Source organism: Chanodichthys erythropterus, chromosome 20, assembly GCF_024489055.1.
Source record: "Chanodichthys erythropterus isolate Z2021 chromosome 20, ASM2448905v1, whole genome shotgun sequence".
Lineage (NCBI taxonomy): Eukaryota > Metazoa > Chordata > Actinopteri > Cypriniformes > Xenocyprididae > Chanodichthys > Chanodichthys erythropterus.
Window position 1 is genome coordinate 37,333,360 of NC_090240.1, and position 72,089 is coordinate 37,405,448.

Consider the following 72,089-nt stretch of genomic DNA (forward strand, 5'->3'; position numbering starts at 1 on the left):
TATTAATTTTAATTATTTGTTATATTTACCCTTTAACTGGCCCACCAAGAAAAAAATTGTTTGCATTTTTTATCTCATTATGTCAAATTCATACATATTATGAAAGTCAGAAAATATGAACTATAATACTAACATAATCAAAATAAAATAGTTTTATATATTGAATCTTGTTTATTTATTGAAGTATTCTATAAAATATTTCAGATTTTCATTTTAACACAGGAAATGGTGTTTTCTAACAATAAACAAAAATAAAATAACACAAATAACTAAATGTAAAGACATTGCATTCTTTCTGCATTCAAAAACTAAAAAAAAAAAAGCAAAAGATAAGTATTATAATGGCATTTTAGACTTGTATGATTCATGAAACACGCCATCAAGTGTGGTAGTGCAACAGGATTTTTCTTTTTCTCTCTTTTTTTAGATATATGAACATTTTTCGTCTCGGACACACTGATTCATAACGCTCCGAAGCTTCCTGAAGCAGTGTTTTGAAATCGGGCATCACTAAATAAGTCGTTATTTTGTTTTTTTGGGGCACCAAAAATATTCTTGTGGCTTTATAATATTAATATTGAACCACTGAACTCACATGAACTGATTTAAATATGTTTTTAGTACATTAATGGATCTTGAGAGAGGAAATGTCATTGCTCCGGCCTCACTGAGCCATCAGATTTCATCAAAAATATCTTAATTTGTGTTGTGAAGATGAATGAAGGTCTTACGGGTGTGGAACTACATGAAGGTGAGTAATAAATGACATTATTTTCATTTTTGGGTGAACTAACCCTTTAAAGCAGAACACTGAAGCTTTGGTGGATTTTAATAATTTATTTTGATTTTGATCATGAATGACGGAGCTTTCATTTTTATTTGATCCCGCCGTTGCTGATGCTCGGGGCCCGGCAGAGGCCCTTCCCACGGACTTCGAATGCCACGCCCTTATACGTGGCCACGCCCTTCGCATCTGTGCACAGGTCGGGCAGTAAACGCTCCCAGATTCGCTGTTTGGGATTCAACTCTTTCTCTGGTTCACCTGCACATCACAAACAGAGTCCGTTACTAACACTAACAGCTGTTTATGAGCGGTTTATGATGAGCAGCTCTTACCGGGGAAACTCTGGAAAGTGACTCTGTCGCCTGGCTGAGCAGCAGTGGGCGGAGTCAAGGGTTCCATCCTCTCTTGATTGACAGCACAGAGGAGGCGGGCCTGTGACTGAACACCTCGTACTTTCACTGGTCGCACGTTACACAACAAAACCACCAGACAACCGACCAACTGCACACAAACACAATACACAATTACTTCACCATTACAAAATGGTATGCAACCGTGCAAAAGTATTGGATCCGTATTATTATTATTTAATATATTAAAGAAATTAATACTTGTGTTCAGCAAGGATGCATTAAATTGGTCAAAAGTAAAAAAAACTGTAAAATGTTCGTGGTGTTTTTAACCTGTTCTGGATCGGTCAGTCCACTGACCACGGTTCTGGGGGCGGGTTCTCCCAACTCCACTTCCTGGATGTACAGTGACGCTGAATCCGGATGTTTCCGGACGTCCAGAATCCGAGCGACCCGCAGGTCCAGACGGGACACGTCGGGTTTCTGCTCTCGCATCAGAACACACTCGGAAGTCTTCGGAAGTGCCGTGTCCGCACCTGCTCCTGAGACACACAAATCTGTCACTAGAAATTAATCTCTGAAATTGAACAGGATGAATCAAAATGATTCATGTATAATACTGCCAAAATCAGTACAATACATATACAAACAAATGCATGTCAAAAACAAAACAACAAACAACATGATCAAAACCACCACAGTTTACTCAGATATCGATCCAAATTATAACTATATAATGCCAAACTCACTGTAATGTGGCGCTTTAGGGTTAGTAAATACAGGCTTGTAAGCTAATAGTTAGAACTGGAGGTAGTTGAAGAATCCTCATTGATCACTAATCTGAGTCTTGAGTTCTCTGTGTCTGTGGTGGCTGCATTTACATGTATGCATTTGGCTTTAGAAGCTTGTTTATGCCTCAAAATAAAAAATAAAAAAGGTAATTGCAACTGAAAATGATTCTGACTTTTTTCCCCATCGCAATTGCAAGTTTTTATCTAACAATTCAGAGGGAAAAAAGTTAGATTTGCGAGATATAAACTTATGATTGCAAGAAAAAAAGATATAAATTCGCAACTGCGGGAAAAGTCGGAATTGTGAGATATAAACTCACAATTGCAAGAAAAATTTATTGGGATATAAACTCGCAATTGAGAAATAAAATCAATTATGAGATATAAACTCGTAACTCCAAGAAAAAATAATTGTGAGTTATAAACATGCAATTCAGAGAATAAAAAGTCAATTTTGAGATATAAACTCGCAATTGAGAAATAAAGTCAGAGTTGTAAGATACAAACTTGCAATTGCAAAAAAATTATTGTGAAACAAATTCGCAATTTTGAGAATACAATAATTGATATATAAACTTACAATTGCACGAAAAAAAAATGTGATAAACTCACAATTGTGAGAAAAAAATAATTATGATATAAACGCAATTGTGGAGAAAAAAAAAATCAGAATTGGAGACAAATTCGTAACTGCAAGAAAAAAATAATTGTGAGTTATAAACATGCAATTTTGAGAAATAAGTCAATTTTGAGATATAAACTCGCAACTGAGAAATAAAGTCAGAGTTGTAAGATACAAACTTGCAATTGCAAAAAAAACTATAATTGTGAAAAATTCGCAATTTTGAGAAAAAAATTATTATTATCACAACTGCGAGAAAAAACAATTGTTTAATTTAAACTCACAATTGTGAGAAACAAAATTTGCTAAACTCGCAATTGTAAGAAAAAATTATTGTGAGATATAAACTGACAATTGCAAGAAAAAACAGTTGCCAGAAGATATAAACTCGCAATTGTGGAGAAAAAAGTCAGAGTTGTAAGATACAAACTCGCCATTGTAAAAAAAAACAATAATTGTGAAACAAATTCGCAATTTTGAGAAAAAATAATTATGATATATAAACTTGCAATTGCAAAAAAAATTATTGTGAAACAAATTTGCAATTTTGAGAATACAATAATTGATATATAAACTTACAATTGCAAGAAAAAGTTGTGATAAACTCGCAATTGTGAGAAAAAAATAATTGATATAAACACGCAATTGTGAAAAAAAAATCAGAATTGGAGACAAATTCGTAACTGCAAGAAAAAAATAATTGTAAGATATAAACCTGCAATTTTGAGAAAAAAAGTAAATTATGAGATATAAACTCGCAATTGAGAAATAAAGTCAGAGTTGTAAGATACAAACTCGCAACTGCAAAAAAAAACAATAATTGTGAAACAAATTCACAATTTTAAGAAAAAAAATAATTGTGATATATAAACTCAGAACTGCGAGAAAAAATTGTGATAAACTTGAACTTGCGAAAAAAACAATTGTTTAATTTAAACTGACAATTACAAGAAAAATTGTGATAAACTCGCAATTGTAAGAAAAAATTATTGTGATATATAAACTCACAATTGAGAAATAAAGTCAGAGTTGTAAGATACAAACTCGCAATTGCAAAAAAAAACAATAATTGTGAAACAATGAGAATACAATAATTGATATATAAACTTACAATTGAAAGAAAAAATAGTGATAAACGCAATTGTGAGAAAAAAATAATTGTGATATACAAACTCGCAATTGCAAGAAAAAATAATTAAGATATAAACACGCAATTGTGGAGAAAAAAATCAGAATTGTGAGACAAACTCGTAACTGCAAGAAAAAAAATAATTGTAAGATATAAGCCTGCAATTTTGAGAAAAAAAGTAAATTATGAGATATAAACTCGCAATTGAGAAATAAAGTCAGAGTTGTAAGATATAAACTCGCAATTGCAAAAAAAAACAATAATTGTGAAACAAATTCGCAATTTTGAGAAAAAAATAATTGTAATATAAACTCACAATTGTGAGAACATTTTTTGATAAACTCGCACTTGCAAAAAAAACAATTGTTTGATTTAAACTCACAATTGCGAGAAAAAATTGTGATAAACTCGCAATTGTAAGAAAAAATAATTCTGAGATATAAACTGACAATTATTCAAGGTTTACGTTTGATCAGTTCATGCACTCACTGGGAATCGAACTCACAACCTTGCTGTTGCAAGCATTCCTTTAAACGTTCAGCAGTGGAATGATAACAATATTCCACACAAACGCTCTTGTTTTCTTGAGAATGACTCCAGGGTTTGGTCAGACTCACCTCTCCTGTCTCTCCTGCGTCTCCCTTCATGATGAGAGTGTGCGGCGCTCGTCTCCGATCGGGACGACGGGGCCGTTTCTGATGGAGGGGCCGTGTCCCCCAGCAGGGCCGTTTTAGATGCGATTGATGCCGTCAGAACTCGCTCCTGATGCAGCTTCACTAAAACACACACACACACGTGAATCTACATGTGTGCGCTACTGCATATCTAGCTGTGTTTCTCACATGTTTTCTATGTGATGTTCCACATTCATTTTTTTTATCAGGATTTTGTGAGGATTTTAAGTACCTGCTTTCCTCTTCTGTGTTTCCTGCAGGTTTTTCTTCAGATCATCGATGTCTTTCTTCAGTTTGGCATTTTCAACAAGCAGTTTCTTCTCTTCCCTCACTGACGCCTGCAGCACTACACAAATAAACATAAAAAACACAAACATATTAAAAATAAACATTGCAGCATAACTTTGAGAGAACCTTGCAAGAACGTTAGCTAAAGCTCTGAGAACGTATCCTGTTAGCTTGGAGGTTAAAGGGTTAGTTGACCCAAAAATGGAAATTATCCCATGATTTACTCACCGTCAAGCCATCCTAGGTGTATATGACTATCTTCTTTCAGACGAACACAATCCGAGATATATTAAAAATATCCTGGTTCTTCCAAGCTTTATAATGGGAGTGAATGGGGGCTGAGATTTTGAAGCCCAAAAAAGTGCATCCATCCATCATAAAAGTAATCCATACGGTTAATAAAGGCCTTCTGATATGGATATGGATATTTAATATGGATATTTTTCTTACAAAAACCCATCGCTTCACTTCAGAAGGCCTTTATTTTTTGGGCTTCAAAATCTCGGCCCCCATTCACTCCCATTATAAAGCCAGAATATTATTTATTATAACTCTGATTGTGTCTGAATAATGGGATAATTTTCATTTTTGGGAGAACTATTCCTTTAAGGTTTGTGTTCGGGTTAGACACTTAGTTGTGATGGTTAATGTTAGAGAATGCATTCAATGAACGTCCTTACAAAGACAGCCAAACAAGTGTGTGTGTGTGTGTGTGTGTGTGTGTGTGTGTGAGATAGTCTCACTGGCTTTCTCCTTCAGGAACAGAAGCTGCTGTGTGAAAATCTCCATCATCTTCTCTTCATCCTGAGGATCTGATATGGAGGCCGGAGGTCTGTTATGAGACATCTGCACCTGAGACACAAAACAAACATCAGCGCTCATGAATTCATTCATAAATATGTCTGGCACAGATTGAGTTCTGGCAGAAAGAGCCCTGTGTGTGTGTGTGTGTGTGTGTGTGTGTGTGTGTGTGTGTGTGTCAGCTGTCACTGTCCAGACACTATAAATACACACACACTTGCTCAAGCCACAAGATCAACTCTCTCTTCCCATTACCGTTCATGCACGAATACACACAAGTACATCAAAGTACAGACACTGAACTGAACACAACACACAAAACATCACAACAAATACACAGAAACTAAACTTCTGTCAGAACAAGAACACAAAAACAACAACATAAAGGAAAATGTTCAGGATTTGGAACATTGTTGTTGATTATGGGTTATTATATGTGCAAAAATTAAATTATTAAAGTGGGTGTGTGTAGGAACAAAAACACGCAATTAAATGTTACGGTAACATCCCAGCTAACAGGGAACATTCTCAGAACGTTCTGCCAAGGTTCTCTCAAAGTTATGAACAAAACGTTCTTCCAGTAACATTAATAGAATGTTCATTCAAAGTTATCTGGTCTTTATACGTGTTCTCAAAGTGCACAAAAACATTATTTATACATCGTTCATGAAGCGTTTTTTTTTCTTTCAGAAACGTTACAGCTGGACCTTTAAAAAAAAAAAAATGTTACTACTTGTTTCAGAACGTTCAAAAACATTCAAAAGTAACGTTCTCGTAATGTTTGCAAAATGAAACGTTCCCTAAATGTGGCATAAACAACAACAAAATTCTTAAAACATGTTTTTGAATAATCTGAGAACATTCATAAATAACGTTTTAAGCAAAACGCTCTCAGAACATATTTTTATTAGCTGGGAAGGTTCCATTTGTTTGTAACATCAATGAAATTTTAGCAATGTAAATTTCTGCATTATTTAAATCAAAAGTTATAGAGGAAATATTATTAAAAAGACCTGAGCTGACATGAACTAACAATAAACGTTTTTGAACGTAAAAAAAAAGATTAATAAACGCTCATTAGCATTAACTAAGGCTAACTAATGACATTAGTAGTGTGTTACCAATGTTACTTGTCTAAGAGACCTTCGAAAATTATTCCAGAGCAGTTATGTACATGCCATAATAAATATTTGGTATAATAACAAATATTCACCTGTAAAGTGAGTTCTGTGTTTCAGTGGCGGTCAGAAGCAAAGGAAAGGACTGAAGTGTCTGACTCTGTCTCTCTCCCTCTGTTTCGGTCTGTCAGCATTCCCGATGTGAAACGTCGAGGCACATGTGCACACGATAGTATCATATTCTCCTGACCTGGACTCTCTTTAAACAGGTGTCAGGCTGCGTGTGTTTGTGTGAAAGTCGGCAGTTCATTCTGTAGTTTTACTGTGAGACGGTGGGCGTGGTTACGTCACATTCACACAGATAGTAATATGACGTGTTTTTGTAGGCCAAGTCATAAATTAGCATCACACTTCCCTCGACAAAAACATTGAATTATTGCAAAAAATATGTCCTGTGTCAGCAAAGGTTTATGATATGTACAAGTTTTGTCCGTCAAGATAATTTTCACGAATTAACACAGCATTTATTAATTTTGAAGCCTAAATACAATCGTCAGAAACAAGCTAACCCAGAGATTATAGATATAGAAAGACGGTTCACTCCTATTTGTTATGAATGGAAGAAATAGATTCGCAACGCGCAATATGGCGGAATTCATCCCGCCTTCTAAATAAAAGAGCCAATCGCTGATTGATAAAGTCATTGCGTCACTGCAGCTGCCGTTAGAAGCTCCGGTTCCCATAGAAACCCGAGACTCGCGCATAGGACTGCACATGCTCATTAGCATAAAAATAAGCATTTTCAACGCTTTTTGAGCACAAGAAACAACAATTATGTGACAGTTCATGTTAGATTTTGTTGCTGATTTGAAATATGTTATTTAATTGTGAGTTCACCAAGCTGTTTTTGAGATTTCAGGATTCTCTTGGATGCTCGAAATAGCTGACAGGAGGCGTTGCAATATGGCCGCCGAGTGAACTTTCCTTGAAAGGGACTTTGGCTAACCTTGGGCTATAAAAACGAACTACATGATCTTAATTATTATTTTTTTTTAATTCCTGAAAGCTTGAGTTAAATTAGTTTGCAAGAGCGTTGTTATAAAAAAGCAGATTATGAGTAGATGAGTTTATCTGTTCGGTGTGTGATGATGTTTAATGTCCCATTTAGACACTTGTTAGCGACCGCCTTTTACAGAGCTGAGTAATCAGTTACTCATTCCAAATTACATGACAAAAATTGTAGTTAGTAATGTAATCCATTACACATTTAAGGTAGTGTAATCTGACTACTTTTAGATTACTCTTGACCAAACTCATTTATCACACTGATTTGAATAGGATAATCTTGTGCCATATTGATAGCCTATAAAAATACATAATATATTCCATTCTTTATCAACAACATGAAGTGAGTTTAATGAAAAGCTCATTAAATCATACAAATGTAACATTTAAAATAGTTTATTTTATTTTAAATTGTTTTTTACTTTTATGTATCGTATTTTAGTTGTTTTTTTTTTCAAATATATATATTTAGTCAGTTATTTTAGTACATCAAGTTCAACTAAATGAAAATGAGAAATGTTGGCAACTTGCTGACATACAAGTTTTTTTTTTTTTATTACTTCTCTTAACGTTTATTAATTTCAAGTAACGAAAATGTTTTAATTGTTTTAGTTTTAATAAGCCTGATGTATATAACCTTCATCAATAATATTAAATATTAACAAACATTATCTTTATAATGCGTAACAGATCATTAATGAATGTACATCCATATAGTTGCATTATATTTGTTTAGTTCAGCATGATTTGCTGATGACTTAGGCTATTAATGAAAGTGTGTCTTCAGTATACAACATTGTGAAACGATAACAGCACCGTAATGGGACTCACACTTATTGTTTGATTGTAATGCATCTTCTCGGCCACTAGATGGAGCTGCAGAACTGCAGCATTTCCTCAATGCAGCTCATCTCTGAAACTCACGTTCAGCCAATTAATGACCATTGCGATCAGATTTGACCTCAGTCAGTCAGTGTCAGATTGTTTTTGTTTGCTAGCCACAATTTCTATCTCGCATGTAAGTGCAGCTCAAACCTCAGTCAGTGATGCGCGCGCACACTGTTTATGAATGTTGTCATGGTCTCTTGGTCTGCTTCATGTCACACACACACACACAAGTATTTGTGAGCTCCTGTTAAACTGTGCTCTGGGAGGAGTTTACATGAGGAGAACAGCTGCTTCAGATCCAGAGGAAGATTTTACGATCAGATCTAGAGACTCGTACGGTACAGTAACCACACAACAGAGAAAACAACCAACACAATAACTGGCTTCACATTGATGCATTTTTGTTGAATCTACAAAAATGAACTTCATTTAGCAGACGCATTTATCCAAAGAAAAAAGGAACAAAAGCAGTTCATACAATGCCAGGTTTGTCAGATGAATCAAAATGATGAACAACAGAGCTTTTGATTCAAGTTTATAAAGCACTTTAAGCTTTAAATACACAGTCAGATACAAAAACAACGTATTTACAACATTTCATAATCACAATAACTCCAGAAGTGAGATATAACTGAACACAAGTAGAACTAGATTAAAAAAAATAGTAATAATAAGTATTAATAATAAATAATTTAAAAGACAAGGCTATACACTTGAATCCCACTAATATGTCAGGTCATATTTCACTTCAAATACTGAATCTGGAAATAGTCGTTTGGAATATTCCTTCAAATGAAAGAATTTATGTATGATTTTTAGACATTATTTTAAAGACAATTAAGCACAATTTCCACCCTAAATTCTACTACTAAAAATGTATTTTTCCACAAATGTTGTATGTTTGAAAATTGTATAATAATAATAGTACACATTTCTAGTAATTGTGCAGTTAATTCTCATATTGTATTTTCAGAAAGTTTTGGAATATTTTTCATCTCTCCAAATTTGTCACTACCGAAACACAATAATAAAAAAATTAATCAGAAGAATCACATTGACCTATTAAGATTTCGTTTACATCTACCTTGGAAATATATTTTTGTTGCTATTTTCAAAAAAGTTTTCACTGGTAAATCAATAACAATTACAATTTTATCAATATTTCAAGTGTAATTTATGAGATTTGTTGTATTTTGAATCCAATCTTTCTTTGTAAAAGTCATAAAGTTTATCAAACTGATTTCAAAGTGAAGGATTCATTAGTTTGAATCAAACACTATAATAACATCTGAGTTGATCATTCAATATTCTTTATTTCTGACAAAACATCCCATGTTTCGGTCGTGACAGTAATGTGTTGGTAGTGACCACATCACATGACACAATTTAACTCACACACTAAAACATATTAAAATACTAATGATTTGCATAACTGCACTAAAATTTTGTTTATTTCCCCCAAATAAATGATTATGTTCCTTTTATCACTACCAGAACAATAATGACATGTTTCGGTAGTGACCATTTTAGATATTTTTGAGAGATTCTAATCAGCACATGGTTATCTGGCACAGTTCTGAACAGTTCTAACTAAATTTTATGGAATAACGCCCAAAAAACAATGATGTCGTTTCGGTAGTGATCATTTCAGACACTTTTGAGCCGCTCAAAGAGGATAATCAGCACATGGTTCTCTAACACAGTTCTGAACAGTTACACAGACATAAAAACTACATTTTATAGATTCACACCCAAAAAAGTTTGCTTAATTGCAGAAAAAGGTGTTTGTTAGTGATGTTCATTAAAGTTCCACACAGATTTTCAGACTTCTGAACACATTTAACTCAGAATGATGATTATCTATTTAAAAATAAAATATAAAATAAATATATTTTTTAACTTCACTTTAAAAAAAAAATCAAAAATATATTTTTAAAAACAACAATGAAAAAAAATTGCAAAAATGATTTCAATACCGTTTTCACAAGTTTAATTTTTTTTTGGGTGACACCTCCCAATTGAAAGTACTCTATAAATGATGATTTTATATATATATTAAGCTTACTGATATATTAAATCTGTAGAATGGCCCATATGTATATATATATATATATATATATAAACATCATTAACTTGAAAACAAATGCAATCTAGTGTGTGTGTGTGTGTGTGTGTGTGTGTGTCACTCTGTCCTGTTGTCTCTATCACTGCAGGCTCCTCGTCGCAGACTCAAATCATCCACTGCGATTTCTCCATGTTTTCCTCGCCGTCTCTCTGCCTTCAGCACAATCTGACACAAAACAACATCAGTCAGCAGGATGGATACTAATATAATAGATTTTCATGATTTTGATGTCGAAACTCAATGAAAAATCAACAAAATGTCACGTTTTGCAATCCAATCACCAAAATAAACGCAAAAAGTACAGTACTAAAAGTTACTGACAGGTTAATGTGATAAAGAAACATACAGATTAATTCAGTCTACAGTGACTATTGTACATCATATCATAAATGTGATATTCTAATTATAAAACAAGTAGTTTTCATTGCAAAAATCCTGGTAGGACTTAAAAGTTCAGCAATGAACTGGTTCAGCATTCAAGTTAAAGAATACGTATTAGCACCTGATGATTTATTCATGCTTACATCAATAAGGCCCCGCCCCCCAAGTGTGATTTGGGTGTGTCTCCAGCCGTGTCCTCCAGTCCTGGTCCAGATGGACGGGCTGTGACTCCGCCCCTTCCTGACAAACACTTGCAGAGAGCCGATGTGGTGTCCATGGAGACGGTGTCTAAATGCCAGACAGAGATCGCCACCCTGCCACGCCTTTGTGGGTGTGGCCAGTGCCACAGTAAGCCGCGCCCCTCTGACACTTCGCTTATTCGTAGCCTCTGGTACTGAGAGGTACCGCCCACCTGAGAGTGATTGACAGGTAAGAAAGCTTTTGTAGTATGTGTGTAAATACAGAATTAGTAGTTAATTCTTGGAAATCTCTTTTTGTGTTATAGGCAATAGGAGGATTATGATGAGATATTCGGTGTAATTCTGATGAATTTTACCAGCGGGATCATCTTTGACTTCCCATTTTAGATCTCCTTCTGAGTCTGTCATCCAAACACACAAACCCTCATCAAATGAGCAGCTCACAACACCAGCCACTGAAACACACACACACACGTCAGTAAGATTAATTGGTTTGTCCCATCTGTTTTGCAAAAAACTGTGACTCGTACCTGGATCATCTCGCACATGCTCCGCTGTGTTTCCCAGCTCAATGTCAAAGTCCCAGTCAAAAAGGTTGTTCTCGTAACGTGGAACTAAAAGAGACAGAGAAACCAATCAGAACTAGTCTAATGAATTAACAGACACAGTTATACTTGAAACCCTCTGCTGCTCTTCTGTCATTTTCGACTGTAAGATTTTACTTTTTCTTCATCGGAATGGTACGAAACTTAGTAAAGGTTTTGGCACTTGCTATGTGAGCACAAAAAAAACTCATGGATATGATTCGAAAAGGTTAAATGGTCCTGAAAAAAATAGTCACACTTGTATTGTCCGTTGGCAAAAATAAGCGCATTGGAAATTAATGGGAAGCAAATCTCATCTAGTGGAAGTGCTTGGTACTGCACCCAAACAAAATTTTACTGAAAGCTCTTTTTTTGAGATATCAACCTCAACAAAAATAGTAATTTGTGCGAATAAGGGAACATATTATTAACTCGTGTGAACGATTTAGCAAATCAACGAATTTGTAAATTTTGTGCATGATTCAGCAAATTGAGGAAACAAATTAGTAAATCGTGCGAACAATTTACAAATCAAGGCAACAAAATAATAATTTGTGCGAACGATTTAGGAAATCAAGGGAACAAATTAGTAAATCATGTGAACGAGGAAACGTATTAGAAACTTGTGCGAACGATTTAGCAAATCAAGGAAACAAATTAGTAAATTGCGTGAACGAGGGAACATATTAGAAACTTGTGTGAACGATTTAGCAAATCAAGGGAACAAATTAGTAAATCGTGCACACAACTTACAAATTGAGGCAACAAAATAGTAATTTGTGCAAACAATTTAGCAAATCAAGGGAACAAATTAGAAAATCACGCAAACGAGGGAACGTATTAGTAACTTGTGCAAACGGTTTAGCAAATCAACGAATTTGTAAATTTTGTGCACGATTTAGCAAATCAAGGGAACGAATTAGTAAATCGTGTGAACGAGGGAACATATTAGTAACTTGTGTGAACAATTTAGCAAATCAACGAATTTGTAAATTTTGTGCATGATTCAGCAAATTGAGGAAACAAATTAGTAAATCGTGCGAACGACTTACAAATCGAGGCAACAAAATAATAATTTGTGCGAACAATTTAGCAAATCAAGGGAACAAATTAATAAATTGTGCCAACGAGGGAACGTATTAATAACTCGTGCAAACGATTTAGCAAATCAACGAATTTGTAAATTTTTTGCACGACTTAGCAAATCAACGAATTGAGGCAACAAAATAGTGATTTGTCCGAACAATTTAGCAAATCAAGGGAACAAATTAGAAAATCACACAAACGAGGGAACGTATTAGTAACTCGTGCAAACGGTTTAGCAAATCAACGAATTTATAAATTTTGTGCACGATTTAGCAAATCAAGGGAACAAATTAGTAAATCGTGTGAACGAGGGAACATAGTAACTTGTGCGAACAATTTAGCAAATCGAGGGAATGAAATAGTAAATCGTGCGAACAAGGGAACATATTAGTAACTCGTGTGAACGATTTAGCAAATCAACGAATTTGTAAATTTTGTGCATGATTCAGCAAATTGAGGAAACAAATTAGTAAATCGTGCGAACGACTTACAAATCGAGGCAACAAAATAATAATTTGTACGAACGATTTAGCAAATCAAGGGAAAAAATTAGTAAATCATACGAACGATTTACCAAATCGAAGGAATAGTAAATTAGTAAATCATGTACACAATTTTTTTTCTTGCATGTCATGTACGGGGCTCCGTAAAAAAAGAGTCTATTTTCGATCAAATAAATGCAGCCTTGGTGAGCAGAAGAGACTTACCAGACCCAAACTTTTGAACAAGACGTGTACATTATTAATGTTTATAGCAGCTGTATGTGTGAACTGTTCAGCATGTCTCACTGTGTACGTCTCCTCTGGGCTTTGCCGTGCTCTCTCTGTGGACGCGGTTGTCCAGAGTCGTCGTGGAGATCGTCTCCAGGGTCGTGTTCGCTACAGTCGCTGCTGTTGTTGTTGTAATGGGGCTTGTGGTTGGAAGCGTCTCTGTAGTTGTGGAGGTCGTAGCTGTTGTTGTGAGGGCTGTTGTAGTTGTAGATTTCGTCGTTGTCATAGCAACAGTAAAAGTAACAGTTGGTGTTACTTTTGTAACAGCACTGCTTGTTGGAACTGACGTTGCTGTGGTGACGGTAGTGGTGGGAATGGCTATGGTTGTTGTTGTTGTTGTGGTTATTTCTTCGGTGGTCGTCATGGGAGTTGTTGCCGTGGAGATGGTGGTCGGACTCGCTGTAACTTTCACTGGTCTTGCAGGTTCAATAGTGACTTTAACAACAGCTAAAAAACACACTACATCACTTAAACACAATCATTTTCAATCAGTTGCGTGGTCAATTATTGTAAGATCACACTCACTTACATTTGCAGTCGTAACCCTTCCCATTAACACTTGGTTTACATCTGCATTTCTTGTGTCCTGGCTTGTCATAGCAAACAGAAGGAAACTTCTTATCTGGAATAAAACAACGTTTAGAGTATGTGACGCATTTAATGCAGTATAATGTGATTTTTCTCTAAACACACCTGTACAGTGATATTTTCCGTCGATGTGCTTCAGCTCAAATCCTTCATGGCATCTGCAGACGAAGCTGCCAAACGTGTTCACACACTTACGAAACCTCGCACACTTGGCTTGACCCGTCACACACTCGTCAATGTCTGAGCAAATCACAGGCATTAAGAGTCAATACAGAGATTTCTGACACAAACACACACAATAATGTCTCACAGAGTAAATGAATGATGAAATTACATTTCTCATTTGAACTTTGAGTGTAAAGTTACAGCAAAAATTATAGTGAATTAGAGTAAATTAATAATAAAATTCATTTTCTCACTTTTATCTTTTGATTTTTGAGTCCAAAATTACAGTAAAAATTTGAGTAAATCACAGAAAATTCATAATAAAATTCAATTTCTTGTTTGTATCTTTTGATTTTTTTGTTTGTAAAATTTCTGTAAAAATTAGAGTAAATCTGAGTAAATTAATAATAAAATTCAATTTCTCGTTTTTATCTTGATTTTTGACAGCAAAATTACAGTAAAAATTAGAGTAAATTAATAATGATATTAAATTTCTAATTTTTATCTTGATTTCTGTGTAAAATCACAGTAAAAATTAGACTAAATCAGAGTAAATTAATAATAAAATTCAATTTCTCGTTTTTATCTTGATTTTTGACAGCAAAATTACAGTAAAAATTAGAGTAAATTAATAATGATATTAAATTTCTAATTTTTATATTTTGATTTCTGAGTGTAAAATCACAGTAAAAATAAGAGTAAATCAGAGTAAAGTAATAAAAAAATTCAATTTCTAATTTTTATCTTTTGATTTTTGTGTAAAATTACAGTAAAATTAGAGTAAAGCAGAGTAAATGAATAACAAAATTCAATTCCTCGTTTCATCTTGATTTTTGACAGGAAAATTACAGTAAAAATTAGAGTAAATTAATAATGATATTAAATTTCTAATTTTTATCTTTTGATTTTTGAGTGTAAAATCACAGTAAAAATTACAGAGTGAATCAGAGTAAAGGAATAATGAAATTCAAATGTCCTTGACTGTCAGGAAAATTATGATGTAATGCAAAATAATTATATATTATATACGTAACAATAATATATATTAAGCATACATTTTCAGTGATTATAAATATAATCGATGCAAAATGTAATTTCTCATGTTTATCTTTTGATGTTTGAGTGTGAAATGTATTTTTTAGAGATGTGTGTGTAGATCCTGCATCCGCACCGACACACGTCCTGCCGTCGGGAGCGAGACGCAGTCCTGGAGACGGACACTGACATTTGACCTCTCCTTTCATCACCGCGCAGCCGTACTGACAGTTGGCCATCGCACATGTACGGGCGTCTGCACAGAGAATGAGCCGTGAGCTTCTGGAGACAGCTATCCCATAATGCACTGTGACAGGCTCAGCTAAAAAAGTCGACTATTATCAATGTGCTGACTAGAGTTTGAGGAAAAAGAGAAAACAGCAGAACTTACAGATGCAGAAGGAAGTGGAGATTGTGGCTGCGACTCAATTCATACACTTCTACATACTGAATGATCTGATGATCTGAGTGTGATTTAGATTCTCTCTGATTCTAATGTAGCACATTTATTTAGAATAGATTCATTCATTATAATATATTATTATAACTATTTTAATTGAATAATAATTATAAATTAAATTTAACATTTCTCATTTTCTCATTTTGTGTAAAATTACAGCAAAAATTATAGAGTAAATGAATACATTTTTAGCTTTTGATTTTTGAGAGTAAAAAAATCTGTAAAAATGATAGGGAAAATTAGAGTAAGTGACTAATAAAATTATATTTCTAATTTTTATCTTTTGACTTGTGAGTGCAAAATTACAGTAAAAATGTCATTAAAATTATAGAGTAAATCAGAGTAAATGAATAATGAAATTCAATTTCTTATTTTTATCTTTTGATTTTTTGTAAAATTACAGCACAAATTATAGAATGAATGAAAAATGAATATAAATTTCTTATTTTTATATTTTTTTAGAGTAAAAAAATCTGTAAAAATTATAGGGTAAATTAGAGTAAGTGACTAATAAAATTATATTTCTCATTTTTATTTTTTTATTTTTTTAAAATAAAATTTTTTATACAGTAAAAAGTATAGATTAAATTAGAGTAATTGAATAATGAAATTCAATTTCTTATGTTTATCTTTTGATTTTTGAGTGCAAAATTATAGTAAAAAATATAGAAATATTGAGGATTGTATGTAAATCAGGGTTGTTATTAACTAGAACTAAAACTTTCAAAAACATTTCTATTAATTTAAATAAAGCTGAAATAAAACAAAAATATAAATATTAAAAACTTAAACTAAATGAAAATCAGAATGTTTGCCTTGGCAATAAATAAATTATTAACTGGAAATAAATAAAAACTAAAATAAAAATTTTAAAATTAAATTAAACAAAAATTAACATGAAGACTTCAAATAGAAAAAATAAAAGCTAATTAAAAATATATAAATAAAACTGTGATTAAACTAAAATAACACTGAAGTAATTTAGGACACAGGAAGTAATTGTGAAGACGAGAGGAAACACTCACTCCTGCACGAGCCGTCGGCCGTCATCATGAAGCCGTTGAGACAGTAACATTTATAACTGCCCAGTGTGTTCATACACCTGTACTTACACGGCCTGAACGCACACTCATTCACATCTGCAGACAGAAACACAGAGTTATGACAGGCACAGGCGGTGTGTGTGTGGTCAGCGCGATGTACACACACGTCCCGCCGTCTCTGGAAGAATGAGTGGAATGTGTTTGACATGGATCTGACTTTACAGGCAAGTTCATCCTTGCAGGAACACACACACACACACACTATGGAAACCATACAAGATGAATCACAGGGCTTTTAAAGCAAATGCATTCCCTAGCAACGTGGTTATTATCGTTAACTAAAACAACAACAACAACAACAAAATAAACAAACTATAAATATTAGATGAAAAACTTGAACTAAATGAAAATTAGAAATATAAACTGAAGTAAATTTAAGTTGAACTAAAATTAAAACAAAAACTGAAAATGTAAAAATAAAAGCCAATTTGAAATATTAATAAAAACTATGAAATATATAATATTAGTATATAACTAAAATATGTTTTAGAGCACCAAAATTATTAACTGGAAATAAATGAAAACTAAAACAAACTAAAATAGTAATATTTAAAACTAATAAAAATGACAAAAGCACAAAAGAATTAAACTTAAATTAAAACAAAAACTGATATAAGAATAAAATAAAATGTATAAATAATAAAATATAAGAATAAAAGCTAATTTTAAATATTAATAAAAACTATAATGTAATATTAAATATGTTTAAGATTACAAAAAAATAACTGGAAATAAATACAAAACTGAAGATGAAATAATAAATAATATTGTGATAAAAATTACAATATTAATAAATACTACAATAGTATATATATAACTAAAATATGAAATATAATATAAATTATTTGTTTAAGATGAAGCACCAAAATTACCAACTAGAAATAAATAAAAACTAAAGCTGAAGTAATAATAATATAAATATATAACAGTATATAATTAAAATTAGAATTAAAATATAAGTATAAAATATAATATAATAAAATCTCATTATTAATAAACAGTAATATCAATATTAATAAAAACTATAATAGTGTATAACTAAAATATGAAATATATAATTATATATAAATCAACTATGTTTAAGATGACAAAAAACTATAAATACAAAATGGAAATGGAAATAAATACAAAACTAAAGCTGAAATAATAAATTGATCCTAAATATAATTATTTACAAAAAATATTTATAATACTTCAGAATATTTATACTTATAAAAAGCACATAATAAAAAGTCTAAAAATTAAACTAAACCTGAAAGTATAAAAATAAAGGCTAATTCGCAATATTAATAAACACTACAATAGTATATATAACTAAAATATGAAATATATAATAGTATATAAATTAAATATTTAAGATGTTGCACCAAAATTACTAACTAGAAATAAATAAAAACGAAAGCTGAACTAAAACTGAAGTAATAAATTAATTAAAATTACACTAAAAATATAAAAAAGCTAATGCAAAATATTAATGCTACAACATAATTATATAATATATAATATATATAAAATATAAATATATAATAGCTAGTAAATAATTAAAACATGTTTAAGATGTAGCACCAAAATTACTAACTAGAAATAAATAAAAACTTAAGTACTTCTAATAAGAAATTAAACCTAAGTAGTAAAATTTACATTATAATATTACAAAAAAATTAACTAAAATGGAACTGAACAAAATGCAGGCCTAAATGATAACGTTTTCTCTAAAGCGTCTGTAAGACACTTCATTGTTAGTGTTTGTGCGAGATGAATATCAACAGATTGAACCCAAAAAGTACTTTGACTCAACGAACCCATATAACACACTCTCCACAAATAACCATAGAGAATTATTTATCATAATCACGTTCTCCAGATTCTTCAAGAGCCAGAAAGGCCAAAGAAAACAGGCTTTCGTGTGTTTCTCCTGTAAATCACTTCTTCATGTGAGTCCCATCAGACCTCTGTGACACACACTTCTCCCATCACTCACTAACACCAAACCCAGCGGGACACTCCAGCCCAGCCGCTGCCTGTGATTGGTCCAAATGTTTGTGCACCTGTGTACTAATGACCAAAACACACACACACACACACACACACCGCTCATGATGTCATCAGACACACTTTCACATGTGTGAGTTTGAGGAGCTGTTAGGAGATTTATTTATGTGTGTGTGTGTGTGTGTGTGTGTGTGTGTGTATCAGGGTTATTATAGTTAACTAAAACTGAAAACATTAAAAATAAGTAAATAAATAAATAAATAAATTGTTGTCTGAAATAAAAAAAGGTAACTGAAATAAAATATAAATAAAAACATACTTATTTTATTTTAGCTTGTTTAAACTTGTTTAAGCTTGAGTAAAACTGAAATAAAAATTTATATTAAAAAATAAAACTATAAAACAAACATTCATGTCACAAGCACACAACAAAACAAATGAAAATTAAAACAAAAACATTTAAAAATATATATTAATAAAATTAATATCTCATACTAAAAATAACTTTTGTGTGTGTTTTAGTAAATCTTTCGCACGATATAATAATTCATTACCTTGTTTTAGTAAATCATTTGCACAATATCATAATTTGTTAAATCTTTCGCACACTATGATAAATCATTATGTTGTTTCAGTAAATCATACGCACAATATATTAATTTGTTACCTCGTTTTGGTAAATCTTTCGCACAATATTACAATTCATTAAATCATGCGGACGATATAATAATACGTTAGCTTGTTTTAGTAAATCTTTCGCACGATATAATAATTCATTACCTTGTTTTAGTAAATCATTTGCACAATATCATAATTTGTTAAATCTTTCGCACAATATGATAATTCAGTATGTTGTTTTAGTAAATCATGCGCACAGTATAATTATTCGTTACCTTGTTTTAGTAAAACTTTCGCACAATATAATAATTTGTTACCTTGTTTTAGTAAATCTTTCACACGATATAATTATTCGTTACCTTGTTTTAGTAAATCTTTAACACGATATAATAATACGTTACCTTGTTTTAGTAAATCGTTTGCACGATATAATAATTCGTTACCTTGTTTTGGTAAATCTTTCGCACAATATAATAATATGTTACCTTGTTTTAGTAAATCTTTCGCATGATATAATAATACGTTACCTTGTTTTAGTAAATCTTTTGCACGATATAATACGTTACCTTGTTTTAGTAAATCTTTCGCACGATATAATAATCCGTTACCTTGTTTTAGTAAATCTTTCGCACGATAAAATAATCCGTTACCTTGTTTTAGTAAATCTTTCGCACGATATAATAATCCGTTACCTTGTTTTAGTAAATCTTTTGCACGATATAATAATACGTTACCTCGTTTTAGTAAATCTTTCGCATGATATAATAATCCGTTACCTTGTTTTAGTAAATCTTTTGCACGATATAATAATATGTTACCTTGTTTTAGTAAATCTTTCGCATGATATAATAATACGTTACCTTGTTTTAGTAAATCTTTTGCACGATATAATACGTTACCTTGTTTTAGTAAATCTTTCGCACATTATGATAAATCATTATGTTGTTTCAGTAAATCATACGCACAATATATTAATTTGTTACCTCGTTTTGGTAAATCTTTCGCACAATATAATAATTCATTACCTTGTTTTGGTAAATTGTTCTCGCACGATATGATAATTCCTTACCTTGTTTTAGTAAAACTTTCGCACGATATGATAATTCGTTACCTTGTTTTAGTAAATCTTTTGCACGATATAATAATACGTTACCTTGTTTTAGTAAATCTTTCGCACAATATAATAATCCATTACCTTGTTTTAGTAAATCTTTCGCACGATATAATAATCCGTTACCTTGTTTTAGTAAATCTTTCGCACGATATAATAATAAGTTAACTTGTTTTAGTAAATCTTTCGCACGATATAATAATACGTTACCTTGTTTTAGTAAATCTTTCGCACTATATAATAATCCGTTACCTTGTTTTAGTAAATCTCTTGCACGATATAATAATCCGTTACCTTGTTTTAGTAAATCGTTTGCACACAATTATAATTCGTTAAATCTTTCGCACAATATGATAATTCATTATGTTGTTTTAGTAAATCATACGCATAATATAATAATTTGTTACCTCATTTTGTAAAGCGTTTGCACAATATTATAATTCGTTAAATCTTTCGCACAATATGATAATTCATTATGTTGTTTTAGTAAATCATACGCATAATATAATAATTTGTTACCTCATTTTGTAAAGCGTTTGCACAATATTATAATTCGTTAAATCTTTCTCACATTATGATAAATCATTATGTTGTTTCAGTAAATCATACGCACAATATATTAATTTGTTACCTCGTTTTGGTAAATCTTTCGCACAATATAATAATTCATTACCTTGTTTTGGTAAATTGTTCTCGCACGATATAATAATTTGTTACCTTGTTTTAGTAAATCTTTCCCACGATATAATAATTTGTTACCTTGTTTTAATAAAAGTTTCGCACAATATGATAATTCATTATGTTGTTTTAGTAAATCTTTCCCACAATATAATTATTCGTTACCTTGTTTTAGTAAAACTTTCGCACGATATAATAATACGTTACCTTGTTTTAGTAAATCTTTTGCACAATATAATTATTCGTTACCTTGTTTTAGTAAATCTTTCACACGATATAATAATACGTTACCTTGTTTTAGTAAATCTTTCGCACGATATAATAATATGTTACCTTGTTTTAGTAAATCTTTTGCACGATATAATAATATGTTACCTTGTTTTAGTAAATCTTTCGCACAATATAATAATCCGTTACCTTGTTTTAGTAAATCTTTCGCACGATATAATAATCTGTTACCTTGTTTTAGTAAATCTTTTGCATGATATAATAATACGTTACCTTGTTATATTAAATCTTTCGCACAATATAATAATCCGTTACCTTGTTTTAGTAAATCTTTCGCACAATATAATAATCCGTTACCTTGTTTTAGTAAATCTTTCGCACAATATAATAATCCGTTACCTTGTTTTAGTAAATCTTTCGCACAATATAATAATACGTTACCTTGTTTTAGTAAATCTTTCGCACAATATAATAATCCGTTACCTTGTTTTAGTAAATCTTTCGCACAATATAATAATCCGTTACCTTGTTTTAGTAAATCTTTCGCACGATATAATAATCCGTTACCTTGTTTTAGTAAATCTTTCGCACGATATAATAATCCGTTACCTTGTTTTAGTAAATCGTTTGCACAAAATTATAATTCGTTAAATCTTTCGCACAATATGATAATTCATTATGTTGTTTTAGTAAATCATATGCATAATATAATAATTTGTTACCTCATTTTGTAAAGCGTTTGCACAATATTATAATTCGTTAAATCTTTCGCACATTATGATAAATCATTATGTTGTTTCAGTAAATCATACACACAATATATTAATTTGTTACCTCGTTTTAGTAAATCATGCACACAATATAATTCATTACCTCATTTTAATAAATCGCATGCACAATATAATAATTTGTTAGCTTGTTTTACTAAATCGTGGCCATGTTGTAATAATTTGTTCCCCTGTTTAAGTTAAATCAAAATGAGGGGACAAATTAGTACAACGTGTCAATGATTTACTACATTTTTTAATGGTTTTAGTTTTATTTAACTATAATAACCCTGGTGAGAAAGACTAACAGAAAGTGTTAAATACACAGACACACACTTGTACCTTGGTTGCAGGTCTTGCCGGTGAATCCTGGATGACAGCGGCACTGATCTGGTCCAACACACTCGCCATGTTTACAGCCCGACTCACACACAGCTACACAAACCAGACACAATTCATCAACATGAGTGTGTGTTGCATACTATTTCTGCAGTATACTATACTAGGCCTACGTGTGTGTGTTCACTCACGTCTGCATCGTCCCTGTAAGTTTCTCATCCAGCCCAAGCAGCAGTCCTGCGTCCGGCCGTACTGACACAATCCATCGGACAGAACCAGTGGCCTGGATGACCTGTGACACACACACACACACATGGGCAGATGTAAAGATTCATAGAAAGCAGAGCACATTATTTTAAAAGTACCTCACTGATTTAGACTTGTTATTTTAAGGTTAACATGTTTTTAGGGGTTCAAGCACATAGTGCCGAAACCCTATTGTAATTGTTAAATTTTCCGAAAATCAGCATTCTCCCCTAAAAGTGATTGGGCAGACCAAACTGTAAGTCGTAGAGATGTGAAATTTTGAGGGCTGGTAGTCACACCGTCTATAAAGTCACCAGGGCTCGCCCCGATCGGCCTGACGGGGGCGCTACAGCGGTGAAAAGAACAAATAACTCCTAAACTGTTAGGCATAGACTTTTACTAAAATGGCTAAAACTCTTGAATGGAATGAGATATTTTCACCAAACTTGGTACACATGTGTATGGGCTCAATCTTTCGTCAAAGTAAAAATATTGTGGCAATTGGACACTAGCTGGCGCTATAACATGAAAAAAAGCATGAAAACAGCTATAACTATGCAACCATTAGTTTGATTGACTTGAAAATTGGCATGAAGTGTCTTGGTCCAAGAAACCATGATTGTCTATGAGGGCAGTGGTGTATCTTGAAGAACATGGCTGCCGTCGGCCAATGAATTTTGAGCACCTATTAGACGAGGTTAATGGAGGCTGATCAGAACGAAACTCACACTGAGCATGTTTGACTCATGGTCCTAAAGGTCTTTAAGAATTTTGAAAGAATTCAGCCACTAGGTGGCGCAAACGGGTTTTGCACATCACGTGATGTTTTACACATCCACACACAATATTCATATAATTTGATAGATCTCCTCATGCTAAAAAACTTTGCCTCAAAAACCACTGCTGTCAATCAAATCGATCATTAAATATTCACGATTATGTAAAAAACCTACTTTTGCGAACTAGTCCTAGGTTTTTCGCCCGATCAGAACTAAACCAGTGCAGTTTACTCTCTCTGGACTCTCTAGATCAATAATTATCAAGCTTATCAGCTTTGGACAGCTATAACCAGGTAATTTAGAAAATGGGCATGGCAAAATATATTCAATCATATTCTGAACTTCATGAAAACAGGTGAACACATGTGACATAAGATTCTAAAAAAGCATGCAAACTTGTATGGAGATCGGACCATAGGTGGCGCTACAACTGTTAAAAAGCTTTAAAAACTATGTATTTCCTTAGTAAATTGCCTGTATTGGCTGTAAATGGTCTTTTCCATCTATGATCTAAGTGGTTACATGCTTGCTAAATAAAACATAGTACCTTTTTAGGCATGTGCTTAAAGCGCTTGAACCCCAATAATTGCTGTAAATAATATATATTGTGATCACAACAGTGCTAAAGGCAATTTATCACAGATTTACAACAATATATGTACAATAGAAATGGCACTTTAGTGGAAAATATGTTTACCTTGACAATTTCATAAATGCATTAATAGCAATAATTATAAAATTGGTGTTTATTTTCTTTTTTTTTCCGTTATCTCAGATGTCTCATAACTTTGTATATATCATAAATATATAAAAATGAAAGATTTGAAACATTACGAAAAATGAAACAGAATTCTATTACATTCCATCGCGCGCCTCCACTATTAAAAGCGCACTACGCGTTCAAAAGTTGCCATGGTAACTACAATTTTCTTTTCTTTTTTTACAATCGCAACGGTGCTAATGGCAATTTATCACATATTTACAAGCATATAGAAACTATCTATAGCGGGAAATATACCATGACGATTTCATAAATGTATTAAGAAATGAATTAATTATAAAAGTAGCGATTGTTTTAACGTTAAGTCTTTCTGTCAGATATGTCTCACAACTTTGTATTGATCATTAACGTATATAAGAAAGAATTTCTTCTGAAATGCAAAGTTGGCACTTTACCTGAGTGTGTCTGAACCTGCAGCTGCACAAATACCGATGAGAGAGAAAATAAGCATCACATCCATTATGAGAGCAGCAGTTAAACACACCAGATCTTCACTCTCTCTGTAGTTTTTCGCGAAAATATCCCGTGAAAAGATCTCGTCTGCTCCGCACAGAAGTTCGCGTCTGGAGAGCGTGAGCGCGCGTCAGGTGTGTGTGTGTGTGCGCGCGCGCGCAACGCTGAAGGCGATTCATTCTGCCACTGCCTTCAGAATGACATCAGTGTGTGTGTATGTGTGTGTGTGTGTGTGTGTGTGTGTGAGAGAGAGAGAGAGAGAAACAGAATGTATAGAGTTTACAGAGAGCTGTCAGAAAGTTTCCACTGCTGCACATGAGGAACTGAGTGGGTTTATGAAGAGCAGGGGCTGTTTTTGATGTGTGCGCGCGCGTGTGTGTGTGTTCTCCAGGGAAACGCATAAGAATACCAGGAGCAGCAAGGGCAGGTCTGAAGGACACACACACACACACACACACACACACACACACACACACACACACACACACACACACACACACTATAATTAGTCTAGGAGCTTGTAAAGTTTGCCGGGAACCTGTACATTTCCTCTAGCTATATCCTGTGTTTATAATTATAGCATTTATTTCATTTCAATTTGAAAGTATGTGTGTGTGTGTGTGTGTGCTGGCTAAAAACAGAAAGATGAGCAACTGTACAGCAACACCCTCACAACTGACATTAAAGAAATGAATAAAAATAAAACAAAAGCTTTAATAAAAACTACACTCTAAAATAATAAAGGTCCCGAAACGTTTTTTTTTGCAGCGATGCCAAACGAGCCATTTTTAGTTCCCTAAAGAACCTCTCAGTGATCAGTTCTTAAACCATTTATTCTTCACATCAAGAACCATAACTAGTGCATAAATAGTGCTGATGCTGATCACTTTCGGAACTATTTTTTTCCAGCTGTTGAGCGATAAAACACTGACAGCCAATCAGAATCCGTTCTAATTTAAGGGTTCGCGCATTTAAAATGGCGGACAACACTGCGGGGTTAATCGCCGAGGTCCAGAAAAAGCCACCACTGTTTGATAAGTCAAACCCCCTTTTAAAGGATACTTAAAGAAAATGGAAAACAAATCGGTCATACCTTCGGAATAAATGGTGATAAGTTTTGACGATATTTACCAGGATAACAAACTGTGTAACATAAAATTACCCCAGGGATCCAGCGCTAGTTTCGACAACATTGTCTTGCTTCCTTTGAAGCTGTAGTGAAAAAAACTAGGCGTTGTTTTTATTTCACTATATTGACTTTGTCAGCTTAATTCACTGTTAGATTAGATCATTACACTATATTCACTCCAAACATAGCATGCTGAGGACATCTGCTGGTTAAAGCTGTGTAAATGCAACAGCAACAGCAAAAACATGTTGAACACACTTTGAAACCGCATCGCGAGCTTAGAATAAACAGACCGTTATTGTTTGTTGGTGTAGACGCAAATTTAGTTATCGTTATAGATATCTTTATCGTTATCGTTCTTGGTGTGAACTGGCTTTTAGTGTGAAGAACATTTTAATAATCTAAAGAACATTTTCCACTGTAAAGAACCTGGAAAGATTCATGGGAAATTAGGTTCTTCACAAAACCATCAATGCCTAAAAAAAGAACCTTTATTTTTATTTCTCATTTTAATTCACTCCATCTCTGATGATTCAAACTGTCTTAGAAATCATAAAGCCTCATTTTAAAAGTGTGATTTCTAGAAATCAAATTAATAAAAAAGAAAATAATTAATCAAATCTTAAAACACCTGTGGCTATTTGAATAATAAATATACATTTTACTAGTTATATGCCAGGCTCTCCCAGGTGAAAAAAACATACATTTCTATAATGCACTTAAAGTGCTCTATTTTCGCACACTAATTTTGTACTTAATATACTATAAATTCTACTTTAATAAATTTTAAGATTATCTTAACATCTAAGTGTACTCAACTGTGCTATTTTGAGACTGCATGAAATATGAACTTAAATGTGCTTTTAATATACTATACCTGTATTTAAAAAATGTATTTAGATATTACTTATAGTACATTTGAACCCATAGTGTATACAAGTGGTAACTAAATTTAAGTGGTTTTTAAATACAGAGATAGTATATTAAAAGCACATTTTAGTTCATATTTCATGCTGTCTCAAAATACCACAGTTGAGTACACTTAGATGTTCTTAAGATTATCTTGAGTACTAAAGAAGAATTTTTAGTAGGTTAAGTACAAAATTAGTGTGTGAAAATAGAGCACTTTAAGTGCATTATTGAAATATGTTGTTTTTTTTTTTTTACCTGGGCTAAAATATCGTTCTGGAGTTTTGCTCCACTGTAAATGCAAAGATCTTGGAATCAGAAATGCGAAAGCATCTGTGCAGCAGTCACAGTTTCTGAAGTTCACAATTATACATTTGCCAGATGAATGATGCACATGGGACAGAACATGTGTTACTTCTTGCCTACAATAATTACAGTTTTTGCATCTCAGGTCGTTTTGGAAGTGACTTTTGGGAAGTTGGGTTGGGAAGTTTTGAAATCAAGCAGGGATATTAATTCCACAGGATTATATTAGAAACACTTTGCAATAAGGTTTCATTTATTAACTTTAGACTCTTAAATAAAGCTTCTTTATTGGCATCAATGGTTCCATGAGGAACCTTTAACATTCCTGTAATCTTTGCATTCTACAAAAGGTTCTTTAGATTATTAAAATGCTCTTCACACTATAAAATTGTTATTTTAAAGGGGACCTTTTACGAGATGTAATATCAGTCTCTGGTGTCTCCAGAATGTGTCTGTGAAGTTTCAGCTCAAAATCCCCCACAGATCATTTATTATAGCTTGTCAAATTTGCCCCTATTTGGGTGTGAGCAAAAACACGCCGTTTTTGTGTGTGTCCCTTTAAATGCAAATGAGCTGCTGCTCCCCGCCCCCTTTCCAGAAGAGGGCGGAGCTTTAACAGCTCAACAACAACAAAGCTGGAGAATCTCACGCAGACAAAATGAGGAAAGTGTTCAGCCTTACATTGTTCAAACCGGAGTCGACACTGATGGAGAGACTCAGGAAGAAGTTACAACTTTTAGACGTTTCTGAATGGTTAGTGGATAAATTGATGTAGTTGCTGTGGAGTTGATTCAACTCATCCACTAGCATGTGCCGTCATGTTCATCTTTTGTGTTGAATTGACCCTCGTTTGTGAAGCAGTCCGGCGTAAAATGACGGCATGGCAACAACACTCGACTACAACAACTCTTCCTCTTCTCTAAAGCAGCCCAACATGGCCCCGCCCACTTTGTTGTGTGTTCTCGGGGGCGGGGTTTATGTAAATTTTAGGGTTTGTGATGTCATAAACCTGAGAAGAAGCGCGTTGTACAAGCCGTTTATTGTAGTCCTTAAAAAGCGATTTCTGAAAAAGAAAATATCTCCATTTGCATTGAACTTTGAGTGTCGTAACTTTGCAGATGTTGTTTATGCTCAAACAGCAACATTACACACTAACTAAAGTTAAAAAAGTGAAATCATAATCAACCACCCCTTTAAAAACTGATCTCTGAAAGGTTCTTCAAGGTACTTTTCAAGGGTGGGGGGGGGGGGATGGCTCTTCTATGGCATCAATGCAAAAACCCCGTTTTAAAAGATTTATTTTTAATAGTGTAGTTTATGAACTAAAGATGCATTTTACATTTATTTAATGTTGATTTCAGCATTTATTAATACATTATAAAATCAAAAGTTGTTAACATTAGTTAATGCGCTGCCGCTGTGAACTAACATGAACATGAACAATTATATTTTTACTATATAAATAAATGCTTTATATTGCTCATTGTTAGTTCGGGTAAGCTTTAACTATTGCTATAACTGATGTTTTAAAATGAGATTGTATGTAGAGTGTCAGAAATATTAATATTTTAGTATTATGTCAAAAATGGAATAATTTATCTGACTTCTGGAGACAATTTTGTACCCGCGCGCGTGCGCGTTCTGTGCTCAGCTGGACCATCATCATGACGAATCTGTGAAATCAGAGGGCGATTGCTGAATGACATAAATCACATCTGGAGAACCGAGTTTCCCACGCTTGATGTTAGAATGACACCTAGTGCACAACAGCAGAGCTGCAGTTCTAAAGCAGAAACTACCGGTCATTTTATTGAAGATCTGAGCCAGTAGAGGGCGCCGCTGAGGTGTCATTGTTCCTGGAAGAGAGATGAACATCCATCCATCCATCCATCCATCTATCTATCTATCTATCTATCTATCTATCTATCTATCTATCTATCTATCTATCTATCTATCTATCTATCTATCTATCTATCTATCTATCTAAATGACAGATATCTATCTGTTATGTAATATTTATTTCTATAATTATCTATTTACATATAAATAATAAATATGAATACATTAATATTTAAATATCATTTATAATTAGAGTATATTTAAATATCATATGTGTGTGTATACATTATATATATATATATATATATATATATATATATATATATATATATATATATATATATATACACACACACACATTCAGTGTTCTTGTTATTTATATTTATTGCAGTGGTATTTATGGCGTCAAGAGCTGATTTTCCCTTCAAATCCCCTAATAAAGAATCTATTGCAGATGCGGCAAGGATTTTTCACACACACACACACACACACACACACACACACACACACACAAATTCCCAACCGACCGGGATCTGCTCCACCGGGGGGAAACGCCTTCTCGCCTCGGACCCGTTCTGTTTTAATTAGCCTCCCGGTGCCGCGGGTAATTACGGTAACGAGCCGCAAATGAACCGTAATGAACCGCAAAATTCCTCTAAAAAAACCCTCACACAAGACGCGGCGCGAAGCGCGTGATTAATAACCGTCATTCAGGCATCGGCGGGGGAAAAAAGGGGCGCGCGAGGAGTTGACACGCATTACCCTCAGCGCTGCGCGAGACCCCGTATGTCAGCCCCCTCGCGCCTCCCGCGCTTCCACAATCATTTCCCGCCAATGATCAGGAGGTGTCCGCAACGGCGCTTCCTCACCTCACACCCCCGTCAGCCACACGCAGCGCGACACACACACATACACACACACACACACACACACACACACACACACACATACACACACACCGGGAGGAGCCGTCTACCCTTCCGTCACCCATACCCGCCCCTGAGGACGGTGCGTCGTTGGCGGCGTCAATATTATTTATTATTCCCGTTAGTCTCGGTATTTAGCGCCGCAGCTGCTCACGGTGATCGTTAAATCGGACGCGTCTCGTTGTTTTGTGGCGCGTGTTTTTCTTGTAACGGGGATTATTGAGGCGGCATCAGCGCGCGGTGATGCTCTCCGTTAAAGGATCGTGAAGCGTCGCGAGTCTAAAGGTAAAGCTCGTCCATTTTCCGTCCTCCGCCTCCCCCTCCTCCTCCCGTCTCTCTCTCTCTCTCCCCCCCCCCCCCCTCTCTCTCTCTCTGTGCTGACGTGCGATGGCCAAGAGAATTAATCCGTCGCCTTTAATTGCACCGTAGTGTCCAGCGGTCTCACGCCCTTAATGACCTCTGATCCGCACGTCGGTGCCGCAGCAGGCGGAGAGTAATTACCGTAATTGATGCTCGAGGCGACGGTAGCGGGGGGTGTTGGGGGGGTAGCAGCGTTTCTCTCTCTTTCTCTTTCACATAAACACACACACACATTTTGACACGGTAACTTTCTTCTGCACGGCTTATTATCGCTATTGCTGTTGTTCCTCTAATTAAAACAACACATTTTGATGGCGTTAGATATAATGCTCTTAATTATTCCATACATATGCAAAAGAAATGTACATAAATGCATACAAAGCAGTTGCTATTTATCTGAACAGCGTTTTAATCTAAATGTGTGTATAGTTTTAAAAATGGAATTTTTGTTGTATTTGGAACCTAATGGGAATTAATTACAAATCCACTAATAATCCTACCGGATAAACTGCAGTTTTCTTAATTTTTTTCAGTTTTTCATAATTTTAGTTTAGGGTCTAATAATATAGCTTCCGAGATATCCATTAAGCTATTTCGTATGGATTTGAGGACATATTCTATATTGTCTGTAAATAAATTTTACAATAAATGTAAAAAAAAAAAAAAGATATATATATAATAATAACTTAAGAGATGAGAAGAAACTATTTAAGTCGGCATGAATTTGTGACATATCCAAGAGAAATTGATTTTGATTTTGTCCATGGGGAATTGATTGGATGGTTGTGGTTTGCTATTGGTGGATCTCATGTGAGTGACAGGTTGCTCCGCCCTCATGCCAGTAAACACATCATCAGAGAAGAGATGTTGCTGCAAGAGGGAGAAGTTATTTAGATTAAAGATTATGAGGCACTTGAACTTAACAAAATAATGATGTGCATGGATAAATAATTTAAAATAAATACGGCAATATTTTATATATATATATATATATATATATATATATATATATATATATATATATATATAAAAAAGAGTAAATTTTAATTTCATGATAATTTTAAAACAAACATCTCCATTCACCTCCACCTCTTTTTCCTCCACAGGACCACTGCCGTGGATGGTTGGGTGTTAGTGCGTGTTTGTTTTGCTCTGATGGCGAACATGAGCAGTAGTGTGTGCATGGAAACTCCACACGCTCATGGCCACACCCACGGCCACACCCACAACTACAACCCCACTCCCGGGCGGGACTTTCCTCTGCAGATCGACTCATGCGTGAACCCTGTGTTGGACTACAGTGCGCAGATGGAGCGGTACCGCTCTTTTGCCACCTTCTATAAGAACAGCACGGCTGCCGCCGCCGCTGCTGCTGCCACCCCGTTTCCTCAGACCGCCAAAATCGCCCGTATCGCCACGCCCCTCTTCCCCTCAGCCCGCCTATCGGCGATGCCGCCCTGGCCCTGCGACAACGCCATGCTGTGGGGGCGAAAGCCCGCCTCGGTTAACGTTAACGGACCTCACACACATCGGACTGGCATGTCAAGAGCGGAGCAGGTGAACGTGCACATGTCCGCCAAACACATTCCACAAGACTCCGCCCTCCCGATGGGGGCTGACAACTTCCTGTCGCCGCTCGCCGCAGAGCAGTGTCGCGGTCTTCCCGTAACGGGGGCCGAGTGCATGAACCGACTGAAGTGCCCGCCATCTGTGCCGCCCGGTGGAGCCGGAGAGCCGGACCGGGGCGGTACGTTTGGAGGGATGCCACCACTGGGTGGTCTGTCGCTGCCACCGGGGGTCATCGTTATGACGACGCTTCACTCTGGTGCAGGGTCATCAGGGGTTACAATGTCAGACAGCGCGTTTCAGATCGCCAACGTGGCGGCGGACTGCCAGCACAGCGGCTCGTCTTGCTCCGGCTCACCCGCCGCTCTTAATGGAAACGCAAACGGCAGTTGCAGCAGCGGCAGCAGCAACGGTAGCGGAGCGGCCAAACGCAAGCGCAAGCGCTGCGGCGTCTGCGCCCCCTGCAGGAGGCTCATTAACTGCGGCGTGTGCAGCTCCTGTCGAAACAGAAAGACGGGTCATCAGATCTGCAAGTTCAGAAAGTGTGAAGAACTCAAGAAGAAGCCGGGCAGCACGATGGAGGTGGGATTCGCACACACTCTCACACATATGCTGGGAGGTCTATTGAAGTGGGCTGTTTAATTGGGAATGATGTGGCTGGGGGTTTGGAGTAGAGCCCAGTCTTGGCACAAGCGGCCGTAATTAACCATCATGCATTAATGTGTGTCTGTATGTGTATGTGTGTGTGTTAGCTGATGGTTTGAGCCTTCTTATGCTGGAAAAATGCCCTTGCACTCAAGCACACACTTTATCGCTCTCGCACACACGCGGTCGGTATCGAGGGCTGAGGGATGAGGCAACACGTTGTAAGTTCTCTGTAATAATACAAAGACAGCTTAATCTATTCACAACCCGCTAACACCACTCAGTAGAATCAAGATCAGATCACAAACCAGTCCAGTACCATCAGATCTAGTTCTGCAGAGCCTAGAAACTAACCTAGTCCACGTTGCAGCTTAATCTGCCAATTTATGGTGCGGTCACATTAATGAAATTTCACGGGCAAAAAGCTCTATTGTCTATCATCCTGTTGCAAAATCTGCATGTGGAAACCTTTTGCTCTCATGCAAAATTGCCAATCATGTGGATTCCTATTGAAGTGACTGGATTTCGCCTGTGCAAATTGGCTGAACAATGGAAGAGTTTAAAGGCCCATTCGCACTATTTTATCGTCCAAACCAACATTACCGGATGATAACATTCTGTTTGCAGTTTTGTTGTCTGCTGCTTTAATGTCAGATGGATTCTGATTGGCTGTCAATGTTTTTATTGTTTATTAGCTGAAAAAAACACCTGAAAGTGACTCCAATGATATCTTCCTCTGTCATTATTGTTATAGTTGTGGTGTGGACTTTGCTACTCTCATAGACTTGGAATGAATTAAAACTTTATTTATAGTTACCATCCTTGGTGTGAACGTCCATTAAGAGTTCATTTAGTGTTCGTTCCTGGCACTCCACATTTGGGATTTCTCCATATAATAATGATTAAGGAGTACATCTGAAATATACAGTACTGAGGAGGCTGTTTGAAAACATTATATTTAAGCATTTGGTAGATGCTTTTATCCAAAGCCCCCAATGCCGGCGCCATGCTCTACTGTTTGAGCTACAGAAATGCCTAGCAAGTAAACTAGATGCTCAAAACAGTTGCTTGAGAATAATATGCAATAAGTGATACAACAGTCAAATAACGGTGCTTCAAAAGTCGCACTGATGTGCTTGATTTTTAAACCGATACCATTATTGTCTCTGTGTAAACTACAAAAACATGAATTTGTGAAAACGGTGACGGCATTACGTCTATGTAGTGTTTCTTTACAAAGTGACGTCGCCATCTACTGGCCTGGCAGGATAATACAGCAATTTTTCGCAGATCCGTATGAACCGGGATCGTTTTGCAAGCCATGTCATCTGTACATGAAAAGCGCAAAGGAACAACTTTTCTGTTTTTAGTACATTGTTGTTTTGTAAACATACCCAGTGTGCGCATATACAGTTTTTGCGCTCTTGGACAACCATTTTACGAGCTACTTAATGACTCAAACTAAACTCTTGATTGTCTTTCCATTGTTCAATCCTCACAAACCTTATCAAAATCCAGTGGCTAATTTGTAAATGTTTCCAGACGCCAGTTGCATAAACATAGCCACTGTTAAGACTGACCAACTAGCAGTTAGTTGGTGCAATCAGTCTTACGTCTCGGATTCAAATTAGACCAATCTGTCTTAAATAGATGACTATCTTGTATGACTAGTCTAGTCCTTCATAATTATCCAAAATCCAGTTCACAATTGGATACAAAAGAGACAAAGAGCCAACGTAAGCTGAGACATACACGGTAGTCTCAGCTTACGGAAGCGTGGTTGCAAAGGCCTTTTATGTGCAGATGTTTGAGTTGGACGGTTATATTCGCTTTCCCAATTTTGTTCTTATTTTGAAACGATCCAATACTTTGAATCATTGCATCTCATTCTGAAGATGATTCGCACCATTGTACACATATGTAGCACATGGTTTCTGAGATTAACAGGGTCATTATTTCGAGCTAAACTGTGTCTTCCCACAGAGAGCACCATCGGCAGGAGCTGCCGACACCTTCCGCTGGTTCTTCTGAAGAACTCGCCACCAACCCACGTCATAATACCGGACTAGAAGAACTGCAGGTCATACGTCTACAATCTGATCATACGGTTCCGCAATCAGGGACTCTCACCGCCCTCCTCGCTTTCTACCCCTTCCCCTCAGGACTCACTGTGGCACGGAGGCCGATTGGGGGGCGTCAGGACGCCGAGGGCAAGTCTCTGGGTCTCAGACCGACCTCACCTCAACCAAACACCAATGGACAAAGAGAAACAGAGACTTGATTTCAGTCGTATCAGGACCCCATCCGAGCTTAAAGGAACAGTTCACCTGGCCGAAATCGAATGTTTGGTCATCGTTTACTCACCTTCGTGTCATTCCAAACACTTGCTTTCTTCTACGGGAGACAAATGAAAATTATTCGAAGAAGTGAATGGGGTCTGGTAAACTCTAAAAGGACAGAAAAAACAGCATAAAACAATATAAAAAGTAGTCGTGCAGTATATTATAGGCTCTTTTTTAGTCAGAATCCATCGAGACGTGAGTGATAGATTCCCCTCATTTGTTTGCAAGGAGCATTCTTTAAAAATCCACTGAAGAAAGCTAGTCATACAGGTTCAGGGTGAGTAAATGATGACAGAAGGTTCATTTTTGAGTGAACGATTCCTTTAAACCACCTTTCTGTTGCATGGGTAGAAAAGTGTTTTGTTTTTAACTAAAGACTTTAAGAAATAACTTTGTTTATCGCTGTTGTGACGCCTCACTGTCTTGATGAATAAGAGACTCTTAGGATGGCTTGTTGATTAAATGTGATCCTTTTTGAACTGTGACTTTTCTGTGTGCCTCCTTTATTTGTGCACTGCATTTGTTTTCCATTAACATGTTTAGTTAAATGCGCAGACGGCTTGATTTAGGCTAGATAACGCTGGAAGCGTGCTGACGTGATGAGATGTCACTCGGAGAGCGTTTAAATGGCGTTTCTAATTCTGATCCCTTCGAGCACAGATGAGCAGGAAAAGATGGCGGAGGCATATCTCGGCGTTAAAGCGCTCAGCACATCACTGTACATGTCATCTCTTTATTGTTGGGCCTCTATGACGACTCCCATGTTGCTAGGCAACATGAATTACAATGACATGAAGTCCTGTGTTCTAGAATGAGGGAGGGGCTGAGAGATGCCTTCACTCTGCCTGAGATTTACATCACACGTCGCCTGTGTGTGTGTGTGTGTGTGTGTGTGAGGGACAAAGACATATTCTCTTGGCCCTTTTTAAAAACTAAAATACTATTACATACACATATTAATCACATAAAGATTAATTATGTTAAAATCTCACTATATACTCATAAATCAGAATATATATATATATACATATAGATGTATATAGAAAGATTTTAACATACTTATTATTTTGTTTAATTAATGCGTGCATCTGTAATCTCTATATACACATATTAATAACATATAAAATAAGAAATAATTATGTTAACTAAATCTTACTGTAGTTACTGATATATATTTATATTGAAGAAATAATCTCAAAATGATTTGAAACAAAGGCTGTAAAGGCATGAATATTTCCATGCAGGAACCAGTTTTTGCCTGTAAACCTGTCCTAAATTCACAAACAGCGACACCGACGGCTCATCCTTTGATGAATGCCGCTCTTATTCCTCATTCACATCCAGGTTCTGCTCCGGATGCAAGTGAACGCTGGGAATTTCAAGCATCATTAACTTAAGGCTTTATAGACTGGCATTAATTGTTTTAATTGAACCATTTTCCACCTCACAGGGCGAATAATCTAGCAAGAGAATTAGGAAAAAAGTTTAGGACCATTACATTTTTTTTGTATACATTTGCATTGTGAATTATTTTCAAAGCAATTAATCACTCTTTTCCAAATAATTTTACGACTGTATAATGTTTTTTTTTTTTTGTCATTTGTTATTCATACTGCGAATCTTTCTAATATGATGATTTTTTCATTTCAGTTAGCTTTAATTTTAATATATATTTATCGTCTTGCATTAACCTAACAAGAATTACATATAAAAAATGTTGCTTAATTGATTATATATACAAATATAGATCAGTGGTTACAATGCAAAAATGGTCCTAAGATAGGCTTTGTGTTCTTAACATAAAATAATATTTTACATTCATTAGATATTTGATTTTAATATCAAATGTATCAGACATTCATATCAAATCATTATCAGTTATTTTATTTATTAATTTCAGATCTTACATAGTCATGTCTAATTAATCAGTTGAATTTACCAGGATAAGTTGTCCTGTCCAAGTCTGAATTAAAATGTTAAAATACACAACAAAAAGTGCCTTATTAGAGAATTCATTTTCAATCAAGTTCAACATGTAACATCAAAGTAATTAACTAATTGTGATCTATATGTTCTATCTGTGTGTGTTGGTTAGTTAGACTACACAATCAGAGTTCATCAAATTAAAAAGTACTAGCAATTAAAATTTAGAGTGAGATAAGAAAGATTCAAGCTTGTAATGTTGTGTTTGGCATCCTCAGTCTCTCATCGGCCATGTTTGAGGCGTGATCTCCGTCATGTCAAACTCTCGGATGGCAAATGTCACGTCGCGCCATTTCCTGAAGTAAAACTGCTGGCGAGTGTCGCAATTCTGCACCACGAAACTCTCAATCTTCAACAGCGGCAGATCCTGGAGTCACATGACAAAAAGAATACATCCGTTAATGATCAAATACTTCAGGTAATAATCAGAATCAGTGTTAAAAGTGTTAGTACTAAAGTAACTAAAAACTATACTGACATGTTACAAAAATTACTAAAACTTTAAAATGAGAATGAAAACAGAACAAATCTATAAAATAGCACTGCTCCAAATGTCTTGCTCAGAGGGTGAAAGAGTTGAGTGTCACCTGGATCGTGAGGTGAGAGGCGATGAGGCCCCAGTCGCGTTTGCACTCGGCACAGAGCATCTTCTCTTTCTTATTGAAGCCTTGGAAGGTTTTTGGGTTCTTATGAGGAACAGTTACACAGCGTTCAAACATGGAGCGATCCAGAGCGATGTGATGAGACTCCTGCCGGAAAGAGAGAATGAGAAGGATGAAAGAGACAAACAAACAAAAAGATGGACACATCCTTAGTAATAGGTGGGGACACAAAACAGTTTTGATGGCTCTGAAAAGTGGCTAACACCTTTGACATAAAACATTTACTATAAAATATTTCCTTATGAGATTTTTAGTTTTAGTAGAGAAGTTTTAGTTTTAATTTTTCATTTAAAAATGATTATTGATATATAAATTATATTGATAGTGATTATTTTGTCATATATTGCAATTTGAACTGCAGTATGATAATAAAAAAGTATTGTTTTTATATTATTATCCCCCAGCTTCACAGAAGAGGCTTAAGCTAGTCCTAGACTAAAATGCATGTTTGAGACATTTCAACTTGTTCTGACAGATCTTAAAATATGTCAGAGCCATTGTTTTGTCTCAAGATGCACACCAGTAATGTTTTTTTCTAGTGTACATTTATAAAAGCTACTTAAATGCCAGAATTGAACTAAAGCCTAATCCTGGTTTAGGCTAAGCCCTGTCTGTGAAACTAGGCCTATTATATTTAATGCTAATTATTAACTAGATAGTAAAGTTTGTAGACAAAATTATATGTTTTTGGCTTGAGAAAGCCAAGCCAGGAAGTAGCTTAAAAAGCTTGAGCTTGAAGTTTGAAGGTTTTAAGTTTTTTTTAGATAAGTAGTTTTAAAATCTTTAAGTTTAAGTATTTTTAATATAAGTAGTTTAAAAAGCTTGACATTTGAAGTATTTTTAATATAAGTAGTTTAAAAAGCTTTTTTTAAAGGTATTTTTAGATAAGTAGTTTTAAGTTTTTAAGTATTTTAAAGAGAAGTAGTTTATAAATCTTGAAGTTTTTAAGTATTTTTAATATAAGTTGTTTAATAAGGTTGAAGTTTGAAGATTAAAAAGTTTGATGTTTGAAGGTTTTTTAAGATTAGTTTTAAAATCTTTAAGTATTTTTAATACAAGTATTTTAAAAAGCTTTAAGTTTAAAGATTTTTTTAGATAAGTAGTTTTAAAAGCTTTAAGTTAAGTATTTTAAAGAGAAGTAGTTGAAAAATCTTGAATTTTTTTTTTTGTTTGTTTTTTTAAATAAGTAGTTTAAAAATCCTTGAAGTTCGAAGGTTAAGTTTTATTTAGATAAGTAGTTTTAATAGCTTAAAGTTTTTAAGTATTTTTAAGTAGTTTAAAAATATTAAGTAGTTTTAAAAAATTACAAGTTTTTAGGTATTTTTAATATTAGTTTAAAAAGCTTGAAGTTTGAAGGCTTTTAAGATTTTATTAGATAAGTAGTTTAAAAAGCCTGAGATTTAAAGGTTTTAAGTATTTTATTTTATTATTTTTAACTTTATAAAAATTGAAGACAGAAATATATTGTAATATATAACTGTTGTAATGATACAACTGTACTTTACCTGCTTCACTCATGCACTGCATTTGATAAACACACACATAACGATTTCACATTTATTTAAATTAATTGTGCAGCCCTATATATTTATTTAATTTTTATAATTTATTTCATTATTAAGGTCATACCTGCACGACTCTGAGGTCGTCACTAAAGCAAGCAAACTTCTTGCACTTGCCGCAGAGGAGCTGGTAGCTGCCGCGTGTTTTGGGTTTGTCGGGACTGGCGCTGACGTGATCCCTCCGGGCCTTATCTTCTCTCTGCAACACATCCACCTGAACACACACACATTCAACGTCATGCAGAAGAGATGCACTAATGTTTAAAACATGCAGTGAAAGTGCCGAACCTTGTTACTGAGTTCAGCGGGGTGGCTCTGCAGTTGGACAATGGCCTCCTCCACGATTTGCTCCTTAATCATGTTTATGCGCTCCTTCTCAATGCATTCCTTACTACTGGAGATCAGGAAACACCGGCTGCCCTGCGCACGACCACGACCTACACACACACACATGTATGTGGTGAATCAGTGTATTTGTGTTTATACTGTATGTGTGTGAAAGAGTGTACATGTTTGTTACCTCGAACTTGCACCATCTTCACCACGTTACCCACATATTCATACATCAGAACCAGGTTGCACTGTGGGATATCGATGCCTTCATCAGCGACTGATGTAGCGATGAGTATCTTACTCTGATCTGAGTTCTGATCTGTGCTCTTAAAAGAGTCCAAAACCCCCTTCTTACTGGTCAGTGTCATTACTGCAGCACAACAACACAAACACACACAACACATGTGATCAAAACATGTGACACAAATGAAAACTATCATGTGTCAATTACTGTCTAATCTCTCTAATATGATTTTTACATAGTTTTGCATTACTGTAACGACAACTGTCATGAAAATAATGCCATATTACTGTCAACTAAAACTGATACCAAAGGAACATTTTTATTACTTAAAATTAAATAAAAATTAACCAAAAAAAAACATATATACATATATATATATATATATATATATATATATAGTGTGTAAGTTAATAAAAACTAAAATAACATTTAAAAAAAAACTAAAAACATTACAAAAATACTATTAAATACTATTAACTATTAATACTATTAAATATACTATTAACTACTAACTACAATTAAAATGAAACAATTTAAATGTAAAAATGAAATCTACTTAATATAAAAAAATGATAAAAATTGAGATTTTGATGTAAATACAAATTTCTAATAAAGCACAAAAAAGGTTTCTAGGTTATAATTTTTGTTAGAAATTATTGAGGAGTTAGAAAAAGTAGGTTTTGAATAAAATTCAATATGGCGGACAGTAAGTATGGTAGAATATGGCAAATTTGGTATCGTAGGACTCGGCATAAGGCAACAAATCTAATATGGTGAGTTAAATGACAATATGTTGAATTTTTCATATGTTATAAGCATTTTCATAAATTTCATTATATCTCTTGACCACTAGGGGGCGCTGACCTAAAACTTTACAGGTCATCTCAGAACATGGCCTCAATGAATCATACCGAGTTTCGTAACGATACATTCATGTGTTCGTAAAACAGCATTTTATGCCAAAAATCAAAATGGCCGACACCCAAAATGGCCGACCAAGGACTCTTAAGGAGACCATCCTCATGATTTTATAAGCAAAAATAGCCATTTTTTCTATCTTGGCACCAGTAGGTGGTGCTGTGACAATACTGTGCATGTACCCTCAAGTCATACCAAGTTTGGCGACAATAAACCCAATTCATTACGAAGATACAGCATCAAATCCATTTTTTGCATGCTCGCCGTCAAATTCGTTGACGCGTTATACTAGATTGGATTGGGCAATCAAAAATCTTTTAATAACTTTTCGCCTGGAGTGTAAGTAGATGCGACATACCAAATTTCATGCAAACTGGAGAAACGCCATCGGAGGAGTTTGAAAAAAGTAGTTTTTCGGAAAATTCTAAATTTTCATGAGGGAAATGACATCATACAGACGCATCAAATAGGCATGAGCCATGGAATTTTATTTGTAGGACTTACGCGTCAAAAGTTATGAGCATAAACATGATGAATCTTTGGACTGTTGGTGGCGCTAGAGGTAGAAAAACCAAATTCGCTACGATAAATTTCCAAATTTCATAACATTTTATCATCAGTTCTATGGGCTGCCATAGACTCAAGAGTGGAATAATAATAATAATAATAAATATAGCTGCAAGCAGCAATTACGGGGCCAAGCACAAAAATGGCACAAGAAGCAAGCCAACATGGCTGGGAGCATCAGACCAGCAGTAGTGAGCAATTAGAAAAAAAGTTATTAGCATTTTTGTCAATTTTGTTATATCTTTTGACCACAAGCTGGCGCTGGTCCGAAACTTCTCAGGCTCCTTCAGTGCATTGTCCTGATGACCCATACCAAATTTATGAATTTTGGTCAAACCCATCAGAAGTTATAAGCAAAAATGGCATTTTTAATATCTCCACTCCAGTAGGTGGCGCTGCGCCGAAACAGAGTATGCTGCCTCATGTCATGCTTGTGAAGACACATACCAAGTTTGGTCTGAATATGTCAAAGCACTGAAGAGATACAGCTTCAAGAGTCGTTTTTGCATCATGCCTCAAATTCTTTGCTCTGGTATACGAAAACGGTTTGACATATCGACTTGAAATCCATAACTTTTTGTCGGCATGGTCTGACGATGACACGGTTCAATTTTGGTGAAAATCGGAGCAACGGTCTAGGAGGAATTCGAAAAAGTAGGTTTTTAAAGAAAAACAATATGGCGGACAGGAAGTTTAGCTGACTATGGCAAATGTGATATCTTTGTTCTCAGCATGACCCAAGGAATCTACTGAGACCAGTTTCATTACAATTGGTGAATACAGTCAAAAGTTATTAGCATTTTTGTAAATTTTGTTATAACTTTTGACCACAAGGCGGCGCTGTGCCGAAACTTCTCAGGCTCCTTCAGGGCATTGTGCTGATGACCCATACCAAGTTTTGTAAAGATACGTTAATACGTTCGTAAAATACAGCATTTTAGCACAAAATTCAAAATGGCCGACGGCCAAAATGGCCGAATTGGGAAAATTGGATATAATTCGACTCGGCATGATTCCCCGAATCCAACGAGACCAAATTTATGATTTTTGGACAAACCCATCAGAAGTTATAAGCAAAAATACCCATTTTTCATATCTCCGCACCAGTAGGTGGCGCTGCGCCGAAACACTGCATGGTACCTCAGGTCATGCTTGTGATGACATGTACCAAGTTTGGTCTGAATACAATAAAGCGTTGCGGAGATACAGCCTTACTTCTGTTTTCGCAAGCACTACGTACAATTCGTTCGTTAGTTTTTCGAAAACGGTTTGAGGAATCAACTTGAATTCCATAACTTTTTGTCAGCATGGTCTGAAGATGATCTGATTCAATTTTCATGAAAATCGGAGTAACGGCCTAGGAGGAGTTCGAAAAAGTAAGTTTTTCAGAAAATTCAAAATGGCGGAAAAATTTTCATGACGGAAAATGACGTCATATGGTGCGTTCGATTCGTCTTGAGGCAAGGAATAAGAGGAAAAAAGAATTGTGTTTCTAGCCCTTATGGTTCAAAAGTTATTAACATAAATATAAGTGCAAATTTGGACAGCTGGTGGCGCTAGAGGGATTGAGTTAGAGACTCCAAATTTGCTATGGACAAAGGTCAGACTGTCCTCTGACTGTGTGCCAAATTTCACAACTTTCCCGCAAGCGGTTCTATGGGCTGCCATAGACTTCAAGAGCGGAAGAAGAAGAAGAAGAATAAATATAGCTGCAAGCAGCAATTACGGGGCCAAGCACAAAAATGGCACAAGAAGCAAGCCAACATGGCTGGGAGCATCAGACCAGCAGTAGTGAGCAATTAGAAAAAAAGTTATTAGCATTTTTGTCAATTTTGTTATATCTTTTGACCACAAGCTGGCGCTGGTCCGAAACTTCTCAGGCTCCTTCAGTGCATTGTCCTGATGACCCATACCAAATTTATGAATTTTGGTCAAACCCATCAGAAGTTATAAGCAAAAATGGCATTTTTAATATCTCCACTCCAGTAGGTGGCGCTGCGCCGAAACAGAGTATGCTGCCTCAGGTCATGCTTGTGAAGACACATACCAAGTTTGGTCTGAATATGTCAAAGCACTGAAGAGATACAGCTTCAAGAGTCGTTTTTGCATCATGCCTCAAATTCTTTGCTCTGGTATACGAAAACGGTTTGACATATCGACTTGAAATCCATAACTTTTTGTCGGCATGGTCTGACGATGACACGGTTCAATTTTGGTGAAAATCGGAGCAACGGTCTAGGAGGAATTCGAAAAAGTAGGTTTTTAAAGAAAAACAATATGGCGGACAGGAAGTTTAGCTGACTATGGCAAATTTGATATCTTTGTTCTCAGCATGACCCAAGGAATCTACTGAGACCAGTTTCATTACAATTGGTGAATACAGTCAAAAGTTATTAGCATTTTTGTAAATTTTGTTATAACTTTTGACCACAAGGCGGCGCTGTGCCGAAACTTCTCAGGCTCCTTCAGGGCATTGTGCTGATGACCCATACCAAGTTTTGTAAAGATACGTTAATACGTTCGTAAAATACAGCATTTTAGCACAAAATTCAAAATGGCCGACGGCCAAAATGGCCGAATTGGGAAAATTGGATATAATTCGACTCGGCATGATTCCCCGAATCCAACGAGACCAAATTTATGATTTTTGGACAAACCCATCAGAAGTTATAAGCAAAAATACCCATTTTTCATATCTCCGCACCAGTAGGTGGCGCTGCGCCGAAACACTGCATGGTACCTCAGGTCATGCTTGTGATGACATGTACCAAGTTTGGTCTGAATACAATAAAGCGTTGCGGAGATACAGCCTTACTTCTGTTTTCGCAAGCACTACGTACAATTCGTTCGTTAGTTTTTCGAAAACGGTTTGAGGAATCAACTTGAATTCCATAACTTTTTGTCAGCATGGTCTGAAGATGATCTGATTCAATTTTCATGAAAATCGGAGTAACGGCCTAGGAGGAGTTCGAAAAAGTAAGTTTTTCAGAAAATTCAAAATGGCGGAAAAATTTTCATGACGGAAAATGACGTCATATGGTGCGTTCGATTCGTCTTGAGGCAAGGGATAAGAGGAAAAAAGAATTGTGTTTCTAGCCCTTATGGTTCAAAAGTTATTAACATAAATATAAGTGCAAATTTGGACAGCTGGTGGCGCTAGAGGGATTGAGTTAGAGACTCCAAATTTGCTATGGACAAAGGTCAGACTGTCCTCTGACTGTGTGCCAAATTTCACAACTTTCCCGCAAGCGGTTCTATGGGCTGCCATAGACTTCAAGAGCGGAAGAAGAAGAAGAAGAATAATAATAAGCGTACGGAACGCCAACAATAACAATAGGTGCCTAAGCACCTTCGGTGCTTGGCCCCTAATAAGCGTACGGAACGCCAACAATAACAATAGGTGCCTAAGCACCTTCGGTGCTTGGCCCCTAATAAGCGTACGGAACGCCAACAATAACAATAGGTGCCTAAGCACCTTCGGTGCTTGGCCCCTAATAATAAGCGTACGGAACGCCAACAATAACAATAGGTGCCTAAGCACCTTCGGTGCTTGGCCCCTAATAATATTAAGGGTCAAGCCCCGATAGTACAACTGTAAGGTTACAATTAGGGCTGGGTAAAAAAATATTGATTTCTCGATTTTAATCCATTCTCATTTTTATGAACCGATATTGATTCTTAAATCCCAAGAATCGATTAGTCTAGTCTGTTTTCAGCTGATGAATGAGCAGAATATGTAGCTCCTCCCATTCAATAAATCACAATAATCTTTGTTACTTTTGAAATGAAGCAAAGTCTCAGATTTCAAATGACGTCCATCTTATTATGAGATTCAGAAAATAAAAACCGTTTTGGCGCTGTTTAATGTGGCGTGACGGATCGCTTTAGCGCCTCAGTTAAAGAGAAGCATGTGATCATCCTCTCCTCCGCTTCAATACCAGTTACAGCGAAATAAACATGAACATCTGAAGGTATGTTAAAATATACAGTACAACTTACTGAAATCCGTATCATGTCTCGTGTAATCGCTCAATCAGTGCTTCAAACAGCTTGTAAACAATGTCACGTAACGTCACATTTCCCTCAGAAAAACATATTCAGTGACCATAAACATAGATATAGCTATGCACCATTATATATTCATTATAATTTTTAATGTTCTTCAATATTTAATGCATGTTTGAATAAATCAGTTATGACAGCCGCGATTTAAATGTTTATATTTTAACAAAAAGGAATCGGAGTAGAAATATGATTATGTAAATCTAAAATTTACTTGAGTGTAATTTAAGTTTTATTATATGAATAAGTGAATTTTAACCTTCAATATTATTATAGTAGTACCAGCTTGCTCCCATGTGTAGATTTTTTCCTCTAGAAAATTTGGCATATACTGTAACTGATCCAATACAGTCGATATATATAGAAATCAAATCGAATCGTGAAAATTATGAATTAAATAGTAATATTCATTCTTAATTTCTTCAATTTCAAACATTTAACCATCTGGCTTTATTTTGGATATATATATATATATATATATATATATATATATATATATATATATATATATATATATATATATATATATATATTAGTTGCTTCTTTTTCAAGATTCCAGCTCTGCTCAGTCAGGAATTTTTTTTAAATTAAAACTTCAGTTTTATTATATATGTCTGTCTGTAAAACTAAATTCAAGTACTAAAGCAGAAACCATTTTATGATCATGACGCACATAAATCAAGTGAATGCAGTGATTGTGTTTAATTTCCCACCTGAGCCGGTAAAGTTGGATTTTCGTCCTTTTCCTATCAGAACTCCAGGCTTCAGGAACTTCAGGGAATCGGTGTCATCGATCCATTTCTTCATGGCCTTATATATGTGTAAACACACACGCGCGTATTAGATATCACATTTGAAGAACGTGCAGGAGTCTCATCACTGAGCTCAGACTCACGTCAGCGAGGGCGCGTGTCTTAACGAACAGGACGGTGCGCGTCTCTTCATTGTTGTGATACTCTTCCTCCAGGATGAACTTCAGCTCCTCTAGTTTAGGGTTCTGCTGCCCCTCTGTGGCCAAATGTAGCAACTGCGGCCGCTGACCTGCATTAGAGAAACACACAGACTCCCTGAAGTGGCTGATGTTCCTCCTAATCGTCTGTTTTACACACTAGGCGTCTGCCACAGGAAGCTGAAGTCAAATGTAACATAATGCTGATAAAGCAAAAGTAAATAACATTAAAGTTCTTTACTGTCGTAGAACGCAGTGAGTTTCCTCTCTGTCTCATCGTAGCCGGCGTTTCGGACCTGCTCAAAAAACCCGTCCAGATAATCAAGAGCATCTTTAGTGCGGGCGTCCTCATTAATGATCAGAGCGTCGTTATATTTCTGAAGGAGGATAAGAGAGCATCATCAGATTCTGATCACTCAAATTGAGCTGACTATCTATCTATCTATCTATCTATCTATCTATCTATCTATCTATCTATCTATCTATCTATCTATCTATCTATCTATCTATCTATCTATCTATCTATCTATCTATCTATCTATCTATCTATCCGTCTGTCTCACCCGCAGGTGTTCGGTGTAGTTGTAGAGTTCTCTGCAGATTCGTCTCTCCTCGTTGATGTCCTTCATCTGTATGACTCTGCAGCTCTTCTGAACTGAGACGATCCACTGCTCATATTTCTGAGAGCCGTACTCGCGGTTCTGGATGTTTGACAGGCTCTCTGAAGCACAGAGACACGTGTTAGTGTGAGTTAGAGTGTTTATTAGTTTGTCACAGCATGTTTATGGAGGGAAGGAGCATGTACCGATGTTGAAGGCCTTCTGCGCCAGCTGCTCGATGTTACCCATGATGTTTTTGATTATTCTGATGAAGGGGTCATACGTGTGCTTGGGAACCTCAAAAAATTCTGACAAGCACAGGCATGATTAATAATACTGTAATATTGTATGTGTGTGTGTTTCTGCATGTGAATCCTTACCTTTCTCAGGTGTGTGCACGTACGTCTTGAGCTCATCCAGCTGTTTCTTAACCGTGGTGATGACCCTGGTGTCCAGGTTGGCACAGAGCTGTAAGATATTGTTCTCTGCCTCCGGCCTGTTCTTGAAGGAACCGATGCCAACCGACGCCGTCAGGCCCACAATCTGTGACAGGTGCGATTAACATTAGAATAGAATAAAACAGAACATGATAGAATAGACAAATAAAGTCAAATAAAATCAAAAATAAAACAGGATAGGATAGAATAGACTGCAATAGATTGGCCTTCTATCCACCAATAAAATAAAATAAAATAAAATAAATGGATAAGGTTGGCCTACTACCCACAAATAAAATAAAATGAAATACATAAGATAGAATTGACGGCAATGGCCTACTATCCACCAATAAAATAAAATAAAATAAAATAAAATAAAATAAAATAAAATAAAATAAAATAAAATAAAATAAAATAAAACAAAATTGACTGCAATGACCTACTATCTACCAATAGAATAAAATACAACAAAACAAAACAGGATAGGATATAATGCACCACAATAAATAGGCCATCTATCCACCTCTAAAATAAAATACATTTAAAAAACATTTACCCTACAAAAAACAAAAATTGTAAATAATTTTTTATTAAACTTATAAATAAATAAATAATTTTAAACAAAATAAACAGGATAGGATAGAATAGATTGGCCTACTAACCACCAATAAAATAAAATAAAATAATATAAAATAAAATACAATAAAATAAAATAAAATAAAATAAAATAAAATAAAATAAAATAAAATAAAATAAAAAAATCGTTAAGATAGAATTGACGGCAATGGCCTACTATCCACCAATAAAATAAAATAAAATAAAATAAAATAAAATAAAATAAAATAAAATAAAATAAAATCCTTAAGATAGAATTGACGGCAATGACCTACTATCCACCAATGAAATAAAATAAAATAAAATAAATGGATAAGATAGAATAGACTGCAATAGGTTGGCCTACCCACCAATAAAATAAAATAAAATAAAACAAAACAAAACAGGATAGGATATAATGCACCACAATAAATTGGCCATCTAACCACCTCTAAAATAAAATACATTTAAAAAACATTTACCCTACAAAAAACAAAAATGAATTAAATTAAAAAAATTGTAAATAATTTTTTAGTAAAGTTCTAAATAAATAAATAAATTTAAACAAAATAAATAGGATAGGATAGAATAGATTGGCCTACTATCCACCAATAAAATAAAATAAAAAAATAAAATAAAATATAGGATAGAATGGACCACAATAAATTGGCCAACAATCCACCTCTAAAATAAAATAAATTTTAAAAAAGTTTACCCTAGAAAAAACAAAAATGAATTACATAAAAAAATTTTGAAAATATTTTTTGTAAATTTATGAATTAATAAATAAATAAATAAATAAATACATAAATAAATAAAGCAATGATTGGATAATTTAAAAGAATAGACTGCAAAGGACTGGCCATCAATCCAGGGTGTTATTTATTCAGCATCTAAGATTGGGTGTAGAATAGAACAAAACCAATCATGTGGCACCTGTGGCAGTGAGTGTGTGCTGGAGGCGAGTTTGGTGTCCAGGTAGCGGGTCATGATGTTGTTGTATGGGTGTTTTCCAGTCGTGTTGTGACACTCATCCAGCAGGATGAGAGACAGCACCTCCAGTGACGGCACCTCTCCGCTCTGCAGTGCGTTCACCAGGATCTGAGCCGTCATCACCACGATATCATGATTCTCTATGAGCCACTGCACGGACAGATCCATATCACCGCACATACCCGTCACCCTGCAGCACACAACACACGCTTTAGAGAGCAAGAACTGTCTGGATGTGAGCCATGAGTCATGTGTGAGTGTGTGTGTGTGTGTGTGTGTATGTGTGTGTGAGAGGGATCGTGCCTGATGCTGGGATCGGTGCGGGAAAAGTGTTTCATGAAAAGCTTGTACTGTTGTTCATAGACGTCAACCTTGGTTGCCAAGAACACAATCTTTGCCCGTCCAGGATTCTGTTTCAGGTGGTATTCACAGATGGCCAATGCCACAATTGTTTTTCCACATCCTGAGGAAAAGTGAAATGGATAAAAGAGGCATTTATGACAATGTGGCAAAAATGTGTTAATTGTATAAATTCAATAATGTTATATCACATAGGATATGGTGTTGATATGTTGATATTTCAGATAACCCCAACTGCTTAAGAAACCTATCCTAAACCCAGCACTTTTAGAAAACTACAGACTGGTATCCCTTCTACCATTCTTTGCAAAAACACTTGTTCAACCAACAGTCTACTTATCTCACACTACCAGTCTGACTTCAAAAGTGGACACTCAACTGAGACTGCCCTGCTCTTGGTTATTGAAGCTCTGAGACTGGCAAGATCAAAATCATCAGTACCCATCTTGCTGGGTCTGTCTGCTGCTTTTGACACAGTTAACCACCAGATCCTCCTGTCAATCCTCAAGACAAAGGTATCTTGGAGGGGTGAGGTGTCTAGGTTGCGACATCTAGCTACTGGGGTGCCTCAGGGCTTAGTGCTTGGACCACTTCTCTTCTGCATCTAAGTTCTGTCATTCAGAAACATGGCTTTTCCTAACACTGCTATGCTGGTGACACACAACTCTACCTCTCATTCCAGCTGGATGATCTGACGGTAGCTACTCGGATCTAAGCCTGCCTGACTGGCATTTCTTGCTGGATGAAGGAACATCACCTTCAACTCAACTTTGCCAAGACAGAACTGCTTGTGATCCCGGCCAACCAAACACTTCATCACAACTTCTCCGTTCAGGTAAGTTCATTATCCATAACTCCTTCCAGGACAGCCAGGAACCTTGGAGTTGTGATTGATGATCAGTTAAACTTCACAGACCACATTTCTACAACGGCCCGGTCCTGTGGATTTGCCTTATACAACATTAGGAAGACCAGGCCCTTCCTATCAGAGCATGCTACAGAACTCCTTGTCCAAGCTCTTGTTCTATCCAGACTGGACTATTGTTAGGCTCTCTTGGCAGGCCTTCTAGCATGAACTGTCAAACCTCTGCAACTGATCCAGAATGCAGCAACAAAACTTGTTTTTAACAAGCCGAAGACAATGCACGTCACACCTCTCCTCATAAACTTGCACTGGTTGCCAGAATCCACTATGATCACAGAACGACCACTGGCTCTGCACCCCTACACCTAAACTCACTTATTCAGACTTATGTGCCCTCCAGAAGCTTGCGTTCTTCAGGTGGATCTGTCTGCTGCTTTTGATACAGTCAACCACCAGATCCTCCTGTTAATCCTCAAGATGAAGGGCATCTCAAGAACTGTGCTCCAGTGGTTCAAGCCTTACCTCCCAGGTAGGTTCTTCAGGGTCTCTTGGAGGGGTGAGGTGTCCAAGTCACAACATGTAGCTACTGGAGTACCTCAGGGCTCAGTGCTTGGACCACTTCTCTTATACATTTACATGTCATCACTAGATCTGTCGTTCAGAAACCTGGCTTTTCTTATCACTGCTATGCTGATGACACACAAGTCTACCTCTCATTCCAGCCGGATGATCTGACGGTAGCTACTCGCATCTCAGTCTGAGTGAAATTTATTGCTGGATGAAGGACCATCTCCTTCAACTCAACCTTGCAAAGACAGAACTGTTTGTGATCTCGGCCAACCCACTTTGCACTGGTTGCCCATAACCACTCTCATCACAGAATGACCTCTGGCTTTGCACCCCTACACCTAAACTCACTTATTCAGACTTATGTGCCCTCCAGAAGCTTGCATTATTCAGGTGGATCTGTCTGCTGCTTTTGACACGGTCAACCACCAGATCCTCCTGTTAATCCTCAAGACAAAGGGCATCTCAGGAACTGTACTCTAGTGGTTCAAGTCTTACCTCTCAGATAGGTTCTTTAGGGTATCTTGGAGGGGTGAGGTGTCCAAGTCGCAACATCTAGCTACTGGGGTACCTCAGGGCTCAGTGCTTGGGCCACTTCTCTTATACATCTAGGTCTTGTCATTCAGAAACATGGCTTTTCCTATCACTGCTATGCTGATGACACACAACTCTACCTCTCATTTCAGCCGGATGATCTGACAGGAGCTACTCGGATCTCAGCCTGCCTGACTGGCATTTCTTGCTGGATGAAGGAACATCACTTGCTTTTCGACTAATACTGCTTGTGATCCAAAACCCAACACTTCATCACAACTTCTCCATTCAGCTAGGTTCATTATCCATAACTCCTTCCAGGACAGCAAGGAATCTTGGAGTTGTGATTGATGATCAGTTAAACTTCACAGACCACATTTCTACAACGGCCCGATCCTGCAGATTTGCCTTACACAACATTAGGAAGACCAGTCCCTTCCTATCAGAGCATGCTAGAGAACTCCTTGTCCAAGCTCTTGTTCTATCCAGACTGGACTATTGTTAGGCTCTCTTGGCAGGCCTTCTAGCATGAACTGTCAAACCTGCAACTGATCCAGAATGCAGCAACAAAACTTGTTTTTAACAAGCCGAAGACAATGCTACTGGGGTACCTCAAGGCTCAGTACTTGGACCACTTCTCTTATACATTTACATGTCATCACTACATCTGTCATTCAGAAATCTGGCATTTATTACTGGATGAAGGACCATCACCTTCCACTCAATCTTGCAAAGACAGAACTGCTTGTGATCTCGGCCAACCCACTTTGCACTGGTTGCCCATAGCCACTCGCATCACAGAATGACCTCTGGCTTTGCACCCCTATACCTAAACTCACTTATTCAGACTAATGTGCCCTCCAGAAGCTTGCGTTCTTCAGGTGAACAGCTCCTTGTGGTGCCATCCCAAAGAGGTAGAAATTCACTTTCATAGACCCTTACCTTGACTGTTCCAAGTTGGTGGAATGACCTGTCTAACTATTTTTCATCAACACTTAACACATTAACACTTACTATTCCATAATTATAATTTCTAGCAAATGGTATATTGGTATATCAGTAGCAGCAATGCTTGTGTGGATGCCGGTAGAACTTATTGGTCAGTTTAACTTGTTTTGTACATGAAAGTGTCTTTTGTTTGGTGTGACACACCTGTAGGGGCGCAGATGATGGTGTTTTGCCCCTGGACAGCAGCAGCCGTCAGCTCCTTCTGATATTCCCTCAGCTTAATCTCACCTGAACGATCATGTTCCCCTGCAAAGAGGGCAAAGGTCACATTTCAGCAAACACAAGAGCATTCAGGTGATGGTATCAAGATGTCGGGCTGTGTACCTGTGAACTTGCTAGGTGTCTCTGTGGGAGTCATGTTGTTTGCGCTCATCAGCATGTCTTCACTCTCAGGCTCCTCTCTGAACTCAAAACACACTGTCGTCGTGGTTTCTGTTGTCATGGCTTCCGCCTCCCTGTCCGATCCGCAGCCCTTCGCAGCCGTACCACCTCCATCTGCAGGACATACATCTTCATCATCATCATAAAACAGAATGAACTGAATGACCAAATGAAAGAGTGGCTGAATATTGCAGTATTACTGGACTCCAGCAGCTCCAGCGCCTGATCGAATCTGCAGGCATCCAGTGCAATCTTCAGCACCTTAAACCAGTTGGGTTTATCTGAGCGCAGGAGACTGTCGACTAGTTTCTGACTGGCAGCTATATAACCGCGATGGCTTTCCACCTGTAACATACACATACATACAGAATGTGAGGCCAGAAACAAATGTGCATACATCACACAACCGACCAACACCACAGAAGATGAAGACTCACCGCTTTGATCTCTTCACGCTCTCTGATGTTGAGACAGTCGTTCATGTACGCAAGCAGCTCGCCGGGCTTTATGAGTTTGGTGAATGATGGTTCGATTCTCTCCAAAAGCTTCCGGTGCTCATCCAGTTCCTCTAACTCACTGAAGTTCCACTCCTTAATGGCCTTGTGCAGACCAGTATATTCTACAGCAACATACACAAACAGCGATTTCACAGCAATGCCATAGAACAACCAATTTTACTTCCTCTAAGAACCTTTCAATGATCGGTTCTTAAAAAGAACCATTTTTTCTTAGTGTGAAGAATATTTTAAAAATCTAAAAGAACATTTTTCCACCTTTTGTGCAATGGAAATGTTCCACAGATTTTAAGTGGAAGGTCTATGTACACTATTTAATCTTGTTGGCTATTTACAATAACTCCACCCATTTTTTTAAATTCCAAAAGAAACCTGTCTGATAACAGTATCAGTGGTGTGGAGAGTAAGGCAGGTGGCATTAGATTTTGATGTGACCAAGTTCAGATCCTTTTACCCAACTCATTCTTCTCCCTTTTCCTATCGCATATCAACTCGGAGAAGCATTTATTTGAAATAAAAATTAAGAAAATAGTCAAAAAGTGGAAATAAGGTGCCTCACAGGTATGTAATAGTGGGAATAAATTGGTAGGTTTATGGCAGGTAATGTCAAGTACAAGTAAAATGTCCCAATAAAGCATTTTAATACACTGAATAAGTTGTTGTTATTGCATACTGTTTTATAATGTACTACAATACAATGAGGTGCAAATAGTATCTGCCACTATTTGCACAAAGTAGTGAAAAATAAAATAGTGCTACTTTCACTTAGTGTAAATAGCATCTATCGCTTTTTGTACTTAGTGCATCGATGCCTATAAAGAATCTTTATTTTTAAGAATGATACAGCATCTCTCATGAACTCGAGGCAATTATGAGCCCTGCATGAGAAGGACAATCTTAAACGGAGTGCATAAAACCATTATTTTACTTGCTCCTGTAATTACTGAACTCACCTGAGGTATACAGGATGTCCAGAAATTCCTGAAACCAGCCCACTTTTTCCAGATAACACATCTGGTCCAGCAGCATCTGGGCAGCTTTGGTCACAGACAAAGTCTCCTCTGTAGAGAGAATCTTTTCCACTGTCTCTGTGCCGAGTGACAGAATAGAATAGAATTGAATAATGGAATTGCTCAGCTGTTAACATTTAAACTAAAAACTTACAAATTGTTAAGAAAAAAATCCTACTCACTACCATAGTGTGAATCAGAGTTATTATTGTTAACTAAAACTACTATAAAAAATTATGTTAATTGAAATAAAGCTGAAATAAAATAAGTTATAAATATTAGTTAAACTAAATGAAAATTAGAAATGTTCCCTATGAAATAAACTGAAATAAGTTTAAGTTTTAAATTAAATTAAAATGATCAAATTATTAAAATAACATTCTTAACTGGAAATAAATAAAACTGAAATAAAAATAAATGAACCATAAAAAGCAATGTTTAGGAAAAAATGACAAAAGCACATAACAAAAGTATAAAAAAAAACCCTTCACAATATCAATAAAACAATAATAAAACTAAAATAACACTGGTATGTACAATATTTATAGTATATATTTCACATTTATTTTCTGTAGGATTCTTAAAAGAAATTACTAAAAAAGAAAAGTAGAAAAGTCTAGAGAAAATTTGTAAAAAAAAAAAAAAAAAAAAAATGTATAATCTAAATTTAAAAAAAGAAAAAAAAATATTTTAATTAATTTAACAGTACACTAAGGAGTAGGTGAAAAAGCATAATATACAATATTTTACACATTGCACATTCAATATATATTTGGGGGTCCTTTTTATTATCACCAATAAGTTACAATATCCCGTAGGACATAAAAGTGTTTTTAGGATGTTAATATTCCTGCAGCCACTATACACACACTATAGATTATACAATACTCTAAAATCAAATAACTGAAAGATGTTTTGACTAAGATCACAAATAGGCTATCTGCAGGTTTTAAGTAAGTGTTTACCTGCTGATATTTGTCCATTAACTCACCTTTATCAAAGTACGCCGTCATGAAGGTTTTGATAAGTGACGGTTGTAAAAACCGCGCGATATTATCGCTCAAGCGCCGCAAATTCTCCTTTTCCAGCTCGTACATTTTAGCGGCGATGCGGGACACGACTGATTATGATGAAGAACGGCAGGGTCCTGTCTGATCCGGAGCTCACAGCTGATCCAGAAACAAAAGCGAAACTACAAACAAGGAAACGAAAGATAATTTGTCGAAGCGGTTTCAAAATCTAGTGAGCTGTCTACATAGGCGTGTTCCAAACGCTCGCGATGCCCAAAACTGCAATCTTGTTAGTCAGCTCATGAAGATTTAAAACACAGAGCAACACTCCCTCACAAAACAACACAGTCTACCTTTCGTAAGTGCTGCAAAAACCACTTCGACAACAACAAAACAAGGAGAGTAACTTTATTCAACTAAACATCCAGAAGGCCCCTTTTGTGAGGCTTTTTTAATCTTCAATTAGGCGGGGAAAAAAGAATTTAAAAAGCCATGCAGTGACGTGACTGTTAATTTCAACGGTATTGAAATCAAAAGTGTCCCTTTTCCGAATAAATCCACAAAATCCTTAAAGGGGAATTCCCAAAATAATTTCACCTCACAAGCTCTTGATGCTAATCCGGCATGTTATGGATAATGATAATGGGTAAGATGTCCCTCTTAAGAACAATGTGGATTTACATTTAAACTGTAACATATTTAGATGCAAGTTTAACATGTGCAGGACGATGATGCCTCAGCAATTTGTGATTTTAGGAAATAAATGTAAACATTTGCTATTTTAGTTGTTTGAACTGTAAAATATTAGATAAAGGATAAACTTTTACAGATTTTGATGCAATTATTATTCATATATATATATATATATATATATATATATATATATATATATATATATATATATATTCATATATATATATATTCATATATATATATATATATATATATATATATATATATATATATATATATATATATATATACCCAGCTAACACACGACGTAACAGTTACGTGATGTATTCGTACTTTTTGGTAATGTCATGACTTACTAACTGACAACGTAACTACGACGTCGCATGCCAGTATTTCATTACCTTCAGATTACCATCTCACAACGTCGTCAGTACGTTCTCCTAACGTTATAAGATTACCAAGAACGTTCCAGATACGTCCTCTATTCGTAATATAGCCTATTGGTAATTCCATGACTTACTAGTAACGTAACTACAACGTTGTATGCCCGTAATAATATTACCATCAAATTACCATATCACAACGTCGTCAGTACGTTCTCCAAACGTTACAAGATTACCAAGGACGTTCCAGATACGTCCTCTAGCCTATTCGTAATATAATGGTCATTCCATGACTTACTGGCAACGTAACAGCAACGTCATGTGCTCATAATTTCATTACCATCATTTACACATTCTTTATATGTTATTATTACCAGAATTTGCAATATAAAACGTGTAATTAAATGTCAGACACAAGACTGAAATGTCCCCTTAAGAAAAAAAAAATGTTTCTTTTCACCAAATCAGAGTATAGATGACTGCTTTTGATATATAGTGACGTGACATACAGCGCGCGCCTCCACAAATGGAGTGTGCGCATGCCCACAGTATGTTGACAAGAGTGTAAAGTTAATTTTTCTGAGGGAATAATTTATTTTTCCAAGGTGACAACGAATAAATGGCTTTTATAAAAATGTATAAAGTTAACTTTGGAAAGACGCAAAACCTTTTTTTATTGTTATGTTTACGTTAGTGCAGGTGGCCGTTAGAGTTGCCATGGCAACCGGGAAAACATTCAAGCTGCTGGAGAGGACAGCGTCGACGTTTCTCCGTGTTTCTCGTCAGTTTTATAGCAATAAAGTTCAACAACTGCGTCAGATTGGTTGAGTAACATTACCCACAGTCTACTTTAAGTACTTTTGTTAATATTTTTACCTCTGTGATTTCCTTGATCGTCTGAAATATATGTTAGCAAAATGTTACGTTAGCATAGCATATGTTTTTAATGTTACTGAGAGCAAAACGTCTTGAATGCTTTTATTTTATGTTTCGCTGTAGGCTATATGTTTTTATTTATAGTTTGAGTGTCTTTTATTATTTTTATTTGGAGTTTTGTTCATGTTCTGTGTTTTTCAAAATAAATGAATTGAATTCATTTTGAGTCTGCATTCATCGTTCACAGCTGTTGGAATAGCCTTTACATTAGTTTGGGCAAATGAGGACATAAATTAGGTTAAACTACTGCATGTCCGCCCATAGAAAAATAAATAAATATAAGAATTACCAACTGATGACCAACACACAACTATTGATACACAACGTTGCCACGACGTCGCAGTTACTAACTGGCAACGTCACAAAGTGACTTTTCACTTTTCCCGCCACGACGAAAGTTTGGTCACCAAATTACGTTGCAGTTACGTAACAGTCACGTATTTTGGTTAGCTTATATATATATATATATATATTATTAATAATATATATTATTAATTTAAAATACTAAAACTACTGTATTTAAAATTTTAATTTGACAATTTAGTTGATAATTGAATAACCGATGACAGGCAAAGAGATTCATCTGAAAAGTACAATTATTCTAGGCCTATGAATATTTATTTAATTGCCCGTATTTTGATTGAAGATATGTCATAATAGCAACACTATGAATGTAAATTTAAAGATTTTACTGAACTAACCTATAGGTTTTAATGAAAGCAAAGATGTCTGAAATGTTCAATGAAATACTGAATAATATTAATAACCCCATTAATTATAATAATTATTCAATTTAAAAACACTAGTAACATACCACTTGGAGCTTTCTGTGCCGATTCTGGGTGAAATTATGACTTGTAAAGCAATACATTTATTACTTTTAGCAATAAACAAAACATATTAATTAATTTGTCTGTTTGAGGTAACAGGTTTTACAGCAACTTAGGGTGTGTTCACACTTGAAGTTCGGTTCTCTTGGTTCTTTTGGTCAGAGCAAAAAAGAAAATGATGCATTTAGTCCTGGTTCACTTAGTGTCCACACTGTTATTATTAACACCTTAAGATAAACACACCTTCCGTCACACATACAAATTAAGATCTGCTGTGAGGAGACGCGGTTCTGTTGTGATGATGCCTATCAAAGTTAAGTACAGGCATCAGAACCGACTATGTCGAGAAAAAAAAGGAATGCTTAAGCATTCTGTCCTTTTTAGGGTCGCATCATGTGACATCACCTCCTGTTATTGGTTTGTTTACGTCTTTGGTCCGTTTTGAGTACATATTTCATTCGAACCACAACAGAGTTCATTAGGACTTGGTCCACTTGTTTGGTGGAGTTCATTTGGAAGTGGACCGAGACCCATCTTTTCAGAGGTTTCAGTACACTTGTTTAGTGCGCACCAGGGTTCAGATGGCAACGTTCACACTTATTCAAATGAACCGCACTAACAGAGCAATAACACCATAGTTTGTTTTAATTGAACCAAACCTGCCAAGTGTGAACACCCCTTAATTACATAACCGGCTCCAAAGTCTACAAAAGACTACTAATGCCTGAAACAGTAGTCAAGCTATTTAAACCATTACCTGGAAGGCACAGGATTCATCGCTCTACTGCATCACATCCAACTGGTTAGAACACAACCTAAGAATCTTGATCAGGTAACTAATGTTGCAGTTTATAAAGAAAGACAAACAGATTTAGACGCTGGATTATACATCTATTAAATGCATTTATTGATTGTTGGCTGACATGAAGGACAGCTACTGTAAAGGCGGCTCGTTGTATTTTCAGTAGACATGATCAGTGAATTTTATGTCCAGGGTGTCACCATAGTCCTACATACACATAGTATACTGTGTAACAGAGGCATGGAGGCGCACGTCACCTGATCCCTGAGTTTAACAAAGACACAATTCTCCAAGTTCAGTGGGACTGAACAGCGAATGATCAACAGTGGTTCTCAACTGGTGAGTCGGGTCCAAAAAACAGATCACAGGTCTGTTAAGAAGCAGAAAATGCAACTAACCATATCAAGTACAGTTAGGATATCTAACAAGTTTTCCTATATATTTTGGTCGTTTTACCAAACGCCGAGCAAACAAGTTGAGAACCACTAGTCTAGATAGTAACCCCAATGCATTTGCTGCTACAAAGGTTTAGGGTGGAGGTTAAGGGAACAAGGGTTACCATCCAGACATGAGTGTTGTTGGGTTGTGGCACAGTAAGTCAGCACCAGTTTTGAGGAAGAGGATCACTGTAACTATAAACAACATGAACAATAATGGAAATGACAAAAAGCGTCTGAACGTTTCTTAAGCATCTGTTCCCAGCAGAAATCTTTAAATGAGTTTATAAAAACCTCTAGACTGGCTGACTGATTAAAATAAGCATCAAAAAGTCTTGATGTATGTCTGTTTTAGTTCTAGCTAGCAGTGTTGGTCACCGGCTCTTGCAGTCCTTCCCCATCCATGTTCTTGTTCTCCAAGTTTTCCGCAACTCCTCTCATGTCTGATTGGTCTTTTTGAGGACTAGAAGCATGTTCCTGTTGGACGGGAGAACTTGTGCAAGGACTCGGCTCCACCCCTGGTAGGAATTCCTCAAGATCTTGCAGTATAGTTTCAAGGAGCCTTGTGTCTGAAGGTGGGGCTGGTGTCATTGGGAAGGGATCAGGCAGAAACTCTTCGTGGATACTGCCATCCATATTTCTGGAGAAGTCGGAACTACTGCGGTCGACTACGTCTACCACACAGTCATTCAGGTTTAGTGTGCGCTCAGAGGTTGGGTCAGTGCAGCCCACGGGACTCGAGGACTCGGATTGAGGATTTGAGGAGGCCAAGGTACAACTTGTGTTCTGGATCATATCTCGCCCAGGAGTCCCGTCCCTCTGCTCGACATCTGCAACGGTTTGGTCTATAACATCCATGACACGGTCCAGACAGTCAATGGTACGGTCACTGTCGCTATCAATTGTGATCACCGTGGGGGAGCGGAGTTCCCTTTTCCGCTTTCGGTGCCTCCTCTTCTTCCGCTGGTGCCAATGCGGTTCGGGTGCCCTTCGTTCGTAGATGATCTCCACACTAGGAGATCGTTCCCTACTGCGTCGTCGCCGCTTTTCCTTGGTTGCAGTTCCTTCCCCGTGCTGCCGCTGGGCCGCTCGCTCCAAGTGTCGGGTTTTGTACTTGCGTTTGCCACTGGGTTTGTCCAAGCAGGACCTTTCAGAGTGTGAGTCAGCACTGCTGCTGCTGACCACCCGCTTGCGGCGTTTACGGCAGCGCTGTGACTCTCGGGGATGGTGGGAACCAAGGAACGAGTCAGAGTCGGGAGACCTGCTCCTCCTTTCCTTGGTTCTCCTCCTTCTGGAGTAGGTAGGAGACTGTGAGAGTATCTCCTGCATCGGGCACGAATGTTCTCGGCTCGTGTTGTTTTGAGAGGGAGAGCATTCGCTACCGTGTGACCCAGAGACAGGGCTGCTACTCCAAATAGACACCATAGGGCTCTGGCCGGACCAACTCGGAGGCGAACGTGTTTGGATTGGTGAGCAATCTGGGGGCTTGTAGTGCCGTGATTGTCCTAAACTCTTAGCTTTCTCTTTCTCTCGCCGATGTGAGCGGTCTTTGCGTCTTCCGTGAGCTCTGAGCTCAGAGTCGTCTAGATTCTGTTGTAAATGTGAACCATCTTTGGACGGTTGACCACGGCAGGACAAGTAGTCGGCCTCTCTTTCTCTGCTGTGCGAGTGTGTCCGTTGGGGACTGCATGAGGGAGCAGGGCCTGGGGAGGAACTGGGACTAAGCAGGTTCATGTGGGACTGTGAAGGGAGCTCCATTTGGGATGTCTCTGATTTTGTTACTGTGGCCGTTGTCTCCATAGGGGCCGCCTCCTGCTCCTCTTCCGAAGAATCAGAGGAAAGCTGAACAAGCTCTGGGGTCCGTTCGGCCATCGGCTTCACATATCCCACAATCAGGCACTCTTCCTCTTCGTTATCTTCCCCCTGTCCAGCTGACATGTTGCCACTCGCCGCATGGTCAGTTATGTCAGGGTTGCTGAAAGGCAGAGCTGTGCTTGAGCTTGGCTCTGCCCCCTCATCCATTGATTGGCTAGAAGAGGGAAAGATGGTTGAATAAGAGGGACCAGGTGTCTCGTCATCCCACGCTGACTGACTCAGCAAACTTTCCGTTCCACTTGCAGTGGCAATGGATGCAAGGCGTTCCTGGGCAGCAGAGGGATTTTCTGTCACATTGTCCTCACTGTCATTATCATCATCCTGTGAGAAAAGATAATGACAAAAATTAAGACTGAACCTCATACACTTGCATAAACAGAACCAAAACCCCCATAATGCCCTCCTGCTGTTCTCTGACATTATCTGCTTACAATAAACAGAAACATATGCTGTGTCCCAATTCACCTACTTATACTACATCCTAAAAGTATGTACTGTTTTTGTAAAGAAAAAGTACATACTTTTGAGTGTGTAGCAAAAGAGTATGCAAGATTTGGGACATACTACCTTGTCATATTTTCGTCTTTAACGGACGTTCTGTCGCTTAGTTACGCAACCTGTAACTGTTTAAACTACCCTGTCAATCATCTTATCACAGTTAAAATCCTCCACATTCAGTTTAATTTCCTACCGTTTCTGAGAGAAATGTAGTCGCACATTTATCTTTCAGTCATATGTTTGTCATGCAGAGAACTCCTCATCTTTGCATAATGATGCATTTAAAAGTTAATGTCCAAACGCATCGTTATAAAAGTTCACAATGCTGTTGCAGATGCAATATAATGTGGATAACATTTAATAAATATCTTTTCGTCAGGTTATACTGATTATTAATCATTCAAGCCCCTTTATCTTAACCGCTCTGCTCAACCGTCGGTCTCGCACATCCGTCATGTTTGTAGTTTTTTAACACTTTTTATTTGTATTTGTAGTTTTAATCGAATCCTCATCCACAGCGCAATGTGTTATGGGCAATATTAGCCGTTAGAAGTGTGCACGGATCTGCACTTCGAATTCTAACTTGGAAAAAAGTAGACCATCCGGGTATCTTTGGAATACTCATTTCAACATACTAAGATTTGGGACATACTAATTATTTTTTTCGAATACTATTTAGGACAGATAGTATGCGAATTGGGACGCAGCAATAGTGTCACAACACTTCATAGGGGACATTTTCAAGAGAATGGTAACCTAAATTATGGTCTGCTCCTTACACAGCTATATACAGCTTTATACAGCTATCATATGACTTACGTAGAGATACATATTCAACAATTTACGAATTTCCAGAGGTGGACAGTAGTTAAGTATCTTTACTCTGCTTAAGTACATTTTTTCCAAGTGTCTGTATTTTATCAGAGGTTTTTTCTTTGGAATACATTTGCTTCACAATATTCCCAAGCATAATATTGTACTTTTTACTGCACTACATTTCATATTGAATTTCACTTAATACTCAACTACATTAGAAATCTAATACTTTCTTATTTTTACTCAAGCACGTCAAAGATTTACTTGAGTACAAGTAAGAAAGTACTACATTTTTAATGTACTTAAGTATTAAAGTAAAAAAAACAACAACTTTTATTTATGAAATGTAGTGCAGTAAAATGTACAACATTATGCTTTGAAATGTAGAGAAGTTTTCCAAAGAAAAAAATCTGATAAAGAGCAGATACTTTAATTATATTTTTTATTAATAATTAAAAAAATTTGAGTAAAGTAAAAATACTTCACTATTGTCCAGCTCTGAGAATTTGATAGGACGCCTTGTTCCAAAGTGAAGTATACATCATATTAGTTTGTGTATTCCTTGAGAATCTAACTTATGCAAACACATACTCTACCAGTGGAAGAAAAGGAACAGGAAATCATGGTTGTTTTTTTCTGTCATTTTTGTAGCTTGACACCCCTCGGTCACTGATTTTAGGGTCAATCCATCTCTAGTGGTCCAACGGAGGTTTAAATTTTGACCTCCATGTACTATTTTTATTTTACTTGGTTAAAACAGTTTCAGTGTATCAGGTGAGTCAATGATTTAATGACCCGTTCATAAAGTCAGTGGACAACATTAAAACAGTGTGAGTATTCTGCTTTACATCTTAAAGGGATAGTTCACCCAAAAATTAAAATTATCCCATATTCCCAAGCTCGTGCAGGAAGTGGAAACCAGTTATTTTAGTTAATAAAGTTTTAAATATGGATATTTTTCTCACAAAAACTCATTGCTTCGCTTCAGAGGGTCTTTATTAACCCACGGGAGTCTTATGGATTACTTTTATGATGGATGGATGTGCTTTTTTGGGTTTCAAAATCACAGACCACCATTCACTGCCATTATAAAGCTTGGAAGAGCCAGAATATTTTTAAATATAACTATAAGAAGATAGTCATATACACCTAGGATGGCTTGAGGTTGAGTAAATCATGGGATAATTCTCAATTCTGGGTGAACTATCAGAACAAAATGAAGTCAAGTAAATTCAGAAAGAAATTGTTAAGTCCATTTCACACATGATCAGTTTGCAGTACGTATGTGGTGCAGAATATACGTATACAGTGCGGCTGAATACCACAAATTTAACTATTTCATTATCTCCATTACGTTGATTTCAAATCTGAAGTTACTGAAAAGGTTTTTCAGCACTGGATTCCCTTTGTACAGTAACTGAGGTATTCACGCTTAACAATGAATATTAAAGGGTTAGTTCACCCAAAAATGAAAATAATGTCATTAATTACTCACCCTCATGCCGTTCCACACTCGTAAGACCTTTGTTCATCTTCAGAACACAAATTAAGATATTTTTGATGAAATCCGATGGCTCAGTGAGGTCTGCATAGCCAGCAATGACATTTCCTCTCTCAAGATCCATTAATGTACTAAAAACATATTTAAATCAGGTCATGTGAGTACAGTGGTTCAATATTACTATTATAAAGCCACGAGAATATTTTTGGTGCGCCAAAAAACCCAAAATAATGACTTATTTAGTGATGGCCGATTTCAAAACACTGCTTCAGGAAGCTTCGGAATCTTTTGTGTCGAATCATGATTCAGATCGCGTGTCAAACCACCAAACTGCTGAAATCACGTGACTTTGGCACTCCAAACCGCTGATTCAACACACTCATTCATAACGCTCCGAAGCTTCCTGAAGCAGTGTTTTGAAATCGGCCATCACCAAATAAGTCGTTATTTTGTTTTTTTTGCCGCACCAAAAATATTTTTGTGGCTTTATAATATTAATATGTAACCATATGAACTGATTTAAATATGTTTTTAGTACATTAATGGATCTTGAGAGAGGAAATGACATTGCTCCGGCATCACTGAGCAATCGGATTTCATCAAAAATATCTTAATTTGCGTTCCGTAGATGAACGAAGGTCTTATGGGTGAAAACGGCATGAGGGTGAGTAATAAATGACAGAATTTAAATTTTTGGGTGAAGTAACCCTTTAACAAAGTATTACTTCATTCATTACTTCTAAACAGATTTATACGTAAGTGTTCATGTGTGAAACGTGTGTCAGTCGACACTAAATCTAATGTTTCCCAGAAAGCACTGATGTTTGTATGTCTCACCTCAGAGATGGCGATAACAGAAAGGTCCGAGCTGCTGCCCTCCTCGTAGCTGGGAGCGGGACAGTCGTAAATGGCCTGCTGGTCATACGCCTCCATGTTGAGCGTCGAGCGGGCGAAACTCACCAGCTCGTGCAGGAAGTGATCGGTACGCGCCAGCAGGAAGGGGCGGAGCTCGTCCCGGATGGCCGAGTCCTCCATGTCGTAGTTCATGATGCGCGAGATGATGATGTTCTGCACGATGTTCACCAGCGATCCGTGAGAACCGTACAACACCGTGAGCTCGCGCTGTAGCCAAGGCAAAAGTCGGCGCAAACATCCAGGGTTTTGTCGTAAGAACGACGCGGAAATGTCCCTCTGCCTGCCGACGTCTCTTGTGTTGCGCACACGTACGCCAGTCCTATAAAGCGCACGTCGAAACGCTACAACATCCTGTTCCCGCAAGCGCCGCAGGCTCCGGCCCTCGCCCCGCCCTCGTCTGCACGCCGTCAGTCTCAGCACCATCTGGTGCATGTCCTGGTTTCCTGTTAGCGCCGCCGCGTCTGAGAGACCGTCAAACATGACGTCGTCCTCCAGCGGAGGGGAAGAGGAAGGGGCGGGCTGTTGCACTCTTTGGCTCCGCCTCTCTCTGCCTCGGAGGACTCGGGGGCGGAGCACGCGCTCGGGCGCATTGCCAGCGGCGGCGTTCACAGCCAATCCATTCTCCACCGGCGGCAGCACAAACTCCTTAAAGTCAGTTTCCCCTTTGACGGAGTGGAATATGGAGTGGAACGGCTGCTTGCAGAGCGGACACTCTGCTTTGTTTTTGGACCACTCGTGGATGCAGCGGAAACAGAACCGGTGCAGGCAGCGGTCCAGCGATGCCACGTTATTGAAGCCGTCGAGGCAGATGGGGCATTTGGAATCTGGCGACGCATTGGCTAATAAACGCTGGGAAGATTTGGCAACGCTGTCTCTCTTCCTCACACGCAACTTCATCTTAGTGGGCGCCATCATCTACGGCACACACAAAACATCATACATGAATATAGATGCTTCCTATATTACATTTTATCCAATGCAACTTATAATGAGGCACATTGCAAACAATTACATTTACAATCTGTGTCAACTCACCAAAAAATATTCTGGCGAAAGCCAAAATATTCAATGCCATAGATGATGTCTGAAGAATAAATAATGCTGAAACTGAACCACAGCCTTAAAAATAACAAGGTGAAAAATTTGGAAACATTAATATTTTTAATGTTTTTGAACGAAGTCTCTTATGCTCATTAAGGCTGCATTTATTTCATAATAAATACAAAAAAAAAAAACAATATTATTGTGAAATATTAATTATGGTTTTCTATTTTAATATACTTTAAAATATAATTTATTCCTGTGATCAAAGCTGAATTTTCAGCATCATTACTCCAGTCTTCAGTGTCACATGATCCTTCAGAAATCATTCTAATCATTTAGTGTGTAACTAATTTACATAAATACATTAATAAAAATATTAATTTAAATTAAGATGATTCAAATTGAGTAATAAAGCCATTTTTGTGTCCCTGAAGACAATGACCTTACCGAACACATTAAACACTGATAATTATGTTAAAAAATGACACTAAAAATGTGACATTTTTCAAAAATAAGCAGTTAAACTGCTGTATTTTCATCGAGGATCACTGAACATCTCTCTCTTGCCTTCAAGGCAGCGATTACAAAACACCTTTGTCGATAACAGACGGATAAATAAATGAAATCTGATCAAAAATCAAACAAAAAGGCAGTTTTATGAAACACATTCTCACCTGATCATCACCTCCTCATCACAAAACCGCGAAAACACCGTAAATAATCCGACCCGCATGCGCGTGCGCCCGTAAACACATCTATATCACATTAGCGTCATATCCGTGATGATGAAAACGCAAAATTAAAGAAAATGTACATAAAAAACCGATGGAAGTGAAGGAGTTTCGCACTGCTGTAGAGAAACAGAACATACAGCAGAGCGTCTCTTCCGGCAGACGTCACGAGCACGCGCGCCACTAACGGACTGGAGCGGTACTGCACCTGCACCGCGAAACACGTGACCGCACGCGCTTTGTTTGTTTGTTTCTTTCAAATATATAAACTATTATTATTTTTAAATTTAAATTTTTGTTATTATTAAATAAATTAAATAATTATTTTAATGAATATTTAAATATAATTAAATATAATTAAATAAATAAATAATCGGCAGTGGAATTAAAGGTTCTTCCGGTCGTTGTCGTGTACTTCCGGTTGGGCTCTGGTTTAAATGTAAGATTAACATAAACAGACATAAAACGATGCAAGTCAGTCGACGCTGTTTGGACAGAATATTCTCGATCGTGAGTATAAGACGCTACAGAAAATACAGTTGTTCATGATATAAACTTATTTGCAGATTTGGGTATTTTAATAAATTATTGAAGATATACAGGCTAATTAAGAAGGTAGATAATAGTAACGTTAGCTTTTCCAATGAACCAAAACGATAATGGTTTTAGATTTAAGAAAAAAAACAAGAGTAGAGATACAATCTTATAATCTTCTTTAATAAGATGGAGGTTGTTTGTGTTGCTGTAGGTTCTTGTGTTCCTGGTTCTGCTGTCCTGGGGCTTCGTCATCTACGGCACACGAATCGCCGCCCAATGGGAGCTGGAGAAGAGAAAACAGATCAAGACGTGAATCAACACAACAACAAACATGTCTTCCGTCGATACTCATCTAAGGCCCATATCAGAGGAAACGCCCTTAAACCAGCATATATCTGGAGGTCCAGACTGAATCAACGCCAGAACCGTGTTTAGAATAATGTGTGATTTATTTATATTCCTCTTCTTGATTTGTTTTATTCAACGATGTAAATACTTCCATTTTTAAATGTATATAATTTCAAACAGAAAGTGTTTTTCTTATTAATATTTGATCTAACACTGTATTTTTTTTGTCAGATCCTAAGAAAAATATTTAAAATGTAAACATGTTTTGTTTTCATTAAATTAAATGATTTACATACTTAAATTTTGTAATATATGTTTTTCAAACAAAAAGGCTTTTCATTATTTTTTTTAAGTAATGACTATTTTTTTTTCTTTAGATCTGACACTTTTTTTGGTCAATCAAAAAATAATTATTTAATAATAATAATAATTTATTTATATATATATATATATATATATATATATATATATATATATATTTATTTATATATATATATATATATATATATATATATATATATATATATATATATCATATGAAAATCCCTTTATTAATTAAATAATTTTTCTTCAGACCTGACACTGTATGCTTTTGGTCAGATCTAAAGCAAACAATAGTTAGCCTATTTAATAATAATAATAATAATAATAAAAAGTTAAAAAAAACTAAAATCCAGGATGAATCAATGCCAGAAATGTGTTTAGAATTTCGAGTAAATAATGGGTTATATATATATATATGTATTTCAATCAATCAATCTTTCATTTGTTTACATCAACGATGTAAATACCTCCATTTTGAAATATGTTTTTCAAACATTTTTTTAATTAAATAATTCATTTTCTTTAGATCTCACCAAAATATAGGGTAAAATACAAAATATTAATTTTTTTAATTACTTAAACACGTTTCTCAAACAACAAGGTTCTTTATTCATTTTTTATGAAATAATTATTCTTTAGATCTGACCCTGTATTTCTGCTATACTATCAGCCACTAGGTGGTGCAGTGCACTAGATAGGCACACTACACTGGGCTCGCGTGGAGATCTGAGGAAAGAACGTGGAATATTCCAGTTTGTCTATTATTCATTGGTTCTGTGTGCTCATGCAAAGATAATAAACACGAGACAGAACTGAAAGCAGTCTTAGAAAGGTAATACAAAGAAATTAACTGGTCAAAAGGCAGTCATTAATTAATATTGGCAGTGTGGACTGCGGTCAAGCCAGCCGCAGTTTGAAAATACACGGTCAAGCCAGCCGCCAAAAAAAAAAAGTGTGTGCGCCTATTACTATAAATACGGTAATTTCAGGAACAGCAGAGAGAGAACGCGCTTTCAGAGCGCTCGAGTTGTCCATATCTATCTATCTATCTATCTATCTATCTATCTATCTATCTATCTATCTATCTATCTATCTATCTATCTATCTATCTATCTATCTATCTATCTATCTTTATTCAGTCTAATATATAAAACATCTCTTTCTTTCTTTCTTTCTTTCTTTCTTTCTTTCTTTCTTTCTTTCTTTCTTTCTTTCTAATATATCTCTCTTTTTTCTTTCGATTATATATCCATCTCTTTCTTTTTTCTTTCTAATGTTTCTTTCTCTTACTATATCTTTCTTTTTTCTAATATATCTATTTCTTTTTTCTTTGTAATGTCTATCTTTCTAATATTTCTATCTCTCTGTTGTTATTTTCATATATATATATATATATATATATATATATATATATATATATATATATATATATATATATATATATATATATATATATATATATATATATATATATATATACATAATGACAATTACTCTTGAATTAAATTGTGTTACTGTCTGTCTTACTGCATAAGGATTACTGTCTGATTAGGCCTATAAAGACCTCATTTTGAATAAGTAGAAAATACCAATGGTCTGTTTCTATAGGGGACGTCCCATACAGTATGCATACCTCAGAAATATCGCTTTTACTGCAGCATTTTGGAGATATGCCACATTATTCGACTTCAAAGGCCTATAAACACCTCATTTCAAATAAGCAGAAAAAACAAATGGTCTGTTTCTATAGGGGACGTCCCATAGAGTATGCATACCCAATATGAGTACATTTTACTGCAGCATTTTGGAGATATGCCACATTATTCGACTTCAAAGGCCTATAAACACCTCATTTCAAATAAGTAGAAAAAACTAATGGTTTGTTTCTATAGGGGACATCCCATAGAGTATGCATACCTCATATGAGTACATTTTACTGCAGCATTTTGGAGATATGCCACATTATTTGACTTCAAAGGCCTATAAAGACTCAATTTCAAATAAGTAGAAAAAAGTAATGGTCAGTTTCTATAGGGGACGTCCCATAGAGTATGCATACCTCATATGAGTACATTTTACTGCAGCATTTTGGAGATATGCCACATTATTCGACTTCAAAGGCCTATAAACACCTCATTTCAAATAAGTAGAAAAAACTAATGGTTTGTTTCTATAGGGGACATCCCATAGAGTATGCATACCTCATATGAGTACATTTTACTGCAGCATTTTGGAGATATGCCACATTATTTTACTTTGGAGGCCTATAAAGACTTCATTTCAAATAAGCAGAAAAAAATAATGGTCTGTTTCTATAGGGGGCATCCCATAGAGTATGCATACCGCATATCTATCCTTTTTACTGCAGCATTATGGAGATATTCCACTTCAAAGGCCTATAAACACCTCATTTCAAATAAGTAGAAAAAACAAATGGTCTGTTTCTATAGGGGACGTCCCATAGAGTATGCATACCCCATATGAGTACATTTTACTGCAGCATTTCGGAGATATGCCACATTATTTGACTTTGGAGGCCTATAAAGACCTCATTTTTAATAAGTAGAGAAAAAGAAAGGTAAATTTCTATAGCGGACGTCCCATAGAGTATGCATACATCATATGAGTACATTTTACTGCAGCATTTTGGAGATATGCCACATTATTCAAATTCTAAGGCATATAAACACTTAATTTCAGATAAGTAGAAAAAAGAATGGTCTGTTTCTATAGGGGACGTCCCATAGAGTATGCATACCTCATATCTATCCTTTTTACTGCAGCATTATGGAGATATTCCACTTCAAAGGCCTATAAACACCTCATTTCAAATAAGTAGAATAAAACAATGGTCTATTTCTATAGGGGACGTCCCCTAGAGTATGCATGCCTCATATCTATCCTTTTTACTGCAGCATTATGGAGATATTCCACTCCAAAGGCCTATAAACACCTCATTTCAAATAAGTACAAAAAACAAATGGTCTGTTTCTATAGGGGACGTCCCATAGAGTATGCATACCTCATATATATCCTTTTTACTGCAGCATTATGGAGATATTCCACTTCAAAGGCCTATAAACACCTCATTTCAAATAAGTAGAAAAAACAAATGGTCTGTTTCTATAGGGGACGTCCCATAGAGTATGCATACCTCATATGAGTACATTTTACTGCAGCATTTTGGAGATATGCCACATTATTCAACATCAGGGGCCTATAAACACCTCATTTCAAATAAGTAGAAAAAAATAATGTTTTGTTTCTATAGGGGACGTCCCATAGAGTATGCATACCTCATATGAGTACATTTTGCTGCAGCATTTTGGAGATATGCCACATTATTCAACTTCAAAGGCCTATAAACACCTCATTTCAAATAAGTAGAAAAAAACAATGAACTGTTTCTATAGGGGACATCCCATAGAGTATGCATACCTCATATGAGTACATTTTACTGCAGAATTTCGGAGATATGCCACATTATTCGACTTCAAAGGCCTATAAACATCTCATTTCAAATAAGTAGAAAAAACAAATGGCCTGTTTCTATAGGGGACGTCCCATAGAGTATGCATACCCCATATGAGTACATTTTACTGCAGCATTTTGGAGATATGCCACATTATTCGACTTCAAAGGCCTATAAACACCTCATTTCAAATAAGAAGAAAAACTAATAGTTTGTTTCTATAGGGGGCGTCCCATAGAGTATGCATACCTCATATGAGTACATTTTACTGCAGCATTTTGGAGATATGCCACATTATTCAACATCAGGGGCCTATAAACACCTCATTTCAAATAAGTAGAAAAAACTAATTGTTTGTTTCTATAGGGGACATCCCATAGAGTATGCATACCCCATATCAGTATATTTTACTGCAGCATTTCGGAGATATGCCACATTATTTTAATTCAGAGGCCTATAAACACCTCATTTCAAATAAGTAGAAAAAACTAATGGTCTATTTCTATAGGGGACGTCCCATAGAGTATGCATACCTCATATCTATCCTTTTTACTGCAGCATTATGGAGATATTCCACTTCAAAGGCCTATAAACACCTCATTTCAAATAAGTAGAAAAAACTAATGGTCTGTTTCTATAGGGGACGTCCCATAGAGTATGCATACCTCATATCTATCCTTTTTACTGCAGCATTATGGAGATATTCCACTTCAAAGGCCTATAAACACCTCATTTCAAATAAGTACAAAAAACGAATGGTTTGTTTCTATAGG

The 72,089-nt window shown here is 36.1% G+C and overlaps 5 protein-coding genes across 11 annotated transcripts; 1 reads left to right on the top strand and 4 right to left on the bottom strand.

The window, feature by feature from the left end:
- Positions 1–828: 828 nt before the first annotated feature.
- aimp1b (aminoacyl tRNA synthetase complex interacting multifunctional protein 1b) lies at positions 829–6,775 on the bottom strand. Of its 3 annotated transcripts, none has more exons than XM_067371789.1 (7): positions 6,653–6,775; positions 5,382–5,490; positions 4,583–4,696; positions 4,294–4,452; positions 1,468–1,670; positions 1,117–1,285; positions 829–1,042 (listed from the first exon to the last, which is right to left on the bottom strand). In XM_067371789.1, the coding sequence occupies exons 2-7, from the start codon at positions 5,482–5,484 to the stop codon at positions 876–878; spliced, it is 915 nt and encodes a 304-aa protein (XP_067227890.1). In that variant the 5' UTR covers positions 5,485–5,490; positions 6,653–6,775; the 3' UTR covers positions 829–875. The 3 variants fall into 3 exon arrangements, with proteins under 3 accessions (XP_067227890.1, XP_067227889.1, XP_067227888.1); XM_067371788.1 differs by having other exon boundaries at positions 1,468–1,676; XM_067371787.1 differs by having other exon boundaries at positions 1,468–1,691.
- Positions 6,776–9,124: 2,349 nt separating this feature from the next.
- LOC137009339 (nephronectin) lies at positions 9,125–25,305 on the bottom strand. Of its 3 annotated transcripts, none has more exons than XM_067371476.1 (12): positions 24,942–25,305; positions 22,932–23,032; positions 22,744–22,836; positions 16,930–17,043; positions 15,581–15,700; positions 14,350–14,484; positions 14,186–14,278; positions 13,675–14,103; positions 11,747–11,830; positions 11,573–11,671; positions 11,160–11,428; positions 9,125–10,800 (listed from the first exon to the last, which is right to left on the bottom strand). In XM_067371476.1, the coding sequence occupies exons 1-12, from the start codon at positions 25,004–25,006 to the stop codon at positions 10,693–10,695; spliced, it is 1,710 nt and encodes a 569-aa protein (XP_067227577.1). In that variant the 5' UTR covers positions 25,007–25,305; the 3' UTR covers positions 9,125–10,692. The 3 variants fall into 3 exon arrangements, with proteins under 3 accessions (XP_067227577.1, XP_067227578.1, XP_067227576.1); XM_067371477.1 differs by having other exon boundaries at positions 11,573–11,617; positions 13,675–14,115; XM_067371475.1 differs by having other exon boundaries at positions 13,675–14,115.
- A 4,779-nt stretch (positions 25,306–30,084) lies between these two features.
- On the top strand, positions 30,085–35,510 carry LOC137009419 (CXXC-type zinc finger protein 4). Of its 2 annotated transcripts, none has more exons than XM_067371642.1 (3): positions 30,085–30,393; positions 31,575–32,616; positions 34,663–35,510. In XM_067371642.1, exons 2-3 carry the CDS (start codon positions 31,624–31,626, stop codon positions 34,708–34,710), a joined length of 1,041 nt encoding a protein of 346 aa, XP_067227743.1. In that variant the 5' UTR covers positions 30,085–30,393; positions 31,575–31,623; the 3' UTR covers positions 34,711–35,510. The 2 variants fall into 2 exon arrangements, with proteins under 2 accessions (XP_067227743.1, XP_067227742.1); XM_067371641.1 differs by lacking the exon at positions 30,085–30,393 and adding an exon at positions 30,495–31,278.
- Positions 35,511–36,723: 1,213 nt separating this feature from the next.
- rigi (RNA sensor RIG-I) lies at positions 36,724–55,331 on the bottom strand. The gene is made up of 19 exons (XM_067370697.1): positions 55,156–55,331; positions 54,108–54,242; positions 53,077–53,258; positions 52,840–52,984; positions 52,583–52,753; positions 52,403–52,504; positions 49,228–49,387; positions 48,868–49,114; positions 47,281–47,443; positions 47,107–47,208; positions 46,865–47,022; positions 46,543–46,678; positions 46,248–46,393; positions 46,066–46,162; positions 39,749–39,931; positions 39,517–39,665; positions 39,296–39,442; positions 37,592–37,753; positions 36,724–37,371 (listed from the first exon to the last, which is right to left on the bottom strand). Exons 1-19 carry the CDS (start codon positions 55,259–55,261, stop codon positions 37,219–37,221), a joined length of 2,844 nt encoding a protein of 947 aa, XP_067226798.1. The 5' UTR covers positions 55,262–55,331; the 3' UTR covers positions 36,724–37,218.
- Positions 55,332–58,900: 3,569 nt separating this feature from the next.
- Positions 58,901–66,793, bottom strand: toporsb (topoisomerase I binding, arginine/serine-rich b). Of its 2 annotated transcripts, XM_067370952.1 has the most exons (4): positions 66,579–66,793; positions 65,896–65,979; positions 64,783–65,775; positions 58,901–61,451 (listed from the first exon to the last, which is right to left on the bottom strand). In XM_067370952.1, the coding sequence occupies exons 3-4, from the start codon at positions 65,773–65,775 to the stop codon at positions 59,613–59,615; spliced, it is 2,832 nt and encodes a 943-aa protein (XP_067227053.1). In that variant the 5' UTR covers positions 65,896–65,979; positions 66,579–66,793; the 3' UTR covers positions 58,901–59,612. The 2 variants fall into 2 exon arrangements, with proteins under 2 accessions (XP_067227053.1, XP_067227054.1); XM_067370953.1 differs by lacking the exon at positions 65,896–65,979.
- Between the last annotated feature and the right edge of the window lie 5,296 nt (positions 66,794–72,089).

Coding starts and splice junctions, on each gene's coding strand:
- toporsb (XM_067370953.1), bottom strand. CDS start 65,775: ATGATGGCGCCCACTAAGATGAAGTTGCGTGTGAGGAAGAGAGACAGC. Junction 61,452..64,782: donor CTGTTATCGCCATCTCTGAG/GTGAGACATACA, acceptor CTTTTCTCACAG/GATGATGATAATGACAGTGA.
- aimp1b (XM_067371787.1), bottom strand. CDS start 5,484: ATGTCTCATAACAGACCTCCGGCCTCCATATCAGATCCTCAGGATGAA. Junction 4,453..4,582: donor AACACAGAAGAGGAAAGCAG/GTACTTAAAATC, acceptor TGTGTGTTTTAG/TGAAGCTGCATCAGGAGCGA. Junction 1,043..1,116: donor CACTTTCCAGAGTTTCCCCG/GTAAGAGCTGCT, acceptor TGTGATGTGCAG/GTGAACCAGAGAAAGAGTTG.
- LOC137009419 (XM_067371641.1), top strand. Junction 32,617..34,662: donor AGCCGGGCAGCACGATGGAG/GTGGGATTCGCA, acceptor GTCTTCCCACAG/AGAGCACCATCGGCAGGAGC.
- rigi (XM_067370697.1), bottom strand. CDS start 55,261: ATGTACGAGCTGGAAAAGGAGAATTTGCGGCGCTTGAGCGATAATATC. Junction 53,259..54,107: donor GGACATCCTGTATACCTCAG/GTGAGTTCAGTA, acceptor ATGTTGCTGTAG/AATATACTGGTCTGCACAAG. Junction 37,754..39,295: donor ACGACCTCAGAGTCGTGCAG/GTATGACCTTAA, acceptor TCTTTCCGGCAG/GAGTCTCATCACATCGCTCT.
- LOC137009339 (XM_067371475.1), bottom strand. CDS start 25,006: ATGGATGTGATGCTTATTTTCTCTCTCATCGGTATTTGTGCAGCTGCA. Junction 15,701..16,929: donor GGCCGACGGCTCGTGCAGGA/GTGAGTGTTTCC, acceptor TTCTCTGTGCAG/ACGCCCGTACATGTGCGATG. Junction 11,672..11,746: donor GCATGTGCGAGATGATCCAG/GTACGAGTCACA, acceptor TGTGTGTTTCAG/TGGCTGGTGTTGTGAGCTGC.